The sequence below is a fragment of the Hemiscyllium ocellatum genome, chromosome 10 (genome assembly GCF_020745735.1).
Source record: "Hemiscyllium ocellatum isolate sHemOce1 chromosome 10, sHemOce1.pat.X.cur, whole genome shotgun sequence".
In the NCBI taxonomy this organism is placed as follows: domain Eukaryota; kingdom Metazoa; phylum Chordata; class Chondrichthyes; order Orectolobiformes; family Hemiscylliidae; genus Hemiscyllium; species Hemiscyllium ocellatum.
The window spans coordinates 106,908,024-106,980,112 of record NC_083410.1 but is presented as its reverse complement, the minus strand read 5'-3'; the positions used below and the strand labels follow the sequence as shown (position 1 = coordinate 106,980,112).

Sequence of the window (72,089 nt, the reverse complement as noted above, 5' to 3'; positions counted from 1 at the left end):
GGAAAACAGCCCCAGCCTATTCAGCCTCTCCCAATAGTTCAAACCCTCCAACCCTGGCAACATTCTTGTAAACCTTTTCTAAACCCTTTTAAGTTTCACGAAAACCTTCCTATAGCAAGGTCTTAGTATTTTGTGTGACATGCTTTAATTCAGATTTAGGGTATTATCTCTTGTCAACAACAGCCCTTCAGGTAGCCACATGTTCCAACACATTTAAAAGACATGTAATCTTGCTGTGCTTTGATATCACATTAGGACAAGAACATCACTTCCCCTTGGGTGAGGGACACTTGGGTCTCATGCTTTGATTCCAGATTCACAGCCTCATCTTCTTCTGCCGAAAGCAGATCACACCTAGAGTGCCATGTCCTCCACCGAGGATAGGACTTGGAGTGTAGTCCCATTTCCACCCCAGCAGGGATCAGGGGATCGAACCCTGTGCTGTTGACAATGGCCGTCCATTTGGTTGATCTGGTTTCCAAGGAGTCAACGTTGCTGTGACGGCATGCAGTTTAAGATTGTAAGACACAGAATTTTTGCTATACCATTTTATACTCCACAACCTTTCCTGAAGAAGGGCTCATGCCCGAAATGTCTCCTGCTCTTTGGATGCTGCCTGACCTGCTGCGCTTTTCCAGCAACACATTTTCAGCTCTGATCTCCAGCATCTGCAGTCCTCACTTTCTCCTATACTCCACAACCACCTGATGAAGAGCAGTGCTCTGAAAGCTATTGTTTCCAAATAAACCTGTTGGACTATAACCCAGTGTTATCACAAATTTGTAATGGTGCAGGACGAGGCCATTTGGCCCATCCTGCCTGCACCCAATCTTCAATTGAGCATCATTACCAACTGCCAATCTCCTGCTTTTCCCCTTGCACATTGCTTCTATTTAAATAATACCTTCTCAAATGCTTCAGTTGAGCCTGCTTCCACCATATATCCAAGCAGAGTACTCCAGACCCTAACGAATCACTGCAGGATAGAGCTGTCCCTCACCTTATGTTTGCTGCTTTTGCATATCACTGTCAGTCTGTGCTGCCTTGGTTCTTGATCCTTTCAAGAATGGGAACAGCTTCTCCCTATCTCTTCTACCCAGTCCTTTCATGACTTTGAAAGTTTCCATCGGCCTTCCTCTTAACCCTCATCGCTCCAGGAAGAACTGCCCCAATGTGGCCAATCTTTCCTCATCGCTGAAATTTCTCATCCATGGAACCATTCTTGTACGTCACATTAAGCACTCTCTCCAGTGCGTCCACATCCAGCATGGAGGAGGGAGTGAGCACTGCAGATGCTGGAGATCAGAGTCAAAAAATGTGGTGCTGGAAAAGCACAGCAGGTCAGGCAGCGTCCGAGGAGCAGGAGAACCGACGCCTCAGGCAAAAGCCCTTCATCAGGAATGAAGCTTGTGAGGCGAGGGGATGGGAAGATAAATGGGAGAGGGGTGGGACTGGAGGGAAGATAGTTGAGAATGCGATAGATGAAGGTGGGGGACAATGTGATAGGTTGGAGAGGAGGGTGGAGTGGACAGATGGGTAGGACAGTTCAAGAGGGTGGTGCCAGATTGGGAAGTTGGATCTGGGATAAGGTGGGGGGAGGGGAAATGGGGAAACTGGTGAAATCCACATTGACCCTTTGTGGTTGGAAGGTCTGAAGGCGGAAGATAAGGCGTTCTTCCTCCAAGTGTTGGGTGGTTAGGGAGTGGCGATGGAGGAGGCACTGAAGCGGATGCTCACTGTGTATTATTTCCAGGTGTCAGGTCAAGCCTGCACGTGCTTTGGAAGTGTTTTGTAAAAAGGTACAAATGATCTTAACTCCCGGCGGGCAGGATTGGTTCGTTTTGGGACATAATGGAAGACAAGAAGCAAGTGACAGCTGCAGCCCACCTTCACTGTGACTAATAATGCAATCACCTTCCGAGAGGGTGATCTGAGCCGAGCACTCAGCAAGTCACAGATGTGGGGAATGAGATGAAAGCGTTGAACAGAGCAGTACTCAATCAATTACTACTGGGCCGTAAACTCTCCAGGATATAGAGTGGTTCTTCCTCCAGGGGGATCATTTTCTCCTGCTCCGTCCCATCTGTGCTGCTGTGCGGGATCACTGATCAAAGGAAACATGCAGCTCGTGTGAGGTTCCCACATTTAAGCAGCTCCCACCTCAACGGCAAAGTGTTTCGAAGAGTTGTATTTTGTTTACAGTACATTCAGCCCATCAGACCCATGCTGGCATAGTGCTCCACTTACTCGCTTCCCCTGTCTCCTTGGAAACACAGTGATGTGAGAAAACATGTCTGAAAGAAGGGACGTCTTACCCAGGGCTTTACACCTTATGCACATCAGGACTAACACAAGGATGCTATATGTCAGAGGAGCACAATAATTTATACCATAATAATTATCATTTATCCTGATGAAGGGCTTATGCCCGAAACGTCAATTCTCCTGTTCCTCGAATACTGCTTGACCTGCTGTGTTTATCCAGTGCCACACTCTTCACATTTATCCTCATGGGCCATGACAATTGTTGCCAGCAACATGCCTCTCTTTACAGTAACGTTGAACTAATGTTAGATTGCTTTCTGGGTGGCATGGTGGCTCAGTGGTTAGCACTGCTGCCTCACAGCACCAGGGACCAGAGTTCAGTTTAACCCTCGGGCAACCAGCTGTGTGGAGTTTGCACATTCTCCCTGTGTCTATGTGGGTTTCTCACAGTCCAAAGATGTGCAGGCTTAGGTGGATTAGCACAGCAGTTCTGTGCTTTTCCAGCACCACTCTAATCTAAACTCTGGTTTCCAGCATCTGCAGTCATTGTTTTTACTAAGGTGGATTAGCCATGGGAAATGCAGGGTTACAGGGATGGGAGATGGTGTGGATTCAATTGGCCAAAAGGCCAGCTCTCACGGTGTAGGGAGTCTACATTTCCCTGTACTTACCTCTTGTATGCTGCTGTATGATTACTTCCACCACTCTCTGCAGTAACAAGTCCCACATTCTCACCACTATCTGGGGAAAGTGTAAATTTACTGCCCTGGCTCCACAAATCATCTTCTCGCCGTCTGGGCCAGCAAACTGTTTCATGGGCTGTCAGATCTTGATCAGTTCACCCCTCAGCCTCCTCTTTCCTAAAAGAAGGAGCACCGGCCTGTGCAATCTTTCTTGACAAATTATATATCCCAGCCCTGCATTGTTACAATCATTACTCAGTGATCATTAGCTATCGATTATTAACTTGCAAGGATTCTTTGATTGGCTGCTATGGTCCATGGCCTATTAGAGGGTGATCACTCAGGCTGGGTGAAGATACATTGATTTATTCGATTTGATTTATTGTGGTCACATGTACCTAAGCACAGTGAAAAGTTTAGTTTTTGCGAGAAGTATAAGCAGATCATAGCAAACAAGGACATACAGACTGTAGGGAGCTCAGGCAGAGCAAGGCATACAGATTTACAAGTGCCCGGGAGGTGCACAAAGCGAGGTCAACATTAGCAGGATCAACATTAGAATCAGAGAGTCCATTCAGCAGTCTGATAACAGCAGGGAAGAAGCTGTTCTTGAATCTGTTGGTGCATGTGTTCAAGCTTCTGTACCTTCTGCCTGATGGAAGAGAGCATTACCGGGGTGGGAGCATCTTAGATGAAGTTGGCAGCATTTCCGCGCAATGAGCCGTGTAAATGGAGTCCATGGATGGAAGGTTGGCTTCCATGATGGTCTGGGCTGTGCACACCATCCTCTGTAGTTTCTTATGGTACTGGGCAGAGTAGCCACTGTACCAGGCCATAATGCACCCTGACAGAATGCTTCCTTTGGTGTTGGTGAGGGTCCTTCTGAAACAAAGAATCATAGAATCCCTACAGTGTGGAAACAGGCCATTTGGCCCAACAAGTCCATAACAACCCTCCAAAGACTATCACACACAGATCCATTTCCCCTACCCTATTACTCTACATTTACCCGTGACTAATGTACCTAACAAACAAATCTCTGGACACTATGGCCAATTCACCCAAACCTGCACATCTATGGACTGTGGGAGGAAACCTGAGCACCCGGAGGAAACCCACGAAGACACAGGGAGAACGTGACACTCCACACAGACAGTTGCCCGAAGGTGGAATCAAACTCGGGTCCCTGGCGCTGTGAGGGAACAGTGCGAACCACTAAGCCACCGTATCGCCCAAAGAGAAGGATAGTTTTGGTCAGTGCTTGACTGCGATGACCTTCCTAATCAACTTGTTCAGAGGTATCGTGATACGCCTCTGGCACAGGTGAGATTTCAAGCTGGGCCTCCTGGCTCAGAGGTAAGGATGCTGCCACTGCATCACAAGTGCCTTGAGGTTGCTGCCTGGGATGGAAGCCCTTGATGCTGAACCTGAGTGACAGAGGTGAGTCTTACCCCCAACCCTGACATGTCTCACTTTGAGAAGAACAGCCAACAGCTGATTTCCTAATCGGAGGTGGATGCTGATTTTAATATTGATTTTCGAAAGTATTAATCTAAATGAGCTAAGAAAAAAGATATTTTAAATAAATGCCTTGTCTTCCTTTAAACCTCACCCATTCTACTTGAAGTCACACGATACTGACGACGACTATGACAGATACTGATCGATGACTTCTTCACATCCCCCAGTCACTCATTCTTCATCCAATCCTGCTGTGTTTAAGTCTCTCATTGCTACATCTTCCCACCCGGTCCGAGACTTCCTCCTCCTCTTTCATTTCTCCATCATCTACCTCATCACATTTCCTCTTTCTCACTCTCAGTGATAGATGACCACACTATCTCAAGCCCGGCTGAGTTACTTTTTTTGACGCTCCCTTTAATCTTCATCGACTCGCTGAAGTGTTGTTTCCTGACTTTGTCCTTTATCGTTATTTCCCAAGTCCGTCTTGGTATTGGCACCTCATTAGTATCGAGTCATTGTTCCTCTCTTACCGTCTTGGAGATTTAAGCACGGAAACAGACCCTTCAGTCTAACTCATCTATGCCGACCTGATATCCTGAACTAATCCAGTCCCATTTGCCAGCATTTGACCCATATCCATCCAAACCCTTCCTATTCATATACCCATCCGGATACCTTCAAAATGTTGCAATTGTACCAGCCTCCACCACTTCCTCTGGCAGCTCATTCCATACACATACCATCCTCTGTGTGAAAAAGTTGCCCCTTAGGTCCCTTTTACATCTTTTCCCTCCCATCTTAACCTATGCCCTCTAGCTTTGGACTCCCCTACCCTGGGGAAAAATTCTTGAGTGTGCACCCTATCCATGCCCCTCATGATTTTACAAACTCCATAAGGTCATACCTCCGACACTGCAGAGAAAATAACACCAGCCTATTCATCCTCTCCCTATAACTCAAACACTCCAACCCCGGCAATATTCTTGTAAATCTTTTCTGCACCCTTTTAAGGTTAACATCTTTTCTACAATTGGGAGACCAGAACTGAACAAAATTGAATTCTTCTTGCGCGATGTAACAAAGCCAGTCTCTGAACTGTCTTACCTCAGCCTTTCAATTTCAACAATACTTTACTATCATGTAACAATTCACTCCACTCCTTCCAATTTCTCCACCCAGAACAAATCCATTGCTTAATTTCCATTTCTATATTTCAATTTTCTGTCACCGCTGACCTCAGTTCTGTAAGTCTTCACCTATAGTCTTTACAATTTCATTTGGATGTACTTGTCTTAACTCAAACTAAGCATCCATAAATAGGGTCTTCCATCTCCTGATCTTCATCACGCCGTCTTCCGGTGCTTGTCTCCTGCTTTCCAGACATCCAGTCATTTTCTCACCAACCCCATCGCTCTGCTCAATAGTCATCAGTTGGTCTCATTGACCATGACACTTGCTACTTCACCTGCTCAGAACATTCATGATAATCGAGAAGAGGAAAGGGGTTTATTGTCAATCCATGGTGTTGTTCAACTTTGCCTTCAAAGCTCTCACTCTTCCCCTCACTGCTCGTTTCTCTTCTCTGACTCTCTTTGCACGTACTTCAAAATAATCACACATCCTTCTCAGGGACTTTTTGTGAATTCTAGTCCATCCTCCCATGACACTCAGTTATGGACCTTCTCTCAATCAAAGAGCACAATCTTCAAATAGCATTGGCCTTCCCGATATTTCTCGCTGACTTGCCTCAAAACAAAAATGGCATCAGTGTGAGCACTTCTGGGTGTGCCCGAACCGATCCAGATGGGTTTCCACTGTTTCTTTCAGCCTCTGGTCCCATATCTTGAAGGCACGTGGTAAAAGTTTAAATCCTCATCAGATTTTACAATTTTGAATGCTTCCCTTTCCTTAGAGCCACAATAAAAATTGAAAGAACTGCCAATGTTGTATATCGGAAACAAAAACCAAAGTCGCTGGAAAAGTTCAGCAGGTCTGGCAGCATTGGTGGAGAGAAATCACAGATAATGTTTTGGGTTGAGTGACCCTTCCTCAGAAAACAGTTGACCCGAAATGTTAACTCTAGCTTCTCTCCACTGATGCTACAATCAGGTGTACAAGATGATTAGGGGTTTAGATAGGGTTGACCATGAGAACCTTTTTCCACGTATGGAGTCAGCTATTACAAAGGGGCATAGCTTTAAATTAAGGGGTGGTAGGTATAGGACAGATGTTAGGGATAGATTCTTTACTCAGCGAGTCGTGAGTTCATGGAATGCCCTGCCAGTAGCAGTGGTGGACTCTCCCTCTTTATGGGCATTGGATAGACACATGGAGGATAGTGATGAAGGGCTTTTGCCCGAAATGTCGATTTCGCTGCTTGTTGGATGCTGCCTGAACTGCTGTGCTCTTCCAGCACCACTGATCCAGAATATGGAGGATAGTGGGCTTAGTGTAGGTTAGGTTGGCTTGTGTCGGTGCAACATCGAGGGCCAAAGGGCCTGTACTGCGCTGTATTTTTCTATGTTCTATGTTCTAATGCTGTGTTTGCACGATGTTCACCCTGTTGATAAGGGAAAAGTGTTGTTTGCTTTGAACCTTGGATCTATGTTCACCCAAGGAACAGGAAATTCAATGTTTCGGGCATAAGCCCTCCTGATGAAGGGCTTATGCCCGAAATGTCGAATTTCCTGTTCCTTGGATGCTGCCTGACCTGCTGCGCTTTTCCAGCAACACATTTTCAGCTCTGATACTCCAGCATCTGCAGACCTCATTTTCTCCTCTATGTTCACCCAGCCAGGTCCATACATACGACAGCACCTCATCTGATCCTACACTCCTTGGCCATTTTTAAATCCTGTTCCGATTTCTTCCAGACTTGGAGTTTTCATTCCTTGACTTGCAGCTCCCTCTTCTGTCTTTGTTCTTGGGCTTTCTTTGTTCATAAACCAGTTAAATTGTTGGCCCCATCTCGCTTTGATTTCATTCTCTTATTTCACCTGCACCTTTCCATTCCTCTTTTCTTAGCCTATCTTTCTTTTTCATGCAGTGTTGCTAAGGGCCGCATTTGTAGTCCAACTCTGATTGCCCTCGAGCCGAATGGCTGCCCAGGCCATTTCAGGGGGCAGTTAGGAGTCAACCATATTGCTCTGGGGTCAAATCTGGCCTAGGCGAAAGTGAGGGCTGCAGATGCTGGAGATTTGCATGATGTTGTGGGCGGCACGGTGGCACAGTGGTTAGCACTGCTGCCTCACAGCGCCTGAGACCCGGGTTCAATTCCCGACTCAGGCGACTGACTGTGTAGAGTTTGCACGCTCTCCCCGTGTCTGCGTGGGTTTCCTCTGGGTGCTCCGGTTTCCTCCCACAGTCCAAAGATGTGCAGGTCAGGTGAATTGGCCATGCTAAATTGCCCGTAGTGTTAGGTAAGGGGTGTATGTAGGGGTATGGGTGGGTTGCGCTTCAGCGGTTGGTGTGGACTTGTTGGGCCGAAGGGCCTGTTTCCACACTGTAAGTAATCTAATTTGAGTCAAGATTAGAGTGGTGCTGGAAAAGCACAGCAGGTCAGGCAGCATCCGAGGAACAGGAAAATCGACGGTTCGGGCAGAAGCCTTTCATCAGGAATCATCAACAGGATTCCTGATGAAGGGCTCCTGCCTGAATCGTCGATGATTCTGGCTCCTCGGATACTGCCTGACCTGCTGTGCTTTTCCAGCACCACTCTAATCTTAACTCAAATCTAGCCTGGATGGTTTAGGATGGCAGTTATCCTCCCTGAAAGGAAATTAATGAACTAGATAATTTTTTTTTAAACAACAATTGATAATAGTTTCGTGGTCACTGCCGCAGAGACAAACGTCATGATTCGAGGTTTATTAATTGAATTGAAACTCCTAGCTGCTGTAATGTGATTTGAATCTGGGGCACTGGGTTACAAAGTCCAGTGACAGAACCATAACCACCATCGCTACAGCAGCTGCTAGCCTGGTGATGTCTTTGAGCACCTGTTTTATATTCAGCTTTTTATTTTGATTTCCATGGCCAGGGGTCTTTCTTCAGCAATAACTGTCTTTGCATTTCTCTATATACCGTCCTGTGACTTTCACACTGGGTTGTTTTCGTTTCTGTAACCGTTCCTTCACTTCTTTCACTGCATTTCCTGAGGTTTGATCCCGCTGCTTGGCTTCTTTGCCTGCCTTAATTGCTGATGACCTCCTTAGCCAAATATAGAATTTGTAAATTGACGATTTTAATATGTGGTATTAAAACGGGACTGATACCATCTGTAGAAATTTGCATGAACTTTTGATTTACAGTTTCTTAGAAAATCTACTAAACCCAGATATAAGCGGATTAAAGATATTGCAAATGTGCCTGAAACATTACAAAATATTAACAGGTCTGAGACAAACACTCTGCATAAGGCGTGCGTGTTATATTAGGTGAACAAGACAAGTATATCAAAGATTAACAGAGTTGGGCATTTAGTAAATATGTTTAAGGGATACTAGCAGTGTTAAAACAGTCACTATTTATTAGCCAATCCTAATTGTCCCTTCAGAGGGTAGTGGTGAGTTGCATTCTTAAACTACTGCGGTCTATATGGCTTATGTACACCTGCTATACTGTTAGGATTGGGGATTTTGACCCAGTTGACACTGAAGGCTAGGCAATATATTTCCAAGTCAGGATGACGAGTGACTTGAAGGGAATGTCCTCATCCTGGACAGTACAGGTTGCAAATTTGGCAGGTGCTGTTGACTAAAGCTTTGAAGTCGATACAGCACATTGTGTAGATTATACAGAGACACTGAAAGCTGGTTGTGACTTAGTGACTGCTCCAAGTGATGAACAGGGTGGCAATCAAGCCAGCTGCTTTGTCCTGGATAGGGGCCAGCTTCTTGAGTGTAGTTGGAGCTGCAGCCATCCAGGCACGTGGGGAGTCACGTCTAACTTGTGCCTTGTGGATAGAGTTTGGAGAATCTGTGGGGTAGGTTATTTGAAGGAGAATTCTCAGCCTCTGACCCTGCTTTTGTTGTCACAGGATGCTGTGGTTGTGGGGTATGATTGCCGAGCTGGCAAGTTGATTTGCAGACGCTTCATACCCTGTCCAGGTGGCATTTTCAGGGTTTTGGAGCTGCTCTACTCCAAAGCATTGTAGACGTTACCTAGACAGGGGATGAAAGGTCTGCAAATTAACTTCCCAGCTCAGCGAGCATGCCCAACAATCATGGCAACTGACACCAGAGCGACATATCTTTGCACAACAGCATCTATATGGTTAATCCAATTCCGTTTCTGGTTAATGGCAACCACCAGGAAGTTGATGGGGGGGATCCAATGATCGTGATGCTGTCAAAGGTCAAAGGCGTCAGGATAAGGACATTTTTTGTGGGGTGTGGCGATGAAGGATGGGTGTACAGAGTTGTTCCTTTACTTTCTCTGGAAGATGACCAACTATTATAGACACCACAACATTTTCTTGCACTTGTCAGTTTCCCTGGGTAACATGAAATACTGTTTTGGCCAAAGGTTCTGACGATTTGTCAAGCTTTTATTTCAAAGTCCTCGTTGAGGGAGTGAGTGGTGATTTTTCTTTTGCTTTTCTGAGCAATCCGTTAAGTGGAAACTCAGCCAGATTCATCAAATAAATCCCAAATGAGGAGCTTCATCTCGTGGGTGGTTCACTTGCAGTGAAAGGGAACAGAGAGAGGTGAAATTCCATCTGTCACCTCCAGTTTACTTTCAATCCCCTGATTGACTCGTTTCACTTTGTTACTATTTGCAAAGCAATCATTTAATAAGATAGACCAGGAGCTCATTTTAAAGTTAATTACGCCGTCCCCACATCAAGTGTTACTTCTGACATTCTAATTTAGATCATTTAAAGCATCATTAGAATTAAACATGCAGAATTTAAATCTTTTTATTACTTTTTCCTGGTGAGCTGTTAAGTCTCTGCAGCTGAGGGATTTGAACACTCACCATTTCGGACACTCTATGGTTACATTTTGCATTCCTCTGTCACTTGTTGCTGAGGTTAAGTGCAAAGCAATGATTTGACACTCTGACCCAATTGTGTACTTCAGTAAGGTGCTATGGTGAGCATCAGGGACCTGGGATTGATCCCAGCCTTTGGCTACTGTGTGGAGTTTACACATTGTGTCTGTGTGGGCTTCTGTCCCCCAGTTCAAAAATGTGCAGGTTAGATGTATTGAGTGTGGTCAAATTACCCATAGTCTCTAGGTATGTGCAGAATAGGTGGGTAAGCCATGGGGAGAGTAATGTGACACCAAGTTAAGTTCCAGCAGGTTTATTTGAAATCACAAGCTTTTGGAGTACAGCCTTCCCCTTCAGTGGAAGTGCTTTCAAATAAACCTGTTGGACCTGATGTCACGTCACTTCAGCTACCTCAGTCCAACAACACCACCTCCACATCACAGCTATGCGAAATGCAGGGTTACAGTGATAGGGTGGGATGCTCTTCAGGGGGTTGGCCTACTTGATGGGCTGAACGGCCTGCTTCCACACTGTGGGGATTCGAGGAGATCCATTTCATACAATTGTCTGCACTGGTCAAGATGAAGAAATCTCCATCCCAGGAACGACTACCTCCCCTATACATGGCATGTTCGCTTTGCACCCTTTTGGAGTGGATCCATTTTGAAACCCCCCCCCTCTGCTGTTGAGGTTGCGTCTTCATAAATGTTCAAAAGCATTGATGTAATTCAAATTATAGAGGGCTTCCGCTGTCACGCGCAATGCTCCGGTGATTGTCACGGGGGTCTCTCCCACCTGAGTTTATGCAGCACCTATGAGTTTTTTCTGCGTTCACAATACATGGACAATACTGGCTTGACCAGCATTTGTTGTCCACACCGATTTTGCCAGTGCACATCTGAGAATCAACCACATTGCTGTGGGTCAGGAGTCATGTGTTGGTCAGACCAGGTAAAGGTGACAGTTTCCTTCCCGAAAGGGCTTTAGTGAACCATATGGGTTTTTCTCAGAATCAACAATGGATTCATAATCATCATTAGACTCTTAATCCCAGATTTCTTTGTTAATTGAATTCAAATTCTACTGTCTAACATGGTGGGATTTGAACCTGGGACTGAGGACATTACTTGAGTGTCTGGATTAATAGGCTAGTTTACGCCACGGTGGCTCAGTGGTTAGCACTACAGCCTCACGACACCAGGGACCCAAGTTTGATTCCAGCCTCAGGCGCCTGTCTGTGTGGAGTTTACACATTCTCCCTCTGTCTGTGTGGGTTTCCTCCCACAATCCAAAGGTGTGCAGGTTAGGTGAATTGGCCAGGCTAAATTGCCCATAGTGTTCAGGGATGTGTAGGTTAGTCAGGTGAAAATGTAGGGTAATGGGTCTGGGTGGGATACTCTTTGGAGGGTCGGTGTGGACTTGATGGGCTGAAGGGCCTGTTTCCGCACTGTAGGGATTCTAATTCTAGTGATAACACCAAAGAGCCATTGCTTTGAATATTGTCCCAAAGATTCTAGGAGCAGACGACATAATCACCCATTTAATAAGGGATCACCCATTTAAGACAGAGAATGAAGAGGAATTTTTTTCTCTTGTGAATCTGTGGAATTCGTGAGAACAAAGGGTTGTCAAATATATAGGCTGAGATGGACAGATTTTTCATCAGTGTAAGTATCAAGGGTTATGGGGAAAGGCTTTTACTGTGGAGTGGAGGATTTCCAGATCAGCCTCATTCTCACTGAATGGAGTAGCAGGCTCAATGGCCTATATCTGCTTCTATGACTATGCTCTTATGGTGTCTGATACTGAACTACACGGGAGGGGCCATAAGACAGATGATTAAAATCCCAGTCAGAAGGGTACACTGAAGCCATGGCTTCAGTGGAGAGACACAGATTGAGAGATGCATGCAGGAAATTCCAGAACTTGGGACGAGAAACTGAAGCCAAGTTCACCAAAAGTGAGGTGAACGGAGACTGAAATCAGGTGGGGGTGTAAATGAGCTGTTCAGACCTGGACCCACCTATTCCCCTCAGACTGGGTTCACTTAAAGTGACGTGCACTACGTTTTGTCCCTAGAGACCATAAGCTCCTATTGGAAGTAGGCAGCAACGTGGATGTGTGGTTACAATCAAAGGGCTGACTCCTGTTCGGATTTGATTGTTGAAATATCGAATGGTTGCATTACAAAAGGATGCATTTAGGTAGTTCTTCTAAAATTGATGGTTGCATTATTGTGCTACCCCGCAGTGTAGAAAAATTGTGCTTTACAAACAGCGCGATGTAATCACGTTGCAGCCAACACACTGGAAAAGTTTGCGCTTTAGAAACAGTGTCCCCAATTTGTCAATCGGGTTCCCACAAACCCCTGTTAACGAAGCGTGAGTTACAGCAGAACGACCCATTCCATGGGATGTTGGCATCGTTAACTGGGAGCAGCATTCATTGCCCATGTCTAATTGCCTTTGAGAAAATGGTGGTGAACTGCCTTCTTAAACTGCTGCAGTCATTGGCGAAGGAATGCTGCTATGATAGGAGCTCCAGAACTTTGACCCAACCACATTGAAGAAAGGGCAATGTATTCCCATTCAGGTTGGTGAATGGCTGGGAGGGGAACTTAGAGTTGGTGGTGTTTCTATGTATCTGCTGCCATTGTCCCTCCAGATGGAAGTAGCTGTAGGTTTGGAGGGTGCTGTTGAAGGAAACTTGGCAAATTGTAGCAGTGCGTCTTATAGATCGATTTGGTCCATTATGTCCATGCTAGCTCTCTGTAAGTCCATACAAACATACACACAATGGGAGCAGGAATAGGTCACTCAGCTCCTCCCAGTTAACGATGCCAACATCCCATGGAATGGGTCGTTCTGCTGTAACACACGCTTCATTAACAGGGGTTTGCGGGAACCCCATTGGCAAATTGGGGACACTGTTTCTAAAGCGCAAACTTTTAAAATGTGTTACTCCGCATTCCCACCTGGATCCATAACTTTTAATTAAGTCTTTGTCCATTAAGAGAAAGTGAGGTCTGCAGATGCTGGAGATCAGAGTCGAAAAGTGTGGCACTGGAAAAGCACAGCCAGTCAGACACCATCCGAGGAGCAGCAAAGTCAACATTTTGGACATTAGCCCTTCATCAAGAATGCTGCCTATCAGGGTAGCTCAGTGGTTAGCATGTTCCATGCTCCTCAGTTCGGGCATCATTCCTAGTGAAGGGGTTACGCCTGAAACGTCGATTCTCCTGCTCCTCAGATGCTGCCTGACCTGCTGTGCTTTTCCAGCACCACACTCTTCGACTTGTCCATTAGGCATCCAGCTATCTCCACCTTAAATGTACTCAAAGAGCTTGCTTCCACTGCCTTTTGAGGAACAGAGCCCCAATGGTTCATGACTCTCTGAGAAAAAAGCAATTTCTCTTGAGCAATTCCAGTTGTTCCATTCCATTTTGCCATCCAACCTCTCTCCTTAGTCCTGCTGTCAAATAGTTACCTGATTTCCTTCTGAAAGCCACGGTTGAGTCTGTCTCTACTATACTCTTAGACAGTGTGTCCAGATCCTAACCATCCACCACACAATAACGTGTTCCCTCATGTAAGCTCTGGTTCTTCGTCAAATTAATATAAATTGGTGTAATTTAGTTCTTGGCCAGTCGACCATGTTTTCTCTATCTGCTCTGTCCCTCATGATTTTGAACATCTCTTTCAAGTCTCCTATTAACTTTATCACCTCTAAGCAGAACCACCCAATCAATCCCTACGACTGGTGTCCTTCATCCTTGCAACCATTCTCATGAAACTTTTCCATTGGGGGTCTGAATGCTTTGGAGACTGTGCAGAAAAGGATCACAAGAATTATTCCGGGGATGATGGACACTTACGAGGATAGATTGGGCAAGTTGGGATTGTTTTCCTTGGACAGTAGAATGACTGAGGGGTGATTTGATTCAAATCTTCAAAATCACGAGACATCTGAATAACATGTCATCAGAATCCTACAGTGTGGAAACAGGTCCTTCGGCCCAGCAAGTCCACACCAGCCCTCCAAAGAGTAACCCATTCCTCTATGATTCTATATTTACCCCTGACTAATGCACCTAACCTACACATCCCTGAATGCTACTGGCAATCTAGCATGGCCAATTCACCTAACCTGCACATCCTTGGATTGTGGGAGGAAACCAGAGCATGCGGAGGAAACCCACGCAGACGCGGGGAGAATGTGCTAACTCCGTACAGTCGCCTGAGGCTGGAATCGAACCCAGGTCCCTGGTGGTGTGAGGTTGCAGTGCTAACCACTGAATCACTGTGCTTGTCGACAGGCAAAACTGCTCCCTCTTGCAAGAGGATCAAGAATGAGAGGAGACACATTTAAAATGATTGACAAAATAAGTGCAAAGTGAGAGAACTCTTTTTCATGCAGTCAGCAGTTCAGCTCCGGAATTGTGAAGGCTGGTTCAACCGAGAATTCAAAGAGGACATTTGATGGTTTTTCAATAGAAACAGAATCAGGGGACGGGGTGGGAGAGTGGCACTGTATATGAGGCTCCTATGGAGAGGCAGTGCAGACATGCACTGTTGATTGACCTCCCTTCTGCACTTTAACACATCTGAGATTCTATCTTAATGCTTGATGGCTTCTTCAGAAATGGAACAGCTGACAGACATTCGCTGGTTAATATCTCAGGGCAATGTCTTGACCCACCAGAGTGACTTTGCCTGGTTTATATTTAAACAAAGCTCAGGAGTTAACTGTCGGTCATCATTTAGCTGGTGCATTCTCCACTTTGCTGACCAATCAGCATTCTTTTCTCATACAGAATATAAAGGTTGTTTTCCATTTCCACTGGTGTTTCTTGCACGTTGTCCCCATGACTACAAGACAAAAACCTTTGATAAAATGTGCTTTTTACATCGGTACTCAACTTAATTTCTTCTCTGGTGTGATGGTGCTGCTACAGGTTACTTAGAAACATCTAAGTTGCTATGACAACACACAGTTTTACAGACATGTTTAGGGCCATGGTCAGTGACAGTAAAGGCTCCAGTATTCATTCCTTCACACAGCTGACCTGGAATTTCTCCTGCTCTTAAGCGGGAATGGGAAAGTGTGCATGGGAAGGACTTGCAGGTTAATGTGTGACCTGTTTGCCAACATTACAAGTGCACCTTCCTCGGTCATTAATCCCTGGGGGTGCATCCAGGACCCAGAGTTTAGGGTGTAAGGACAGCTGAAAATCTCAAAAGGTTTACGGCTGTGTGCATACACTCAGTATGACAAAGAACTTCTGAATATCACAGCACATGCAGGAATCAAACGTGGTCATTGACAGGGAGCTAAAATAACTTCGATATTTTAATACATTATCTCCCTAATAGAATAAAAATAATGAAGGTTTTGAATAAAAGCCATGGATTGTAATGTGAAATTGGGTCTGAGAACTGGAGCTTGTTCAGCTTGAGGCTGCATGATTAAAGTCTTTTGAATTTGCAACATTAATTTGTTTTCAGTCCAGAACAGGCTGACACTTCATAATGAAAAGTTTGAGCCGTAAAAATAAATTAGATTAAAATGACAGGTTATAGCCAGAGCATGGAGTCACAAATGAGATTTTTTTTCTCGCTGAACAATGTTCTTGCTTCTAGGAATTCAGAATGCGTAACTACATTTCTGGTTAATGTGCTTGTTGCTCTGTGGACATTTCAAACACAGAAAATGACGCCTGAATCCAGGAGAGCTAGGATGGTAATTGGTTTGAGGATACAGTTGCTCACAGCGCTTTGCATTGCTGTGATCATTTACTGGAACTACAGGGAACACCTAGGGAAGAATCACTGCCACCAATCCTTCTTGGTATTAGTTCATGTTACCAATACCAAATGGGTGAGGATGCAGGGCTTTCTGAAGTATGCACCCGAGGCGAGGACACCATTCTCATTTGCTGCACTATTTTACCGTTTACCATGATAGGGCTGCGGGTGGTCAATAAACTAAACACTGCCAATCACCTGTGCACTTTTGGGTATGTGTTGTTGGGGCTGAGGGTGAGTTTTTGGAACAGGAGGTCCCACAGCAGCAGTACAACTGGGAGCTGGCAGGACATACATCGCAGCTCCACACACAACCAGATTGAAAAACCATTTACGAGCAGGGCAGAGTCTGAACTGACATGAGATGGCTGGAATATTGAAATGAAAATCAATTTGGGCACAGAAAGCAAAATAAAGCGCGTGACAACGATTGTGTGACAGAAAGGAAGAGGAGGAGACAAACAGGAAGTGTTGTTCAATTATTGCCAATTTGTTAAATCTCTGACAATAACTAACATCTGAAAGAATAAGAAGCAACACTTGTTAGAGTTAATTTAGACTGTCTGGCTGTTTGGAAGTAATTATTAAAAGCCATTCTTGTTAAAAAGCTTACAACTGAATGAATAACCCTTAATAATTTCTAGCCTATTGAATGGGCATCTCATGGATTAATTACAGGAATGTCAGACCCATCATTGGAATGCTGAATCTGTCAGTGACAGACCTTTACTGGGAAGCTGATGGATATAGAACATAGAAGATTACAGCACAGTATAGGCCCTTCGGCCCTCAATGTTGTGCCGACCTGTAAAACCAGTCCATCTAACCTACACTATTCCATTTGGATCGATATGTTTATCCAATGACCATTTAAATGCCCTTAAAGTTGGTGAGTCTACTACTGTTACAGGCAGGGCGTTCCACGCCCCTACTACTCTGAGTAAAGAAACTCCCTCTGACATTGTCCTATATCTAACACCCCTTAATTTAAAGCTGTTAAACAGTGCATATTAGGCAGAAACCTTTCAATTTCTATGTTTAACAGGGCACAGCTGCTGGAAATTGCTGTCCAATTTAGACTCACCAACATTTCCGTTACAAAATCTAGCCCATTATATTTCAACACTTTCAAAGGCTATTGGATCTTCCGAGGGGGATAACTCACAAGTCGTTGTGGATGCCAATGTTGACGTGTGGAAGCGAGTGACCAGAGCTGCGTATTAACAGGTTGTAGGTAGATGTACACCTAAGACATAGATACATAGAAAGTAGAAGTAGGTGCTGGAGAAGGCCATTCAGCCCTTTGAGCCTGCCCCGCCCCCCCATCATGGTTGATCATCCAAACCAGTCTTCTGGTTCTGCATTCTCTTTTGATCCCTTTAGCCCTCAGAACTATATTTCACATCTTCTTTAAAGGATTCAATCTTTTGATCTCAACCACTTCCTGTGGCAGAGTGCTGACCAGGATCAATACTCACTGGGTGACAAAATGTCTCCTCACAGAGTCATACAGCACGGAAACAGACCCTTCACTCCGTGCCGAACATAAGTCCAAACTAAACTAGTCCCACCTACCTGCTCCTGTCCCAAATCCCTCTAAATCTTTCCTAGTCATTTACATCGGAGAAAGTGAGGACCGCAGATACTGGAGAGTCAGAGTTGAAAAGTGTGGCATCGGAAAGCACAGCAGGTCAGGCAGCGTCCAAGAGCAGGAGAATCGATGTTTCGGGCACAAGTCCTTCATCAGGAATGTTGGGGCTTATGCCCGAAATGCTGTTTCTCCTGCTCCTCGGATGCTGCCTCACCTGCTGTGCTTTTCCAGCACCACGCTTTTCAACTATTCATGTATTTATCCAAATGTCTGTTAAACGCTGCAATTGTACCCACATCCACCACTTCCTCAGAAAATTCATTCCACATGCAAACCATCCCGTGTAAAAAATTTGCCCCTCATGTCTTTTTTTAAAATCTCTCTCCTCTCACCCCCTCGTCTTGAAATCATCCATAAGATGACTCCCACTAACCCAACCTATACCCCTCTTGATTTTATAAACTCCTATCAGGTCGCCTCTCAACCTTTGAATGCTCCAGTGAAAAAGTCCCAGCCTATCTGACCTTTCTTTATAACGCAAACCTTCCATACTCGGCAACATCCTGGTAAATCTCTTCTGAACCCCCTCCAGCTTCATAATATCCTTCCTATAACTGGGTGACTAGAACTGGACACAGTATTCCAAAAGAAGCCTCACCAATTTCCTGTACAACCTCAACGTGGCGTTCCAACTTATTTTGAGGAGAAACTGAGGACTGCAGACGCTGGAGATCAGAGCTGAAAATGTGTTGCTGGAAAAGCGCAGCAGGTCAGGCAGCATCCAAGGAGCAGGAGAGTCGACGTTTCGGGCATGAGCTCTTCTTCAGGAATGAGGAAAGCGTGTCCAGCAGGCTAACCAGCCCGTGGCTCAACATTTCAACTCCCCCTCCCACACCACCAAGGACATGCAGGTCCTTGGACTCCTCCATCGCCAGACCATAGCAACACGACGGCTGGAGGAAGAGTGCCTCATCTTCCACCTGGGAACCCTCCAACCACAAGGGATGAACTCAGATTTCTCCAGTTTCCTCATTTCCCCTCCCCCCACCTTGACTCAGTCAAATCCCTCGAACTCAGCACCGCCCTCCTAACCTGCAATCTTCTTCCTGACCTCTCCGCGCACACCCCCTCTCTGGCCTATCACCCTCACCTTGACCTCCTTCCACCTATTGCATTTCCAACGCCCCTCGCCCAAGTCCCTCCTCCCTACCTTTTATCTTAGCCTGCTGGACGCACTTTCCTCATTCCTGAAGAAGGTCTCATGCCCGAAACATCGATTCTCTTGTTCCTTGGATGCTGCCTGACCTGCTGCGCTTTTCCGACTTCTATACTCAAAGGACTGAGCAATCAAGGAAGGTGTCCAACAGCTTTTTAATCATCCTGACACAAACTTCAAAGAATTATGTACCTGCACCCCAAGTTCTCTCTGTTCTACAACACTACTCAAGGCCCTACCATGGCCTACATTTTATCCTGAGACTATGACCCTTATTTCTGGACACCTTGGTCATCAGGAAGACCCTTCTGGTGTTTGTTCTGTCTGGTCATGTTAGCATTTTATAGTTTTCTATGAGATTTCGCCATATTCTTCTAAATGCCAGTGAATATAGTCCCAACCGATCCAGTCTCTCTTCGTGCGTCACTCTTGCCAACCCAGGAATTAGTCTGGTAAACCTTTGCTGTATTCCCTCCATTGCCAGAACACCCTTCCTCAGATGAGGAGACCAAAACTGCACACAAAACTCCAGAGAGAATGAATCTGTCATCTGAAAAGCAAGTCAGGGCAGGGCTATGGGATATAAAGAATGACACAAGGCGAATTGCTCATGTGGACAGCTGTGATGGGCTGAATGTCCTGCATTTTTTTTTCTTTTATCAAAGGGAGCCCTCCTCTTTATTTTTTTTTCCTTTTTCAGTGCCCTGGCACTCCTGTTTATTTTTTTTAAAATTTTTATCCCCAGCACCCATGGTGTGTGTGTGCAGGTGTGAGACACAGTGAGAGACACAAAGTGCACAAATCTTTATTTAATTTCCACCACCAGGAAAAATAGGAACTGAATGTCCTGCATCTGGGTTGTAGCTTTTCCCTGATTCGCTGAATTTTATTTAAAGCGGCCACTGTTATTTGTGTTTTGAATGAGGCATCTTTAAGACAGGCTCCGATGCAGGCGAGATGGAGGGCTCACCTTAAAATTACCTATAAAAGTAAATGAATTTATCCAAGTTTGGTTAGTTTAACTTCTAGGAATCCAGCCTTGCTTCTCTGTAACCTTGCTGAGGTTTCAATTCATTTTCTCTGAATTATCGTGTAAAAACAATAAATATGCTGTTTTAGGAGATATTTGTGACACAAATAAATGTATGGAGCAAGAAACCTTCCCAGCAGATGACAAGATGTTGTCGAATCAATGATCACAGGAACGACCGAGGCATGGGTAGGGTGAATGCACTCTGTCATTTTCCCAGGGTTGGGAATCGAGGACTAGAGGGCATCAGTTTAAGGTTAGAGGGGAAAGAATAAAAAGGAACCTGAGGGGAAACTTTTTTAACACAGAGGGTGGTACGCATATGGAATGAGCTGCCAGCAGAGGTGGTTGAGGCGGGTACATTAACAACATTTAAGAGGCATTTGGACAAATGCATGGATAGGAAAGTTTCAGAAGGATATGGGCCAAGTGCAGGGAAATGGGCTTAGTGTGGATAGACATTTTGGTCAGCATGGCCCAGTTTGGGTCAAAGAGCCTGTCTCCGTGCTGTAGGACTCTGTGACTCTAACTGCATTTTTATCACAAAATAATGCATAAATGGAGAAGTTATGTTGGACTTGTATGGAATTTTGGTTAAGTTACACCTGGAATACTCTCAGCAGTTCCAGTCACGACAGTATTGTCAAAAAGGTTAACACATCAAGGTCTGGAGAAGGTGTAAATTATGACTTACTCACGATACACTGTCTTCAAACTGATACCCCGGAGCAAGGCCAGGCTGGAATTTGGATCTTGCTGCACTTCAGCACAGGTGGCTTGAGTCCAGCCAGGGTTGGACACGGTCAAGGGCCAATCAGAGAACTGACCAGAGCACAGGCAACCATGGAGCTGACCAGTCTGGGACCGCACTGTAATGAATGGATTGTGGGCAAATTATCCTGGTTAGAAACTCAATTAAAATGGTACACTGGAGAAATGTCCAGTGTGGCGACAGCTCTGCCTTTTGGACAGCTCGATATGAGATAATGTACCTATGAAATGATACCAAAACTAATTAGGGAAGTTGAAGCCATCCAGGGCTCTTCCTCCAGGAAAGACAAGACTACAGCACAACCTGCTGGTCTTCTGGACTCTGACACTCCGACACCACCTGCTCCTCACTGTCATTGAACAAATAATTCATAGGCCTTGGGGACATAGACTCAAACCCCATCTTGGTAGCTGGTGGAAATTAAATGTAATTAACAGAAAACTAGTCTCTGTGACACGTCAACTCTCATCAACTGTTGTTAAAAAAACCCATCTGGTTCACCAGTGTCCTTATCAGGAAGGAAATCTGCCATCTTTACTTAGACTGGTCTGCAGGTGACTCCTGACCCACAGAAATGTGATGGGCTCTTCAACTACCTTCTGCAATGTCCCTTTCAATGCCACTCAATTCTAGGGCAAATAGGGATGGACAACAAATGCTGAACTTGTCTGGGGTACCCAAATCCCATGAAAGAGCAACTTATAAAAGACATACTGAGATTGTCATTGATATATCGGAAAGAGAATTAAAATAAGAGGAGATTAATTTTGTGGGGTAGGATCAGGCAGAAACAATGGGTCTGCCCAAGAAGATCTGTTTATGGATTTGGAAAGGAGATAGAAGCTGGCTGTGCAGAGTTGGGAGACTATGATGTTGGAGGCAGTGGAGTAGAGATCACCAGATGAAAGTAGATTACTGATCGTTGTGGATACAATGGCCTGGTGGGTGTCTTAGTTCTAGGGGAGAGAGGAGGAGGTATCTGAGAGCTGGCACTCAGCCTATGCAATGAGAAGTTAATATGTCAGACTATAACCACACCACCTTTGGTGCATTTTGCATTTGCTGGAAATATTTACGAGGATGCTATCTGGACTGGAAGGTTTGAGTTATAAGGAGAGGTTGGATAGGCTGAGAATTCTTTTCCTGGAGTGTAGAAGTCTGAGAGGTGACCTTTATAGACATCTGTAAAATCATGAAAGACAAGATAGATAGCAGACAGCATTTCCCCAGGGTGAAGGAGTCAAGAACTAGACAGCATAGGTTTAAGGTGAAAGGGCAGAGATACAAAAGGGTCCAGAGGGTGGTTTTTTTCACACAGAGGGTGACAAGTGTCTGGAACAGGTAGTGGTGGAGTTGAGTACAATTTCGTCATTAAAGAAACATTTGGACAGGTACATGGAGGGATATGGACCAAACACACGCAAATGGGACTAGCTTATATGTGAAAACTAGACGGCAAGTCTGGCTGAAGGGCCATGCTGTAGACCTCAGTGACTCTATGCTGGCAAGACGTAGAAACATAGAAAATTGGAACAGAATGAGGCCATTCAGCCCTTTGAGCCTGCTCCACCATTCTGTTTAATCATCTCAATCCACTGTTCCTGCTTTCTCCCTATTCGCTTTGATTGCTTTAGCCTCATGAACTAAAGCTAACTCCTTCTTGAAATGTAAAACTGAAACATGGCGCCATAAATATAAGGCAGTTACTAGTAAACCTGATTGGAACTTTACGAGAAACATCCTTACCCAGACAGTGATGAGAATGTGGTCCTCGCTACCACGGGGAGTGACGCAAGTGAACAGATGCACTGAAGGGGGAAAAAAGAGAAGAACACAAAGACAGGAGTGATGGGGACAGATGGATACGGTGATGGTGATAGATGGATACGGTGATGGGGATAGATGGATACGGTGATGGGGTCAGATGGATACGGTGATGGGGACAGATGGATACGGTGATGGGGTCAGATGGATACGGTGATGGGGTCAGATGGATACGGTGATGGGGCAGATGGATACGATGATGGGGATAGATGGATACGGTGATGGGGTCAGATGGATACGGTGATGGGGTCAGATGGATACGGTGATGGGGTCAGATGGATACGGTGATGGGGTCAGATGGATACGGTGATGGGGTCAGATGGATACGGTGATGGGGTCAGATGGATACGGTGATGGGGATAGATGGATACGGTGATGGGGTCAGATGGATACGGAGATGGGGACAGATGGATACGGTGATGGGGATAGATGGATACGGTGATGGGGACAGATGGATACGGTGATGGGGTCAGATGGATATGGTGATGGTGATAGATGGATACGGTGATGGGGACAGATGGATACGGTGATGGGGTCAGATGGATACGGAGATGGTGATAGATGGATACGGTGATGGGGACAGATGGATACGGTGATGGGGTCAGATGGATACGGTGATGGGGTCAGATGGATACGGAGATGGTGATAGATGGATACGGTGATGGGGATAGATGGATACGGTGATGGGGATAGATGGATACAGAGACGGTGATAGATGGATACGGTGATGGGGCAGATGAATACGGTGATGGTGATAGATAGATACGGTGATGGGGACAGATGGATACGGTGATGGGGATAGATGGATACGGTGATGGGGTCAGATGGATACGGAGATGGTGATAGATGGATACGGTGATGGGGATAGATGGATACGGTGATGGGGCAGATGAATACGGTGATGGGGATAGATGAATACGGTGATGGGGATAGATGGATACGGTGATGGGGATAGATGGATACGGTGATGGGCGCAGATGGATACGGTGATGGGCGCAGATGGATACGGTGATGGGGATAGATGGATACGGTGATGGGGATAGATAGATACAGAGATGGGGATAGATGGATACAGAGACGGTGATAGATGGATACGGTGATGGGCGCAGATGGATACGGTGATGGTGATAGATAGATACGGAGATGGGGTCAGATGGATTCAGTGATGGGGACAGATGGATACGGTGATGGGGTTAGATGGGTACGGAGATGGGGTCAGATGGGTACGGAGATGGGGACAGATGGGTACGGAGATGGGGTCAGATGGGTACGGAGATGGGGTTAGATGGGTACAGTGATGGGGATAGATGGATACGGTGACAGGGAAAGATGGATACGGTGACGGGGAAAGATGGATACGGTGATGGGGACAGATGGATACGGTGATGTGGACAGATGGATACGGAGATGTGGATAGATGGATACGGAGATGGGGACAGATGGATACGGAGATGGTGATAGATGGATACGGAGATGGTGATAGATGGATATGGTGATGGGAATAGATGGATACGGTGATGGGGTCAGATGGATACGATGATGGGGTTTCATGAAGGGGGATGGGAGGGGTGCAGCACTGAAAGAATCCTTGGGCCAACAGCTGTCAATATTTTGTGACACTGTCTGAAATGGATGACAGCGAAGGAGAAAGTTGAGAATCTTTGGAATTCCCTTCATCAAAAGGCAGTGGATGCAGGATCTTTAAATATTTTTAAGGCAGAATGGGATTGACCCTTGGAGACCAAAGGGATGAAAAGTATTAGAGATACACAAGAGTATAGAGTTGAGGCTAAAATCAGATCAACCACGATCTTGTGTCTTGGCAGAGCAGTCTCAATGGGCCACGCGGCCTACTCTTGTTTCTCGGTTGTATGTTTTTCTTCATCATGGCAACTGGTTGCCACAAGGGCAGAGGAAATGCCTCCAACATTCGACTATTGCGCCATCTTAAGACCCACAGCTCCAGTGTGGAAGGAAGCCACCCTCAGTCCTGAGGAAGCCAAAGCAGAAAATGCTGGATAAGCTCAGCAGGTCTGGCAGCATCTGTGGAGAGAAATCAGAGTTAACTTTTCAGGTCCGGTGACCCTTTCTCAGGACTGGGGGACAGACCAAGAAGAAGAGAAATGGTTTTATTCAGTTTGGAATAGAAAGGACACATGTCCCCTTAACTGTGAGCTGAATTCGGAACTCACTGAGGAAAGAACTCCTCACGATTCTCTATTCAGCAAACTCCCTGCCAATCTTTAACTTTAAGCACGTCTGAAAAATGATAATTTAAATCACTTTGATCTTGCTCCATTAACCATGATAAATGACCTGGTGCGGAAAAGGGAGCTGTACAAATACATTTAGCAGCGAACGATTTAATTAAAAAAAATCCTGTGTCTGTTTAACGTGAGATAATACAGAAGGGGAAATGTATTCAAGTCAAACCGTAACATTATTAAAATTGATAGCCCCCAAATAATTGCAGAACTACTAGTGAGACGCAACAGCAGAATAAATATTTATGTGAAGCACCAAAATTGACCAGTCACAGCCCCATCAAACCTCAATTACCATCTGCGGTGTTTCAAGGTCCATTCAAATGGGAAAAAAACACATTTGCTGGTGTAAATTAACTTCCTATCAAAATGTTTACTTTACCTGAGTAGCTCATTGTATAATTTAACAAAGTCCCTCATTTACATGATTTCCTACGCGCAACACCTCAGGCATGAGGTTATTGGTAACATGAGGAAGGGAAGATCAAGATCAACAATTGATCAGAGGCACATTCTGTTATTCTGATTTGTTTTAAGTTTGTAATCTTTATAAAAGAGTTTGATGTTTGATTTTTTTTTTATTTTCCCGAGTGGCCAGTGACAAGCAGTGCCCTTCACATCAAAGGGCAATGCTGTGTGAAGGATGCCTTTTTTTTACGACTAATGTGCTGGGTTTTTTTTATTTCCCCCACATTACCGCCTAACTGCGGTAGTGCTTATTATTTTTATCCCCAGCACCCATGTTGTGTGTGTGCAGGTGTGAGACACAGTGAGAGACACAAGGTGTACAAATCTTTATTCAATTTCCACCACCAGGAAAAGTAGGAAAACACCCGAGCGGCCTGTGACGAGCAGTGCCCTTCACATCAAAGGGCAATGCTGTGTGATCAAACAGTGAACGGGAGGGCAAGGACTAAATCAAAATAGCGTTGGAGGGGGAAATGATGCACTCCACTCCCTGCGGTGCCCACCTCTCCCTGAACAACTCCAGGGTGTTGGTGGACACCTCGTGCTCCTTCTCCAAGGACACCCGGGCCCTAATGTAACCGCGGAAGAAGGGCAAGCAGTCCGCCCTAACAAAGTTTGATGTTTGATCAGATGTGAGGCATGATGTGGATAGGCTGTTCCCACATGAGACAGAAAGATCTTCCATTTATACGCTCTTTGGGAATGGAGGCCACAGATGCTTTCTCTTTAACAGAATATTCACTGATACATCCCGGCTTCACATGGAGCAAACTAAAATTAAAAATAGCTTTACAGATTCTCTGACATTTTCCACACAGCTTCACACTTGCTCGTTCAGAGACTCTTCTGTCTTTTTGTAAATAGACTCATAGAGATGTACAGCATGGAAACAGACCCTTCGGTCCAACCCATCCATGCCGACCAGATATCCCAACCCAATCTAGTCCCACTTGCCAGCACCCGGCCCGTATCGCTCCAAACCCTTCCTATTGATATACCCATCCAAATGCCTCTTAAATGTTGCAATTGTATCAGCCCCCACCACATCCTCTGGCAGCTCATTCCATGCACGTACCACCCTCTGCATGAAAAAGTTGTCCCTTAATGCAAAACTCTTTTTCTTGTTCGCTCGTAGAACATGGGCATTGCTGGCTGGGGCAGCATTTATTTCCTGTCCCTAGTTGCCCCTTGAGAAGGTAAGAGTGAGCCTGCCTTCATGAACTGCTGCAGTTCATGTGCTGTAGGTGGACCCACAATGCCTCCAGGGAGAGAGTTGCAGGATTTTGACCCAGCGACAGTGAACAATGATATATTACCAAGATGGTTGGGAATTTGGCAGGGAACTTACAGGTGGTGCTGGTGCTCCCATGTGTGTGTTGCCCTTATCCTTCTAGGTTAAACTGGTCATAAATTTAAAAAAAAGCTAAGAAGCATCGTCGTAGACATCATAGATTCCCTACAGTATGGAAACAGGCCATTTGGCCCAACAAGTCCACACTGACCCTCCGAAGAGTATCCCACCCAGACCCATTCCCCTATCCTATTACTCTACATTTAGCCCTGACAAAACCTACACATCCCTGAACACTATGTAACAATTTAGCTTGGCCAATCCACCTAATCCGCACATCTTTGGACTGTGACAGGAAGCCGTAGCACCCAGAGGAAACCCAAGCAGATACGGGGAGAGTGTGCAAACTTCACACAGACGTGCAAGGCTGGAATTGAGTCCGGTCCCTGGCACTGTGAGGCAGCAGTGGTAACCACTGAGCCACTGTGCTGCCCCTATTCTTGATGGCATACACTGCCGCTTCTAATCATCAGTGTTAGAGGGAGTGGATGCTTGTGAATGTGCTGCTTTGTCCTGGATGGTATCCAGTTTCTTGAGCATTGTTGGAGCTGCACTCAAAGTGAGGAGTATTCCAACACACGCCTGACCTGTGTCTTTTCTGTGGTGAACAGGCTATGGTGTAATGTTAAAAGATTAAATGGGAATATTTCTCTGGATATTAATGTAATATTAAAGGGTTAAACTATATTATTTTTGGGTGGGGACGACAATCAGGAAGGAATGCAGATGACCCTCCATTTTAATTCCCACAATATTTAGGCAGTCATTTGCTATTACTCCCCTCTTATTGTCAAGTTATACTATCATTTGATCTCTTCCAATCAGAAATGCTTTCTGACCAGAGGTATGCAGTACCTGCATTGTCTTGGGGAATCACCGAGTCAGGAAATCATCTGCATAACAATTCCCCGGGATTAAGGCATTAGCATGTGCATTATCTCCGATGATGATCTCATCCTGCCCACGTACCTGGGGTAACTGAGAGTGACTGGGGGTTGTCTTGAGTAGCATGTGACTGTGAGGAAGTGGCCAGAGTATCTGTGAGCATTACCAACTGACCAGTATAAAGGGGATGTGTTTTCTTTGCTTAGGGCCTCATTTTGACTCAACCTCACATGCCTGTGAGGGGTGGTCACCTAGCTTGTACAAGCTTTAACAAATTTTAACTGTTTGCAAATGTTGGTGTGTGCAAAACCTTGGAAAAAGAACCTAACAAGGGGAGTCAGGGTACGAGTTACTCACTGTAGGACCCCTAGCCTCTGACTTGCTCCTGTAGTCACAGTACTTATATGACTAACCCAGTTCAGTTTTTGATCAATGGTAACCCACAGGATGTTGACAGTGGGAGATTTAGCAACAGTGATACCACTGAATGTCAAGGACTGGTAGTTAGATAATCTCTTATTGAGATGGTCATTGCCTGGCATTTGTGTGGGGCAAGTGTTCCTTGCCACTTGTCACCCTAAATCTGAATGTTGTTCAGATCATGCTGCATTTGGATATGGACTGCTTCAGTATCTGAGGAGTCATGAATGATGCTGAACATTGTCCAACCATCAGTGAACATTCCCATTTCTGACATTACGATGGAGGGAAGGTCACTGATGATGCAGCTGAAGATAGGACACTGCCCTGAGGAACTCCTGCAGAGATGTCCTGGAGCTGAGATGATTGAGCTCCAACAGCCACAGCCATTTTCCTTTGTGCCAGGTATGACTCCTATCAGCACTGAGATTTCCCAATTCCCACTGACACTCATTTCGCTCGCACTTATTTATACTACAATCAGTCAAAGGTGACCTTGCTGTCAAGTGCAGTTATGCATACCACACCTCTGGTATTCAGCTCCTTTATCCTTGTTTGAAGCAAGGTTTTAAAAAGGTCAGGAGCTGAGTCGCCCTGTTCTGAGGAAGGGTCACACCTCACTCAGATCTGATCCAATGGTGTTCGAATCGCGCAGTTCTATTACTTATTGAAAATGCTAGTTGAAACCTCATTTTTCAGTATGCCTGATGCTGCTCCTGGGATGTCCTCCTGCACTCTCCACTGAACCAGGACTGATCTCCTACTTCATGGTAATGGTAAAGTAGGGATGTGTGCTGCAGTATGTTTCTGCTGGTTTTGATGTCCACAGCACCTCATGGATGCCCAGTCCTGAGTTGCTAGGTCTATTTGCATTTAGCACTGTGGCACTGCCACACAACACGATGGAGAGCCACACGTTGAATAGACTGGGGTTGTTTTCCCTGGAGCATCGGAGGCTGAGGGGTGACGTTATAGAGATTTATAAAATCATGAGGGGCATGGAGAGGGTGAATAGACAAGGTCTTTGCCCTGGGGTGGGAAAATCCAGAATGAGGGGGCATAGGTTTAGGGTGAGAGGGGAAAGATATAAAAGAGATCTAAGGGGCAACTTTTTCATGCAGAGGGTGGTACGTGTATGGAATGAGCTGCCAGAGGATGTGGTGGAGGCTGGTACAATTACAACATTTAAAAGGCATCTGGATGGGTATATGAATAGGAAGGGTTTGGAGGGATATGGGCCAGGTGCTGGCAGGTGGGACTAGATTGGGTTAGGATATCTGGTCGGCATGGACGGGTTGGACCGAAGGGTCTGTTTCCATGCTGTACATCTCTATAATGCTATAACTCTATAACAACACGATGGAGGGTATTCTCACTGTAAAGATGAGACTTAATTTCCACAAGGACTGTGCAGTGGTCACTCTTACTGATACAGTTATGGACAGATGCATCTGCAGCGGCAGATTAGTAAAGGTGAGGTCAAGTAGGCTTTTTCCTCTTGTTGGTTCATTCATCACCTGCCGTAGACTCAGTCTAGCAGCGATGTCCTTTAGCGGCTGACCAAATTGATCAGTAGTATTGCTGCTGAGCCGCTCTTGAAGCCCTCCACCCAGAGGCCATTCTGCATCCTGGTCACCCTCAGTGCCTCCTCCAAGTGGTGTCCAACACGGAGAAACACTGATACATCAGCTCAGGAAGGACAGTACATTTCTGGAGTTAATGTGGAGAACTCCCCAGGGCAACTCACTTCTACATATCACTGTGCCACCAACTCCACTTGCCCTGTCCTTCCACTGCAAGACAGGACATACCTGTGGACGATGATAGTGCTGTCTGGGACATGTTGTATTCATAAGGTATGGGGTCCAGGCTGTTGTTTGACTGGTCCATGAGAAGACCCTCCCAATCTTAGCCGAGGGGAACAAGCAATGGTAGGCACGGCTGAGTTTGCCAGCATTGGTTCCTGGGCTTTAGTCACTGCCAGGTGGCTCATCTGCTTTCATTCTGATTTTGAGGCATTTCAGTAAGTCATTGAACCTGGCCATTTTCGAGGGTAGTTCAGAGTTAATCACATTGTAGGGCAGTAATTAATAGGGCAGACATTAGTGAGCAAAAAGTATTTTTATGACAATCGACAATAGTTTTGTAGTCATCATTAGACTCTTAATTCCACATCTTTAAAAAGTTTGATCTCTACTCTCTAGCGTGGTGGGATTTGAACCTGGGTGTCTGGATTTGTAGCCTGGCAACAATACCTTCCATCCTCTCTGATATATTGGTTAAAAGTTACAGCTTACAGCAACTGATGTTTGGAAACAAACTGGCTTGTTCAGGCTTTTATTACAGAGAGGAGGACAGCTCCTTCCCCTGTGCAGGTCCAATGGCTTCTGAATAATCATTCACATCCACAAGCTGTTCAGCTACCTGGGAGCCAATCACATTGTTGGCCAGCAAAAGGTCATTGTCATTAACAACTCCAGGACCAATCGACTCTGTGTTACTGGCAGATCTCCCTTTGTACACTCTAGCTCATCCTCTCTTCCACTAATCAAACAAACAGCAATTCACAGTTAATCCTGGGCAACTTGTGTTTAAAAAGTACAGTAATCTTGTGCTTTCAAAATAGTTTGTAAAATAGTCCTTTTCCCATTTCAGCCCACAATGAAAAAACAGAAAGTCAAAGCCTTTAGACCCGACTAATGTACCCTTTAATGTGTAAGGAGATAAAAGCTGCACACAGTACAGCTGGGGAAACCCAAATTCCCCCTATTATACCACGGTATCTTTGAAACAAAACAGCCCAGAAATTCAAACTCAACACGCCCACTTCCAAGAGCCAAGCGGGAATAATAACCTCCAACGGGGAAGACAGAATCTAAGAAACAGGAACACAAGGAAACCGTTCAGCCTGTCGATCCTGCAATATAATCTGGGTTTTAAATTCACTTTCCACCCTTTCCAATCTCTCCCAGGAAACTAAATGTCTCTCTCTCACTGAGCCTCATGGGAAGAGAATCATCACGTTCCTCAGGAGGACAGAGGCTGATGGGAGAAAGAGACACAGGATCATTGCGAGGGCAAGCGTGAAGGAAGGCCAACCGCAAAAAAGTGACAGAAACCAAACTGTACAATCGGGCAGGAGACAGGAACAGTAGGAAAGTATTGGCTGTTTACAAATCTTTGTGGTTGGTAAGACAAGTACAGAAGGCTGTGAAACAAAAAGGATCCTTCTCACTTTGTAAAGACAGCATTTATTAGATTGTCTGATGGCCAATATTCCTGAAGCACAAATTGGAACTGTGCATTGGGACCCCATGGAATCCCCAGTGGTGCAGACTCTGAGAGAATTCCCTGGGAAATCAAAGATTCTGCTGTTCAAACCTGCAAACCACGAGCGTACCTGTTTAAATCAGAGAATACTGAAGTAAACTAGGCACTCAGTTAGGAAAAGTTAGGAAAAAAACCTTGGTCCAACTCCTTAACAACTATTAAACTGATACCTCCCACAAGTTACTACATGCATCCCAACTACATCACCCCAGACTCCCTACAGCTCCCCCCCACTTCCCACACCCTGACCTGATCTGACCACGTCTCCCCACCATGTTCAGGACCCAATACCACTATCTCAGGAATAGAGAATTCTCTATTCCTGAGATGCTGCCTGGCCTGCTGTGCTTTGACCAGCAACACATTTGCAGCTGTGATCTCCAGCATCTGCAGACCTCATTTTTTACCCAATACCACTATGCCCACCATTGAACTCCCTCCACCCAGACCTAACCACTAGATACACCCTCAAACCTGACCATCTCCCATCTATTCTGACCTACTTTAAACAGAGCATCACTGACTGAGCCCCTTGCCTCCTTGCAATCCAGCACCTTACCCACTACTCACTATCTCCCTATGTCCTCTACCCACATGGCACCTTACCCCCTACCCACACGGAACATTACCCCCAACCCACACGGCACATTACCCCCTACCCACAGGGCACCGTACCCCCTACCCACAGGGCACCGTACCCCCTACCCACAGGGCACCTTACCCCCTACCCACATGGCACCTTACCCCCTACCCACGTGGCACCTTACCCCCAACCCACATGACACCGTACCCCCTACCCACATGGCACCTTACCCCCTACCCACAGGGCACCTTACCCCCTACCCACAGGGCACCTTACCCCCTACCCACAGGGTACCATACCCCCTACCCACAGGGCACCTTACCCCCTACCCACATGGCACCTTACCCCCTACCCACAGGGCACCTTACCCCTACCCACGTGACACCTTACCCCCTACCCACGTGACACCTTACCCCCTACCCACATGGCACCTTACCCCCTACCCACATGGCACCTTACCCCCTACCCACATGGCACCTTACCCCCTACCCACAGGGCACCTTACCCCTACCCACGTGACACCTTACCCCCTACCCACATGACACCTTACCCCCTACCCACATGACACCTTACCCCCTACCCACGTGACACCTTACCCCCTACCCACATGGCACCTTACCCCCTACCCACAGGGCACCTTACCCCTACCCACGTGACACCTTACCCCCTACCCACATGACACCTTACCCCCTACCCACATGGCACCTTACCCCCTACCCACATGGCACCTTACCCCCTACCCACACGGCACCTTACCCCCTACCCACGTGACACCTTACCCCCTACCCACATGGCACCGTACCCCCTACCCACATGACACCTTACCCCCTACCCACATGGCACCGTACCCCCTACCCACATGACACCTTACCCCCTACCCACGTGACACCTTGCCCCTTTACCCACGTGACACCTTGCCCCTTTACCCACGTGACACCTTGCCCTTCTGACACACCAACCTGATAGCGGAGCTGGTTGTGTTAGTATCTGCAAAGATTTATCTTGAAATGACAGATCCTGACGACTGGGGGAGAAAAGGTGACGTTGGTTTGCCGTCCCCGTTTGCTGTTGCACCCGCCTGAGATTAAAGGACAGTTCTATATTCCTGACAGAGCCTTTAGAAAGCTCCAATCTGCGGGGAGCCACTGCCACATCTCGGAGAATCACTTCAGGAGAGAAATCGCGCTCAAACCTTTAACAGACCTCCTGCTCCTCCCAGGGCTATCCCGGCGTGCAGCGCGCCGCACGGTCCTCCCAGGGCTATCCCGGCGTGCAGCGCGCCGCACGGTCCTCCCAGGGACGGCTCGGCTATCCCGGCGTGCAGCGCGCCGCACGGTCCTCCCAGGGCTATCCCGGCGTGCAGCGCGCCGCACGGTCCTCCCAGGGACGGCTCGGCTATCCCGGCGTGCAGCGCGGGGTGTAGGTGGGTTCGTCCTTCAAGGGCCGCTGAGAATCATTTCCGTCCGTCCCGCTGGAGCCATGGCTGGAACTGTGGCCCGCAAGGCCCTGGAGTATGCGCGGAGCAAGGACTTCCGAGACTATCTGATGAGGTGAGGGAGGGGAGGGGGGGGGAAGGATGATGATGAGTGAGTGGGGGGGAGTGGGGGAGGAGAGAGGTGGGGGAGAGGGGGATGTGGGGGTGGGTTACTGTCAGGGGAGTAGGGGCAATGGGGTGAGGGGGCGTTGAGGGGGCAATGGGGTGAGGGGGCGTTGAGGGGGCAATGGGGTGAGGGGGGGGGGGGCAATGGGGTGAGGGGGCGTTGAGGGGGGCAATGGGGTGAGGGGGCGTTGAGGGGGCAATGGGGTGAGAGGGGGCATTGAGGGGGGCAATGGGGTGAGAGGGGGCATTGAGGGGGGGGGGGTGAGGGGGCGTTGAGGGGGCAATGGGGTGAGGGGGCGTTGAGGGGGGCAATGGGGTGAGGGGGCATTGAGGGGGGCAATGGGGTGAGGGGGCGTTGAGGGGGGCAATGGGGTGAGAGGGGGCATTGAGGGGGGCAATGGGGTGAGAGGGGGCGTTGAGGGGGGCAATGGGGTGAGAGGGGGCATTGAGGGGGGCAATGGGGTGAGGGGGCGTTGAGGGGGGCAATGGGGTGAGGGGGCGTTGAGGGGGCAATGGGGTGAGAGGGGGCATTGAGGGGGGCAATGGGGTGGGGTTGAGGGGGCAATGGGGTGAGAGGGGGCGTTGAGGGGGCAATGGGGTGAGGGGGCGTTGAGGGGGCAATGGGGTGAGGGGGGCAATGGGGTGAGAGGGGGCGTTGAGGGGGGCAATGGGGTGAGAGGGGGCGTTGAGGGGGCAATGGGGTGAGGGGGCGTTGAGGGGGGCAATGGGGTGAGGGGGCGTTGAGGGGGGCAATGGGGTGAGAGGGGGCAATGGGGTGAGGGGGGCAATGGGGTGAGAGGGGGCATTGAGGGGGGCAATGGGGTGAGAGGGGGCATTGAGGGGGGCAATGGGGTGAGGGGGCGTTGAGGGGGGCAATGGGGTGAGAGGGCGTTGAGGGGGGCAATGGGGTGAGGGGGGGCAATGGGGTGAGGGGGCATTGAGGGGGCAATGGGGTGAGAGGGCGTTGAGGGGGGCAATGGGGTGAGGGGGGCAATGGGGTGAGAGGGCATTGAGGGGGCAATGGGGTGAGGGGGGCAATGGGGTGAGAGGGCGTTGAGGGGGGCAATGGGGTGAGAGGGCGTTGAGGGGGCAATTGGGGGAAAGGAAAGTGGGGTGAGAGAGGGCAATTGGGGTGAGGGTGGAGGGAGGGGAGTGGGTTTATGAGGGATATGAGAGGATAGAGGCCAATGGGTTGCTGATGGAGTGAGAGGGGAACATGGGACGGCGGAGGAAAGGTTGTGGGGTGGGGGTGTGAGGGCCATTGGGGAAGGGTGAATGGGGGAGTGGGAGGGGGAAACCATCAACGAAAGAGAGTAAATGGTAACTCCTTTTAGGGAGTCTGGAGAGGGAATGGTTGGAACGTGTTAATAGTTAATTCACCGAGGTGTGCGGCATAGAAACAGGCCATTCGGCCCACCATGTCGACACCAACCCAACGAGCATCAAACTGCACTCATCCCATTTACTTGCACTTGGTCCATAGCCTACTACACCCAGGCATTGTAAGTGCTCATCCCGATGTTCCCTTGATGTTGTGTGAAAGTTCATTGCGCTATAGGGGAATAGTTTGGAGCATGTTACCGGTTGATTCATTTCACAGGAAAGCACATTAGAATTTTAAGAAAAATAGATGTGTGTTAATGGAATTTGGAGGAGGTTCTTGGGGAGCTGAAAGACCAGCGCAGGTCTATCGGGCAGTTGACTGACCTGTGCACTACATTTTGTTTAATGTCATTTTCCTGCAGCTTGTCTGAATTCAAGACTTTTGGACAGTGGCTCAATTTCCTGGGATGTAGTGTAAACAACTCGGGCTGAGTTGTTGCTATGAATAATTGGCAGTAAACTCAACGTTCACAGGTTCTTTGCTGTTAGTTTGACTTTCTCCCTACTACATATTCCTCATTCCTGCCCTGATCCAAATATGTCATGAGGTTATCCCAGTTGCCAAGTTACTTGCAGCAATTCACATTCACTTGGTTATAGGGTTAATGATGATAACATGGGAAATATTTCTGGAAAATAATTCTGCCTGGTAATTCTCCACTCTGATCTGATCCATTCCAACTCTTTGTCACTCACCTCACTTTGGTTCTTGTTTTGTGTATAATCCTGTTGATTCACAATAGCAGCCTTTTGTCCTGTTCTCTGAATATAATTGTATGTGATCAAGAGTATAATTTTAACCGATCCCTTTTTACTTTTGAACACATGATTCAGACATCTACGTCGTTTAGTGTGATGACTTTGATCTAATTTTAGAGCTGCTGTCTAGTTTTTGAGGCAACTGGATAATATATTAGGTTGATTCAATTTTTTTTGAAGAACTGAAATAGCATTAAAATAGTTGGGGCTTTTTTTTAAAGCGATACTGGAATTCTCAAAGGCACTTTTGTTGGTGTTTCTGGTGGATATGGATGTTGCGAACAAGTCGTTGATTCAACAATTGGCCTTGAGAAGGTGGCTTTATTACTGATTGTTTTCCATACAATGCTGTGTTGACTGCAGTAATCCAAAGATGACACCGAATGGTTAGTGACCGATGTGTGCTGCTGAGGACTTGTCCATTGGTCACTCTTGCTGCACCTTTTCTTGTTAAAGCATCACCTTGGTTAACCTTTTATAACTTCCATAGCTTTTCAATGTCAAAAATAAGCACTTTTTTTAATTCTTGGAGCTGCCAAATCTTCTCTTTGCAGCATAAATCACTTTGCTAAAACCTGTTGGTAGAGATCCTTCGTCATGATCATACAGTAAACCACCTGTATTTCAGGTATTTAATTGTTGCCTGTTCATTATACGTTGTTAAAAGCAAAGTTTACTGTAGTTGTTTTCCACTTAAACGGTTTTGGACTAAATCATGTGAGCAGCACATCAGAGCAGCAATTTAACATGTGTCCAGGATAACTTAAATTGGCTGACTTTACAGTAAATGTAGTCTGCAGTTCCCATTGTCTATTCCACCAACATTTGATGGGCTTTTGATGGTTTGAGCTAGTTTATAAGAGACTTCACATGGTTTGATCATCGTGGGGTAGACTGTTGGACTGCAGTGGGAAACATTGGAGGTTGTTATTTTGCCTATAAATTCAAACATGGTTAATTCTGTAATTGTGTAATTTCCTGTGAAATGAACTTTCGTGATTTGCGTACATGAATGTGTGTAGCGTGAGAGGAATGACTTAAGAATTGATCTTTATGGAGAACTCAGTTCAGTGCTAGGTTGTTTTTTTTTTGTAGATATTTTTATTGAAATTTAACATTTTTGCAAATTTACAAAAATAAACAAAACTCTCAAATACAAACATTGATGTACAATTAAATCATATATACAATAGTCATAATTTAACAAAGAAAAGAGAAAGAAAGAAAACAAAAAGAGAAAAAAAAGAAACGAAAAAAGAAAGAAAAAAAAACTCAACTTTCTACTAATCTAACCTATAACTCACCAGAGTGTATACCTAAGTCTCTTACATGCTCGGAATGTATAAACATCAAATATAATAAAACCCGTATTCGCGCAGGATTCCTCTCCCAAGGGGCCCCGGAGCAGCCCGGTCCAGTGCTAGGTTGTTAATAAGTAATTTCGCTCTGTTTTAAGAGTTGGTGAGCGGAGTTCTTTATTGCCAGTAGTGTGGGTAGAAGCTTACATTCACCTGTCTCAAGTACACTTGCACCTAAAAAAGAGTGCTGGAAAGCAGTTACATAGAACATAGCAAAATACAGCGCAGTACAGGCCCTTCGGCCCTCGATTTTGCACCGATCCAAGCCCACCTAACCTACACTAGCCCACTATCCTCCATATGCCTATCCAATGCTCGTTTAAATGCCCACAAAGAGGGGGAGTCCACCACTGTTACTGGCAGGGCATTCCATGAACTCACGACTCGCTGAGTAAAGAATCTACCCCCAACATCTGTCCTATACCTACCTCCTCTTAATTTAAAGCTATGCCCCCTCGTAATAGCTGACTCCATACGTGGAAAAAGGTTCTCATGGTCAACCCTATCTAAACCCCTAATCATCTTGTACACCTCTATCAAGTCCCCCCTAAACCTTCTTTTCTCCAAAGAAAACAGCCCCAAGTGCCTCAGCCTTTCCTCATATGATCTTCCTACCATACCAGGCAACATCCTGGTAAACCTCCTCTGCACCCGTTCCAGTGCCTCCACATCCTTCCTATATGGCGACCAAAACTGCACACAATACTCCAGATGCGGCCGCACTAGAGTCTTATACAACTGTAACATGACCTCAGGACTCCGGAACTCAATTCCTCTACCAATAAAAGCCAGTACGCCATATGCCTTCTTCACAGCACTATTTACCTGGGTGGCAACTTTGAGAGATCTGTGTACATGGACACCAAGATCCCTCTGCTCATCCACACTACCAAGTATCCGACCATTAGCCCAGTACTCCATCTTCTTGTTACTCTTACCAAAGTGAATCACTTCACACTTACCTACAGAGTGACAGCTGCAGTTGTGACACCTTGTTTGGCAATGTGCCAAAGAGAGTTGTGTGCACTCTATCTTGATAAATATAAATACCCATGACTGATACCAGCGCATGGAAGAAAAATCCATACAAAGCTGGCTTGTCATATGACACCTGAACCAGTGCCAGAGAATTTAACTCTGCAGTAGCTTGGCTTAGCGTCAAGTTGTAAAATATTCCTCCTTGTACTTCATGCCTTATGCACTCTCTGACCCGATGTCCAATTTAAAACGTTGAGCGGCCAGTGTTTTTGAGGAAAACTTAAATCATTTATCCATTTGGTCAGTCCGTCATCTTACTTGCCAGTTAGTGTATGTTGAAAAGTGGTGCTGCGATATTTTGGCTAGCGAAATGAATACTGATCAAAAGTATTAAGTCAAAGCTAGTGCAGCATGGTGATGCATGATTGGAGTGGGATTTCATTCAATCCCTTCTCTAGGATCATCCTCCTTATTAAAAGTTCACGTTTCCATCATTTATCCCAGTACCCTCTGGTGGCAAAGGGATGTTTCTGTTATCACGGTGGCAAGTTTGTCTCAGTGATTTCCATTCTAATCTGGCTATAGCAGCGTAATGGAAAGAGCATGGTCAGGTGGCAGGCTGAAGGTTGTGATTGTGCTCCGAGTTTGAATTATCTGTGGTGGGTGGGTTGCACGTGGAGAATGTGATCCATCTTGTTTGTTGTGACAGTAATGTTTGGCTTCTCCTGCTTCCCCTTTTACGTAGCACTTCGGGCAGTCTGTCAGATAGCTAGCAATGCTAGAACCCGTTCTTTCAGGTTGGCTTCTGTGTATAAACATTGTTCTTTAGCTTGTTTGCACTTTATACAAACAGCATTTGAAGGAATTTAAAACATGCAAGTTAGAAGCAGGAATGGGCCATTCTGTTCTACCATTTGATAAAATTATGATTGATTGGATTGCAGCCTGAAGCCCACTTTTCTGCCTGCCCAGTCACCCTTTGACTCTCTGGGTAGTGACAAATCTAACAATCGCTGCCTTAAACAAAATTCCATGCCCTATCTCCAATCTTTCAGGTGAAGAGAGTTCCAAATGCACCCACCCCTCTGGGAATGATCTGCCTCATTTCCAACTTGAAAGGAAGATTTTATTTTTAATCTGCCCCTAATTCTAGTCTGATCGACAAGGGGAATGCTTCTCTTGGCATCCACCCTACCTATTAGCCCCAGACTCTCAGGGTTCACTATGAGCACCTCTATTCTTCCAAACTCCAGTGGGTACAAGTCTACCCCTTGCTCGTGGGATAAGCTCTCATCCCAGAAATCAGTCAGATGAGCCTGAAATTGCTAATTTAGTTATTAACTTTAAGTACAGGGACTCCAACTACACACAGTATGCCATGTACAACTTTTATATTTGCACTGAAATTAACTATCCGTTTGCCAAATCATTTGCTGCCCCTGCACACTAATTTTGTTGGGATTCATTCCGACATCCAGCTCGCTCCTGAGCTCCAAGTTCAGCATTCCCTCTATACTTAAATGTACAATTCCACAACAGTATGCTGCTTTTACACTATTGTTGCTAAGGTAGACAAGTTACTGCTTTTTCATGTTATATGCCATTTCTCAATGGTTTACATGTTCTCAACCTGGTTTGTTCCTTTGCAGACGCACTTTCACAATTTATTTTCTAACCCATCTTTGTGTCATCACTAAACTGAGTCCCATGTGTTTGGTCCTCTCATCCAAGTCATTGATGTAGATTATAAATATTGGGGGAGAGCCATTGATTCCTGTGGCATTCTGCTCATTTCATCCTGCAAACCTGAAATTGACCATTTACCTTTGCGCGGCTAACAGGAAATAGTTAGCAATCTTCTGTGCATGCTAGTGTGTGACTTCCTGCACCAGCTTGGGTGGTAACTGTAGTTGTGTAATGGCAGGGACACATCCTTGTGTCTTAATGCAAAACAGAGATACAACAGATCTTCCCTCTGGGCACCTTCCAGCCAGAGGAAGTGGTGGGGTCTGGTACAATTATAATATTTAAAAGGCATCTAGATGGGTATATGAATAGGAAGGGTTTAGAGGGATATGGGCCAAGTGCTGGCAAATGGGACTAGAAGTTAGGATATGTGGTCAGTGTAGACGAGTTGGACCCAAAGGCCTGTTTTTGTGCTGTACACCTCTGACTCAATCAGTCAAAAATTGTGAACCAACGTCTATTTCTTCCAGCTTGTTATCCTGTCCTTCCCTTCACACACACACACGCGCACACACCCCCCCCCCAATCCCACTTACGGTCTGACAGGAGACACACACTTGTTCTGCAATTCTCACATTCCCATCACTTAATCTGAACTATCAATATTTTTTTCTCCATCAGCACCCTACACCCACTACCCCCACCCCTCCCAAACTATAGCACAAATGCTGTCCCCTCCACACTTCATGGATGCTGCCTGACCCACAGTGATCTCCAGCGTTTGTTGTTTTCGGTACATCTTTGTCAATGTCACTTACCATCCAACGTTGCCTGCTCTTGGCCTTTCAATAAATATTACCCAAGTTGACTCCTCAAGCCCCCTCTGGACAAACTGCATCCAGTCCTGTTACCCCATTCAACTGTGGATGGGATAAAGTGACAGGTTGGCGTGATGGTGTGACTGGAAGGATCGGTTTTTGAAGGGTTGATAAGATGGCACTATGTGTTGGTGATCTTGTTTCACTTTAACTAGATACCTGACTAACTGAGATGGCACTGTAAGTGGAGTTGATAAAATGTGGAGCTGGAAGGGCACAGCAGGTCAGACAGCATCAGAGGAGCAAGAAAGTCAATGTTTTGTGTCGGGGCCCTTCATCAGTCCTGATGAAACGCAATTCTTCTTCTCAGATGCTGTCTGACCTGCTGTGCCTCTCCATCTCCATGTTTTATCAATGATAGCTCTGTAAGTGGCAACTCATAATCTTTTCATTGTACTCGTTTGCATATTTATGGCAATAAAGTTAATTCTAATTTATGTTCTCACGTAGGTGCCGTTGACCTGTTTCCCTGACCTGGTTAACAATTAGTGTGTATTGAATATTATTAGTAATCAAGTTGACTTCTTAAGTTAATTAATTTTTCTGAAAGTAATCTGGTTTGTGTACAAAATAAGGGATCGTTTGTGTTATGCTGTTTATAGAGTGAAATTATCATCGTTTCACATTGTGTTTTGGACTGAAATATCAGTAAAGTAACATTTTTTAGATTAGATTACTTACAGTGTGGAAACAGGCCCTTCGGCCCAACAAGTCCACACCGACCCGCCGAAGCACAACCCACCCATACCCCTATATTTACCCCTTACCTAACACTAGGGGCAATTTAGCTTGGCCAATTCACCTGACCCGCACATCTTTGGACTGTGGGAGGAAACCGGAGCACCCGGAGGAAACCCACACAGACACGGGGAGAACGTGCAAACTCCGCACAGTCAGTCACCTGAGTTGGGAATTGAACCCGGGTCTCAGGCGCTGTGAGGCAGCAGTGCTAACCACTGCGCCACCGTGCTTGCATTCATTAATTTTTTTTATATTGGAATGTAGTCTAATTTGATTGATGGTCGCTTTGAAAGAATGTTGGCAGAGGTTTCCGAGCGCGCAATATTGTCTTTTTAAATAAAAACCTCCCTGGTTCACCCTGGCTTTCAAACCCCAGCAAATACAGGCGACAAAAGCCCTGAGTGTGGGTTCTGTGCTGTAGCTGCTATGGTCAGTCAGCAGCTTAATGCTGTTGCCTCATTCATAAGTTTTTCCCGAAGTTGCTGAGGAGCAAAATCATTCCTCCTTTTCAAAGCCGTCCTAAAAGAAAATTTAAGGGATCGCTCACAAAACCTGTAGGGAACTCTGGAGGTGACCGGCTCTTCTAAGAGCGTGTTGTGTAGAAACTTGCTTCAGGCCCGTGCATAGTGCATACCCTCGACCAACTGCCCAGATTTTGGAATGGAGTGTAGAGTTTACAACATTACTGAGCACTTTTGCATTACAAAAAAAAATTAATTATCTTTTTTTCTCTTTCCCTGCATGCAAACTTCTCATGGACTGATCATTTATCAGCACAGTAAGTCTTAGTAATTTTAAATGCATTGCTTAATCACTTTTGCTGTAACTTTTCTCAATTATGATTCCACTTAACTCCAGGCAATATTCTCACCTGGTAAATGAGGTGCCTAAACTATATCTGTTTCACTCTGCACCCTCCATCCAGTACAAAGAGCGTGACGACAAGCAAGTGTATTGAAGTTGCAGTTTGCTTGATCCTCATGTGCAGCAGTGTTTTGTTGGTCAACAGAGGCTGTGTTTTGTGAGGTGAATGAACTCACAGGCAATTCAACAACTAAATGAATGGGTACGGCGCCTCGCAGTCTTGACGTCTGGGTACTGAGCTATGGATTCAAGAGAAACGAGAGTAGGGGATTCTGCATTCTGGTCGCACCAGTTCAGTCTGCCCCTTGATCCCATCCTAATGGATTAGTCCCAAATCTTTTATTATCTCCAAACAAAAATGATTGGAGTGTTGGGAGCAATGATTATCCGTCATTGGCAGGCAACAGCTCAGATCACCACCACCTTTTTGTGTGATGTGGTGCTTCCAGATTTTACTCCTATATGAACCAGCTGTAATTTTGGTAAATTCAGACCGAACCGTCAGGGCAGTAAATCAGTTCTTCCTTCACCCATGCCACTGTTAACCTTAGGTCTGACTGTTCCAGGTCTGTACCGATTGCTGTTTCACCTTCCGTAATCTTACCCCTGAATCTCTTCCACCTACATCCTGCCTTACAGCAAGTTGCACTGCCCTTCTTCCCACCATCATGTGTACAAACCTGAGGGCTTTCACCTGCTTTTTATAAACCACTCGCAGCAAAATCTGTTGGGCTGGCATACTGTCTGTCTTTCTGCTTTTCTGTGAAAGGGTGAGAATCGAGAGTTGTAAAAGATGTTGCTTTGCTTCAAAGAAGTACAAGTCTATTAATGAACTTTAGCTTTTTATAATTGTGGAACTAAAGAAAGCTCTCATTTAAGTTTGACTCTCCTTTTATTTTGTTCCCATTTCATAGCATTTTTGGGGCCCTGTTGCTAACTGGGGACTGCCCATCGCTGCTTTCAATGATATGAAGAAAACTCCCGAGATTATTAGTGGCAGGATGACATTTGGTAAGTCAAGGCAGGTTAAAGCTTTGTGTGCTGTTGCAGTGAGCAAATAATGCCACTCTCAATCTCTGGTAAATCTCATTTGGCCAGTTATTTATTTGAAGGTGATGAATTCACAATCTGCAGTAGTGCCCATTTAGGAAGGACAAAGGGCAGAACATACTTGTATCTTCATTAATTAATGATGGGTCGTTGGTGCCAAGGGGACGATCCAAGACTTGGTCTTTTAAACTTGTACGCATCAACTAAAATAGGATATTCAGAAATGTAGCAATTTCTAAACCTACAAATGGTCTACTAACCACTTTATGATCTCTTAGGGTTTCCCCGCAGGGAGCTAAGATGTGAGGCCAGAGCCACACTCAATGATGACCCGATGGAGTGGGAAAATTGATCCGTTTAATTTTTGGCTGATTTTTTTCCCTGAGGAAGTGGCACTGCTTTGCTCCCACTCCATGGTGACTTAGCTTCCTAGAGAAGTCTTGGACAAAGCATGTAAATCTATTGACCTGCCAGTGTTCCCATGGTAACCAAGTGTTTCTGTACACATGCAGGTTCCTAGCTGTGTCAGTATCATTTTAAAATATTTTTATTCAAAATAATGGGACATGTTATTGTCCATCCCAGGCTAGATTAGATTAGATTACTTAGTGTGGAAACAGGCCCTTCGGCCCAACAAGTCCACACCGACCTGCCGAAGCACAACCCACCCATACCCCAACATTTACCCCTTACCTAACACTATGGGCAATTTAGCATGGCCAATTCACCTGACCCGCACATCTGAGGAAACTGGAGCACCCGGAGGAAACCCACGCAGACACGGGGAGAACGTGCAAACTCCACACAGTCAGTCGCCTGAGGCGGGAATTGAACCCGGGTCTCAGGCGCTGTGAGGCAGCAGTGCTAACCACTGTGTCACTGTGCCGCTAGTGGGACTCATTCAGACCTTCTGGTCAAAAAGTAGGTACTCTACCACTGTGTCACAACAGCCTGTCAAACACTCACTCAGGGTAAGTAAATGGTTGCCATTAAATACTTCTCTTCAGTATCTTGTGGATGTGTTTTCTTTCAAATCAGTTGAAAATAAATTGTTCTTGTGCACACTGTTCTTTCGTGACACTGGGAATAATGTAATAACTCACTGCAAGGATTGTCCCTCATGTGTTTTCTCCATCCACGTTACCCATATTAAACCACATTGGTGCTTTAGATGCACTTCAGTTCTCTACACCCCTTTTAAAATGAGTGATTTATTTGATTCATCATCGATGAGTTGGAATCTTACAGGCTGCATGCCCAAGAGGTTTACTGATCTTTAGATACTTTTAATCTTGCCCGATACACTCAGCTCAGTCATGACAAAGATGAGTATAATATTTGACAAGTTTGTTTATTCCCTATCTATCAGTAGCCAGGTTGCACATGTGGTATTTGGGTTACTTTTGTTTGTGGCCTTGGATCAAGCTGCAGATACTGGTTGGTGGAAGGGTTAGAAGTGAGCTGAGAAATATTACCATCCAGAGAGAAGTGGGGAATGTGTTGCTGGAAAAGCACAGCAGGTCAGGCAGCATCAAAGGAGCAGGAGAATCGACGTTTCGGGCATAAGCCCTTCTTCAGGGCTTCATCAAATTTGCAAAAAAGCCATTTTTTAACCGATTATTTCATTTATCCAATTAGCAGCAATTCATATTTGTGGGCGGCACAGTGGCACAGCAGTTAGCACCGCTGCCGCACAGCAGTTAGCACTGCTGCCTCACAGCGCTTGAGACCCGGGTTCAATTCCCGACTCAGGCGACTGACTGTGTGGAGTTTGCACATTCTCCCCGTGTCTGCGTAGGTTTCCTCCGGGTGCTCTAGTTTTCTCCCACAGTCCAAAGATGTGTGGGTCAGGTGAATTGGCCATGCTAAATTGCCCGTAGTGTTAGGTAAGGGGTAAATGTAGGGGTATGGGTGGGTTGTGCTTCGGCGGGTCGGTGTGGACTTGTTGGGCCGAAGGGCCTGTTTCCACACTGTAAGTAATCTTAAAAAAAAAATTGGTAACTATTGATGAGGATATTTGTTGAAGCATTGTTATTAGTTTTGAACATAAACCTTTCTGGAATAAAATCAGTCAGTGAGGTAACCAAATCTTCCTGCGTTAATTTTTATTATTTTGGAATTTTTCTGTACCTCTTAGGAGTGTTACCGCACTCTAAGATTTTTGTTTCCTGCAGTTTCCACATTTTTTTTAAATTCAGTAATCTCTGGCAGTTTTCTGGAAGTAAGGCTAAGATCCCACTTGTATGTGAATGCCTCCCATGGGTTTATATGAAAATGTCTGAAGCTTTCTGTGTACAGTTTCTTTGTACACCGATGGAAGTTTCCTTCCAAATTACTTGTATTTCTCTATTCCACACTTCTTAACTTTTGAAGTTGAATCCTGGATAGAGTCATAGAGCTGTACACAGAAGCAGACCCTTCGGTCCAACACGTCTGTGCTAGCAAGATATCCTAGATTAATCTAGTCCCATTTGGCTCACACCCCTCTAGGCCCTTCCTATTCATGTCCTCATCCAGATGCCTTTTAAATGTTGTCTTTGTACCAACTGCCACCAGCTCTTTTGGCAGCTCGTTCCATACACGCACCACCCTCTGTGTGATGAAGTTACCCCTCCAATCCCTTCTAAATCTTTCCTCCCTCACCTTAAATATGTGCCGTCCAGTTTTGGACTTCCATACCCTGGGAAGAAGTCCTTGTCTATTCACCCTATCCATGCCCCTTTTGATTTTATAAGCCTCTGTAAGGTCACCCCTCAGCTTCCAACACTCCAAGGAAAGCAACCCTAGCCTACTCAGCCTCTCGCTATAGCTCAAACACTCCAATCCCAAGGCAAATGGGACTAGATTACGTTGGGATATCTGATAGTTGGACAGAAGGGTCTGTTTCCATGCTCTGACTCTATAAATCCTTTCTGAACCCTTTCAAGTTAACAACCTCTTTTTCATAGCAAGGAGACCAGATTGAATGCAATGTTCTAAAAGTGGCCTCGCCAATGTCCTGTACAACCACGACATGTCCTCCCAACTCCTATACTCCATACACTGAGTGTGTAGCTGTTGATAATTCTCTGGTCCACATGTTTTCTTGTACTCAGGATGTTATTGAACAATGTTTGAGCAGGGTTGATGCACCTTTTGCATTTCACGATGAGCTGATATTTTAATCATCTGTCTACTACTTTTACAAGTTACACTGGCTTTAAATAACTTCAAAATCATCTGGCCGTCTATCTTAAACTTTGTTCTGGGCGATGTAAACAAATGAGGGTATTGCATTTGCTTGTTGCGGTTTGGTCTAACCTTGATCATTGTGGCGCCTTGACCAACCTTCATACGAAATGACCTGCCTGTATTCTCTCCTGCAGCATTGTGTTGCTACTCTCTGCTGTTCATGCGCTTTGCATACAAGGTCCAGCCCAGGAATTGGCTCTTATTTGCCTGTCACTTCACGAATGAAAGTGCACAGATCATTCAGGGATGTCGGCTGATCAAGCACAAGTAAGTCCCACTGTTTATGCAAACAATTTTGGGTTGGACGCTAAACACTCTGGCCAGCTTGGGTTGCCTTTGGGAGTTATGCTGTTGTTGTAAAAGAGTCAGCTTGCTGTTGGCTCGCTTGTAGATTCAGACTGCACGTGTGTGAATTTGAGAAAGAAGATGGTGAAGCTTGCATCAGCTTACAGTGGATAGTGCATCATGAGAAGCATTCATGATTTTAGAACAGAAAAGGCTGCAGGAATCAAGGCAGAATTGAGGAGCCATTGACACAGCTGATGTCCTCTTATCTCCAGAGTATTTCCAGAACATAGAATCCCTGCAGTGTGGAAACAGGCCCTTCGGCCCAACAAGTCTATACTCCCGACTCAGGCAACTGTCTGTGGAGTTTGCACATTCTCCCCGTGTCTGTGTGGGTTTCCTCCAGGTGCTCCGGTTTCCTCCCACAGTCCAAAGATGTGCAGGTTAGGTGAATTGGCCATGCTAAATTGCCCGTAGTGTTGGGTAAAGGGGTAAATGTAGGGGAATGGGTGGGTTGCGCTTCAGCGGGTGGGTGTGGACTTGTTGGGCCGAAGGGCCTGTTTCCACACTAAGTAATCTAATCTAATCTGATCCTCCATACAGTATCCCACCCAGATCCATTTCCCTATTACTCTACATTTATCCCTGACTAATGCTTCTAACCTACAGTTCCCTAAACAATATGGGCAATTTCCCATGGCCAATTCACCTAATCTGCACATCCTTGGACGGTGGGAGGAAACCAGAGCACCCGGAGGAAACCCACGCAGACATGGGGAGAATGTGCAAACTCCACACAGTCAGTCGCCCATGGCGTGCCACCCGTGTTATTTTGTAAAACACTGGCTGTTTCATGCTGGGCTGGAGTAGTGATTGTAAAACCTAGAATCAGTGAGCGCATGTGAGATCAAACCTGTTTACGACCCTTATCTTTCAACTCACTTTCTGCATGGTTTCTTTAGCAGCTGCCTTCTCCTACGCGAGCAAAATAATTTGGTGAAGTCAGTAAGTTTTGCAGAAGAATCGAGCACGGGTAGAACACATGGTCTCTTAACCCTTCTCTATGACCATGGCTGATCTTGAGTTTCAACTACATTTCCCACCCACTTCCTATAAATTCAGAGAGACCAAAAAACATGCTATACCATCCTTAAGTATGAATAATGGCACATTTACAGCCCCCTCAAATTGTGAATCTTTCGAATTCTCTACCCTTTTGGAGAAATTACTTCACTCGTGTCTTATCCTGAGACTAGGTCCCTGTGTTTTAGATTCCTACTTTAGTTATTAAAATGGTTAAATTTCTACGTTTCCTTCATACATTGTTCATCTACAATAAAGCAATCCAGGGCACTGGGGTTACAGTTACAAGATAATACATGGCTTGGAAAGGGTGGACGCTAGGAAATTGTTTCCGTTAGACGAGGAGACTAGGACCCGTGGACACAGCCTTAGAATTAGAGGGGGTAAATTCAGTATAGAAATGCGGAGACATTTCTTCAGCCAGAGAATGGTGGGCCTGTGGAATTCATTGCCGTGGAGTGCAATGGAGGCCGGGACGCTAAATGTCTTCAGGGCAGAGATTGATAAATTCTTGATGTCACAAGGAATTAAGGGCTATGGGGAGAATGCGGGTAAGTGGAGTTGAAATACCCATCAGCCATGATTGAATGGCGGAGTGGACTCGATGGGCCGAATGGCCTTACTTCCACTCCTATGTCTTATGGTCTTATGTTAAAATCTCCAATAATATGTAAGGGAGTCATTTGAAATGTATATTAGTTAGATGCTCAGTAAGTACATCCAAGCTTTACTTGGATGTTGCATTTGAAGTGGTGTTAGCTTTCTGTCTGAAGGGTTTCCTCATGACCACTCTTAAACCTAATTTGACCTCTTCCAACTATTCAGTGTGCAGAAATATTCTTGTCCATATCATTCACCCTGCCTTTTTCCAGGGTAATAGGTTTTGAGTTTATTCCCAGTCTTCATCTCTTGACACTAAATTTCTGGTTGTTGCATATTCTGCCATCAGTGTTTGCACATCTTCCTTGTATTTTGCGTATCAAACTGACCTTGTATTGGTTGAGCATGTTTGGTTTTAGATTCTTCCAAAACTGTTAGTTTGTTAATCTCCTGTGTCCAGTAATGTGGGAGAATCTGTGTGTCCCACTATTGCTCAATTCAGAAAGCAGAGTTTAATTCTTTACACAGCGTTGTCTTGCAATTCATCTGGCCTGTTTGTTATCTTCAGAGCTTTACCTTCTGTAGCTTGTGTAATGAAGAAATTTTTAACATGGGCAAACTTTAGTTTGGTTCTCAATCCTTTTGGACAACAAAACAAACAAATTTCAGTCTGTGTCCTAACCTTTTGACTGGTGGGTCTGCCCTGAGGGGGTCAAGGGAGTATTCTACTGCACACTTGGGTCTTGGGGTTCTGGGAGCTGGTGAATCATCCCACTATTTGAGCATGTCTGCTGTTTGCACTCATTGCTGGGTGCCTTCAGCTTTGTCACCAATGGAACACAAGGGGTAACCTCAGTGAGGTCACGTGGTTAGCCTAGTAATGGAGAAATTCTTCAGCGATTGGACACACTAGGCTGGAAGGAGATCTGTGAGAAAGTGAGTGCTGCAGTTGCTGGAGATCAGTCAAATATGTGTGCTGGAAAAGGATGTGCGTCATGCAGGTCCTGGGCCTCCTCCATCGCTAAACCCCCACCACCCGACGCCTGGAGGAAGAACTCCTCTTCTGCCGTGGGACCCTCCAACCACATGGGATCAATGTGGATTTCAGCACCTCCACCACCTTATCCCAGATCCATTCATAATGTGGAGGTGCCAATGCTGGACTGGGGTGGACAAAGTTAAAAATCACACAACACCAGGTTATAGTCCAAAAGCACTAGCTTTCGGAGTGCTGCTTCTTCATCAGGTGGTTGTGAATCAGGTCCAGGAGAGACAGAATTTATAGCAAAAGGGTTAGTGTCACTGAGTTGTAATGATATATTGTTGTGGTTCTGTTCACCGAGTTGGGATTTTGTGTTGCAGATGTTTCGTCCCCTGTCTGGGTGACATCCTCAGTGATTGGGAGCCTCCTGTGAAGCGTTTCTGTGATGTTTCCTCCGGCATTTATAGTGGTTTGTCTCTGCCGCTTCCGGTTGTCAGTTCCAGCTGTCCGTTGCAGTGGTCGGTATATTGGGTCCAGGTCGATGTGCTTATTGATTTGAATCTGTGGATGAGTGCCATGCCTCTAGGAATTTCCTGGCTGTTCTCTGTTTGGCTTGTCCTATAATAGTAGTATTGTCCCAGTCAAACTCATGTTGCTTGTCATCTGAGGATAGCTGGTCATGTCGTTTCGTGGCTAGTTGGTGTTCATGGATACGGATAGTTAGCTGTCTTCCTGTTTTGTCCTATGTAGTGTTTTGTGCAGACAAACAGGAAGACAGCTAACAATCCGCATCCATGAACACCAACTAGCCACGAAACAACACGACCAGCTATCCTTAGTAGTCACACACGCAGATGACAAGCAACATGAGTTTGACTGGGACAACACTACTATTATAGGACAAGCCAAACAGAGAACAGCCAGGGAATTCCGAGAATCTGTGGATGAGTGCCATGCCTCTATCAATAAACACATCGACCTGGACCCAATATACCGGCCACTGCAGCGGACAGCTGGAACTGACAACCGGAAGCGGCAGAGACAAACCACTATAAATGCTGGAGGAAACATCACAGAAGCGCTTCAGAGGAGGCTCCCAAGCACTGAGGATGTCACCTAGACAGGGGACGAAACACCTGCAACACAAATACCCAGCTCGGCGAACAGAACCACAACAACGAGCACCCGAGCTACAAATCTTCTCTCAAATGTAATGATATATTAAATAAACTTTTTAGCTCAGTGACACTAACACTTTGCTATAAATTCTCTTTCTTCTGGTCCTGCTCCATAACCAGCTGATGAAGGAGCAGCGCTCCGAAAGCTAGTGCTTCCAAATAGTGATTTTTAACCAGATCAAATCTTCCAACTCGGCACTGCCCTCTGACCTGTCCCACCTGTCCATCTTCCTTCCCACCTATCTGCTCCATCCTCCTCTCTGACCTATCACCTTCTCCCCCACCTTCATCTACCTTACTCCCAGCCCCCACCCCCTCCCATTAATCTTTCAGCTCCCTGGGCCCACAAGCCTCATTCCTGATGAAGAGCGTATGCTTGAAACACTGATTCTCCTGCTGCTGCCTGGGAGGACGTTTGTGTTTGACTCTGTGCTATTTGGAATTCTAGAGTTATAGGGATTTACAGCATGGAAACAGGCCTTTCTGCCCAATTGTCCATGCTGCCCAGGTTTGACAATTAATCTTGACCCATTGCCTACATTTGGTCCATATCCCTCCATACCTATCCCATCCATGTACCTGTCCGAGTGTTTCTTAAATGATGAAATTGTGCTTGTGAATGAAGTCACACAAATGATAAAGGTTGCCAGTTAGACGTGATGTCTTTGTGATTCCAGCTGCAGTGTAGATGCTCAGTCAGATCCCATTTACCTATTTGCACTTGGTACTGGTCATGACTGGGTGACCGAATTGAAAGGACAAAGTATTGCTGATGTCCTCTACCTTGATGAATATGTGAAGTTGAAGCGTTCAGTCTGCAGAGAGATGGATTGTGTGTGTGTGTGTGTGTGTGTGTGTGTGTGTGTGTGTGTGTGTGTGAAGCAAACTAATTCCTAGTAATCTGTTGATAATTGAACTTGTACAAATCTGCTTGACAGCTGTCTGGTATTAATCAGTGGTCATGTTTCTGTTGCTGCAGTGCTCAGAAGCGGATGCACCGTTCTGAGTGATCTCAGTCGACCCCTCCTGATGCACTCCTTCATTACTTCCATATGTCACCAACGATGGTTTTTTTACGCACAAGATTCCACAGAAAAGGCTTTGGACCCTGGATGACTAATCTTTCAAACATATTTAATCCCATCTGTATTTTGTGATATAATTAATTGTAACAAATTTGTTTTATTATCTCCTAAAATTGCCTTAAATTAAAATGAGAAGTTATTATTATACATGCCTTTTTAATATGCATTATATATATATTCCACAGCTCCTACTCCTCATTCGAAATGAACACTGACTGGTACTATTTATCAGTGTGTAGTAAAGTTAGAAAGAAATAATATATGATCATGGATATTTCCTTGTGTTGCAATCAGTATTTTGTTGGTAGATCAATGGTTTTTGCAGTTTTGAGCTGCATTTAAGTAATGTCTCATGGCAATCTGTCAATTAAAAGGCATCCAATTCATAAGCAATAAACTAACCTCGTGTGTTTCTGTAAAAGCAACAAGATACAAAACCAATAATGTGGCTGCATTACTTTTAATAACGCGTGCTTCCAGCACCGTCCAGTGATATGACTGTGTGTAAACAGGAGCCTATACTGTTAAACTGTGCCCCATGGGAAAATGGGCTGTTAGAACAATATGGTGGGGGAGGGTCAAAATGCTGTACTGTTCGGTCAAAACCAGAAACCACACGCCACCAGGTTGTAATCCAACAGGTTTGACTAAAATTAGAGCTTTCAGAGCGCTGCTCCTTCATCATCTTCAGACCAACCCGTACATAACCATCTTAATCCCAAACTAAACTAGTCCAATCTGCCTGCCCTTGGCATTTCTTATTCATGTACTCATCTTAACATCTTTTTTTAACATTTGTAAATGTACCTGCATCTGCCACTCCTTCTGGAAGTTCATTCCAAATGCCAACCACACTCTGTGTACAAATAAACAACAAAGCTCCTCGGACTTTTTAAAATTTTTCTCTCATCTCAAAACTTTAACATTTTGCCATCCAGTCCCAGGACCTGAGGGGCCCCATGCTTCCTCCAATTACATGGTATGTGGGTCATTCATTTCCAGATGCTGAAGGGGTTTCAGTGTCTCGATGGATGCTTCTCAACACCCCACCGCACCCCCCCACCACCACCACCACCACTGAGTGGCAGTTTTGAAACAATTAAATGTGAAATTACAAATGACAGGGTCTTCCAGAGGATGGTGTTCTGTTCTGCAAGTTTAAAGTTTAAACATCATTGCTGCTGCCTCATTATAAATGGGCTTTAACACGGCTGATGGTGTGAGGCTGAAACTATATTGTTATTAACTTTGCTGCACTCAGTATTTGAGAGAAGCTAGGCAGACATGAGGACTGCAGGTGCTGGAGATTAGAGCGGTGCTGGAAAAGCACAGCAGGTCAGGCAGCATCTGAGTAGCAGGAGAAATCGATGTTTCGGGCAAAAGCCCTTTAGGAATGAGGTGAAGCTGTGAAGAGGACTGAATGGTCTCCATGGTGCTAACCATCTTATTGTGTTCACCTTTTGAAGGTTTTTTTTTTGATAAGATTAGATTCCCTACAGTATGGAAACAGGCCCTTTGGCCCAACAAGTCCACACCGACCCTCCGAACAGGAACCCACCCACTCCCATTCCCCTACTCTATTTTCCGCTGACTAATGCACGTAATACCATGGCCAATTCACCTGACCTGCACGTCTTTGGACTGTGGGAGGAAACCGGAGCACCCAGAGGAAATCCACACAGACACGGGGAGAATGTGCAAACTCCACACAGTCAGTCACCCGAGGTGGGAATCGAACCTGGGTCCCTGGCGCTGTGAGGCAGCAGTGCTAACCATTTGATGATTCCTACTCCTCTGCTTCTTCCCCATCACTCTTTAGAGATCATACATTTTCCTCTGTACAACGACATTATAAACTGGGTGGATGTTTTCATTATCTGTGAGCTCTGGTGTAAGTGATTTCTCTCTGTTTTGGGTAAGTCTCCTTACGTTTCTTATTTCTTACGTAGCTTAACAATGCCGAGGAAGGTCAGGAGTGAATGAATCTCAGCTGGGTTTCAATCTGTTATGGGGCACAGTCGTTTAGTCAGCAATTAGCTATCCTATGAATTACAATGCGTTTCACCACAATGCTCTATCAGTCCACACTGCACAGTGAAGCGATCTTTACAATGATCTGTAGCAGTACAATGGTTTGTTGTAATCAGAAGAGGTGCGTTGTTCCAGCAGACATTCTGTTTGTGTATTTTAAGGTTCTGTGGCAGAGGGAGCAAGATCTCTCAGTACCAGAATTTTGGCACTTGGTGCTGTCAGTAATTCCATCAGCTCCTCCTCTGAAGCATCCAGTACACAGATCCCATTCACTTCCACAAGTCTGCAAGAAAGCAGGAAGCAAGCACATTAATTACTGGCAACACTGCTTTGGAATTACAGCTGCTGAGCACGCTGTAATGATACATTTTGGATTCCAAACATCCACACGACAATTTCACTGGGTTAAGGAGCAGGTAGTGTCTGCCTTGAACTTCGGTCTGACCCTGCTGGAGTGTCAGGGGTCAGGAGAAGAGTGTTAATGAGCATTGTCAATGTGGCCCAGGTTATTGGAATGGGACACATGCGAGGCCAGTGCTGTGTGTCCTGCAGCACTACTGAGACGAAAAGCAATTTTAGTCAGATGTTACTATTAACACATCAATGCTTCATTTGTCCGTGAATCACCACATGTTTAGGTTGGATTTGGGGTATCAAAGACCAAATGTAACTTTATATTTTCTTCTTGTTATTTAAAAAATATATTTGTGAGAAGGTTCTGAATCCCCTGTTAGAAAATGTAACTCTTTTAAATCTAATGCATGAAAAAGCACTACCTGTCATTGCCTCACCAAAGGAAAAAAAGCCCACGTCAGGCAGACTGCAACGGTTCAAGAAAGCAGTTCACCCCCATCTTCTCAAGGGCAGCTAAGGATGCCTCTTTAAAGGCTAATTAAGAACCTGCTCTGCCAGATAGATGGAGTCAAAACTCAAGTGAGTAAGTCCTGTGCCCCTTTCACCATTATGTCTCAAATAACTGCCCACTGCGAAATTATTGGTGTATATCCCTGAGCTGGGGCTTCTGAATTTTGGCATTACTCTGTTAGTCAATTCTGTTGTGGTTGGGTTGGAATCTTTGCTACTTTTTTTTAACAATTGCACAAACAATAATGTATTGCTTTGCACTTTGGGTGGGATTGTACAATGGCCATACACCCCCTGTAGGACCCAGCTTCCTGATGTTCACAATCAGGAAAGGTTTCTGGGCCCTCACGGGGAAAGCAGACCTTAAAGGAACTGCTCCTTGCTGTTGTGCTTGAAACCATTGGGTCTGTGGTGATTGATGTAAGAAAGACTTGCACTTCTCACAATCCAAGAACGTCCAAAGCACACTCTATAGACCACATGGATTGGCGAGACTGTTTGTAATGTGGGAAACAGGGCAGTCCAAGTCCAAGGGAAATTTGCATGCAGCTGGGTCCCACAAACAGCAACATCCCAGACAAATTGATTTTCTTTTTGAGTCATGTTAGTTGAAGGATAAATTTTGTTCAGAGCATGATGGAAATCTCCCCTGCTTGTCTTAGAAGTGACACTATGCAACCTCTTACATCCAGCTGAGAAGCCAGGCATGCTCTGGGTTTAATGTCTCATCTGTCAGGCACACTTCTGCTAATGCTGTACTCCTGAGTACACTCTGTTTTGCTGCTTTTCATTAATCCATTTTGTAGGATATGGGCGTCAGGTAGTTGGGCCCAGCATTTATTACCCATCCCTAGTTGCCCCTTGAGAAGGTGGGGGTGAGGTGCCTTCTTGAACCGCTGCAGTCCGTGTGCTGTGGGTTGACCCACAATGCCCTTGGGGAGGGAATTCCAGAATTTTAACCCAGCAACAGTGAAGGAATGTTTCCAAGTCAGGATGGTGAGTGGCTTGGAGGGGAACTTGAAGGTGGTGGTGTTCCCATGTATCTGCTGCCCTTGTCCTTCTGGGTGGAAGTGATGGTGGGTTTGGAAGGTTTTGGGTTGAGTGCTTGGAGATGTCTCAGACCAGCGTTCTAGTAGGTGGAAGACTGTATGAAAACTCAGTTGTATTGAGAAAAGGTAAGATAAATTATAGGTAATGTAGAAACATGGAAGTGCAGATGTAACGCTGCTCTGTATTTTTTTTGCTGTTCTTAAAACTTCATAAGCCTACTTTTATTTTCTGCAATTAGTAAAGGCACATGATCAAGAGGCATTGAGCTCAGTAAAAGTTCGCCATGACAAGGTGGGGGTCTTGTTGTTTAACATTCAAATAATCTGATAGGCTGCTGTTAGGGATTATCTGGGACCATATTGATAAGAAGTGAAGCTGCTTTTATTCAAGAAGTGAAATACAAGAACAGAAATGTTTTGCTGAGGCTGTATGACACTCTGGTCAGACCGCATTTGGAATATTGTGAGCAGTTTTGGGCCCCGTATCTAAGGACGGATGTGCTGGTGTTGATGGGGAGGTTTACAAGAACGATCCCAGTGATGAAGTACTTGTCATATGAGGATGCTGGCACTTAGGATGAAGGGAATCTCACTGAAACATGCAGAACACTGAGAGGCCTGGAGAGAGTGGATATGGAGAAGATATTTCCTCTCATAGGGGAGGGCACAGCCTCAAGAGTGAAGGGACAGCCCTGAGATCAGGAATATCTTCAGCCAGGGGGTGGTGAATCTACAGAACTCATTGTTGCAGAGGGCTGTGGAGCCCAAATCATCGAACAAAGAAAATTACAGCACAGGAACAGGCCCTTCGGCCCTGCAAGCCTGCGCTGATCCCGATCCTCTATCTAAACCTGTCACCTATTTCCTAATGGTCTGGATCCCTCTGCTCCGTGGCCATTCACGTATCTGTCTAGATACCTCTTAAATGTCACTACCGTGCCTGCCTCTACCACCTCCTCTGGCAGTGCTTTCCAGGCACCCACCACCCTCTGCATAGAGAACTTTCCACACATATCTCCCCAAAACTTTTCCCCACTCACCTTGACCTTGTGATTCCGAGTAATTGAGTCCCCCTCTCTGGGAAAAAAGCTTCTTGCTATCCACCCTGTCTATACCTCTCATGATTTTGTAGACCTCAATCCGGTCCCCCCTCAACCTCTGTCTTTCTAATGAAAATAATCCTAAACTATTCAACCTCTCTTCATATCTAGCACCCTCCATACCAGACAACATCCTGGTGAACCTCCTCTGCACCCTCTCCAAAGCATCCACATCCATTTAGGTCATGTGACCAGAACTGTATTCAGTATCCCAATTAAGACAAAGATGGAAAGGTTCTTGATTAGTAAGGGGATAAAAGATTATTCTTTGTAATGTTATAGTCTTATGAAAGAGCAGGGTTATAGTTTCAGGTGAACCTTTTCCAAAAGCTCAACAGCAAATTGATGAATTGACTGTGACCCACAAAAAAATTTCTTCACAGCTAATATCTTCCTGACACAACATGAGTGGAGAATTTACATGATTACCTCATGTGGAAAAGTCAGGATGTTTTGCGATAAATGAGTTTAAAGCTGAATGAGGTAGTAGGTCCAAGTCAGACATACCTTGGGCATGTCCTGACCAAGCTTCAGAAGGACAGTGAGCGACTCAGTAAAGTCGAGGTGCAGTGAGCATACTGGCAATGCAAGACAATTGCCTCTTGTCCCAACCCAGTGAAGGTTGAGTGAACCTATTTTCTCCTTTTCATAACTTTTATTGGCACCTATTTAACATCTCTATCACTGCTTAACTACAATTAGTCTTTTAATCTATTTGTCTTTTGCTCTGAGCACCCTCACCCTCTCTCTTCTGTCAACAGCATAAAAACCCCATATTCCAGCCATACAGCATGGAAATAGACCTGTCGGTCCAACAGTCTAGAGTGTGATGCTGGAAAAGCACAGTAGGTCAGGCAGCATCCGAGGAGCAGGAGAATCGACGCTATGCGCAAAAGCCCTTCATCAGAAATGAGGGTCAGGAGTCTCCAGTCTCCAACATTAGCAATAACTAGTCTTCATCGATAACAACAAAAAGAACTGGAGAAACTCAACAGGTCCAGCAACATCTGTGGGGAGAGAAGCAGAGTTAACACTTCAAATCTGATATGATTAGATTACTTACAGTGTGGAAACAGGCCCTTCGGCCCAACAAGTCCACACCGACCCGCCGAAGCGCAACCCACCCATCCCCCTACATTATCCCTTACCCCTTACCACTATGGGCAATTTAGAATGGCCAATTCACCTGACCCGCACATCTTTGGACTGTGGGAGGAAACCGGAGCACCCGGAGGAAACCCACGCAGACACGGGGAGAACGTGCAAACTCCACACAGTCAGTCGCCTGAGTCGGGAATTGAACCCAGGTCTCCGGGTGCTGTGAGGCAGCAGTGCTAACCACTGTGCCACCGTGCCGCCCACTAACGTTCTTCAGAACTCAGGGTGTGGTTCACGTGTGGAGTGAACTTCCTGAGGAATGTCAAAATGTTAACTCTACTTCTCTCCCCATAAATGTTACTGGACTTGTTGAGTTTCTCCAGTGCTTTCTGTTGTTATTGATGAAGACAAGTTACTGTTAATGTTGGAGACTTGAGCTTCTTTGAGCCAATGCAGATGTGATTTAGTTTTTTTGTCAAACTCTCCTGATCACCTTGTCTGTCAGACTCACCTATACCTCCCTTGACTCCATTCAGCCTAAACTGTTGATCAGTCCACTCCCTATTTGATTTCCATTCAAGCCAACAACATTAATTTCCCCTCACATTTGAATCCTCCCTTTCCAAAATCCCACTCTCGAACACTTGGTTCTTGTAATGTTTCACCCAATCTCAAAGGTCCCTTTCCTTTCCAAAGCCTTTGGAAAACTAGGGAACGGCATTTTCCTTTTTCAGTTAGGAAGGTAACATCCTGGGGAGTTTTGCTGAACAAAGAGACCTTGGAGTGCAGGTTCGTAGCTCCTTGAAAGTGGAGTCGCAGGTAGATTGGATAGTGAAGAAGGTGTTTGGTATGCTTTCCTTTATTGGTCAAAGTATTGAGTACAGGAGTTGGGAGGTCACGTTGCAGCTGTATAGGACATTGGTTAGGCCACTGTTGGAATATTGTGTACAATTCTGGTCTTCTTCCTATCGGAAAGATGTTGTGAAACGTGAAAGAGTTCAGAAAAGATTTACAAGGATGTTGCCAGGGTTGGAGGGTTTAAGCTACAGGGAGAGGCTGAACAGGCTGGGGCTGTTTTCCCTGGAGCGTGGGAGGCTGAGGGGTGACCTTATAGAGGTTTATAAAATCATGAGGGGCATGGATAGGATAAATAGGCAAAGTCTTTTCCCTGGGGTCGGGGAGTCCACAACTAGAGGACATAGGTTTAGGGTGAAAGGAAAAAGATATAAAAGGGACTTAAGGGACTTAAGGGACAACATTTTCATGCAGAAGGTGGTGTGTGTATGGAATGAGCTGCCAGAGGGTGTGGTGGAGGCTGGTACAATGACAACGTTTAAAAGGCATCTGGATGGGTATCTGAATAGGAAGGGTTGAGAGGGATATAGGCCAAGTGCTGGCAAGTGGGACTAGATTGGGTTAGGATATCTAGTTTGCTAGAACAAGTTGGACTGAAGGGTCTGTTTCCGCGCCATACCACTCTATGTAACTTTACAGCCTTCAGGACTTAAAACTGGGCACCAATTGCAGGTCTTGCCAACGGTGCCTACATCCCCTGAAAGACAAATAGGAGCACAAACTCGTCTGTTGCTGATGCTCCCAGCCATGAGTATCTGACCCCCAATGCTGCTACGCCACCTTACGTTTCACTTTCTGAATGGCAGTTATACCTTTACCTGTCATTGGGTTGTAGATGTGAACTCTCTGCTGTGACAACCTGCAGCCCTTGGCCTACACACCATCTCACGGTGAGTCCACAGTGACCAGGCCTTACTGCCAGCTGCTCCCTCACCAGCAGTGCCGTTGAATGAGGTACAATGAGCTGTGACAACGTCATGGACTGCAGCTTGCCGACTGCCTGCAAACATACACATGATACAAAGCATTCTTACTGTGTGTGAGGCTTTGGGGAAATGATACAAGAGCCTTCCAATTTACCATCAATCATAAAACACTCTGCAAGGAGATAATCTAGTTATATTCAAAGGCCTAATTTCTTCACATCATTGTTACTGAAACAGTGAGGTATTCAGGGTATACCTTTGTTCTCAGGTACTCCTGAATGTTCTTCCATTTTGTCTGTTCCTGCGTTCGATAGAAGGTAAAGACTTTTTCCTTCAGAATCTGATAGTCTTGTTTCATTTGTTCAAGGAGCCCTTTGTCAATGCAGCTACAGCACCCAGGCAAAGAGAGACAAAACATTCATTTAGTTCCAACTGTGATCACTAAACCAAGCTTAGTGGTTTCTTGTTTTATTTATTCACTTGAAATCGCTCTCGGTCAGCATGGTGTTCATTCTAACCCTTTCAATACCAGTCAGATGTATATTTAAATGGAGTAGGATGTTTGTATTTGTTACAACATTGTGGTAATCAGATCAAACTCAGTTGGTGCATCAAAGGACATCATGTTACGACTGTACACTACGTTGGTAAGGTCACACTTGGAATACTGCGCACAATTCTGGTCACCCTGCTATGGGAAGGATGTTATTAAACTGGAAAAGGCTGCAACAAAATGTGATACCGAGACCGGAAGGTTTGATTTATTAGTGTCTCGGACTTTTCTCCCTGAAGCATCGAAACTGAGAGGTGGCCTTATAGAGGTTTATAAAATCACGAGAGGCAGAGAAAAGGTGAGTAGCAAAGGTCTTCTCCCCGCGATTGGGGGGGTCCAAAACTAGAGGGTGTAGGCTTATGGGGAGAGGGGACAGATTTAAAAGAGACCTGAGGAACAACTTTTTCACTCAGTGTGTGGTGTACATGCAACAAGCTGCGAGAGGAAGTGGTAGAGATGGGTACACATTTAAAAGACAACATTTAAAAGACATTTGAACAGCTATGTGGATAGGAAAGGTTTAGAGGGATTTGCGAAATGCAGGCAAACGGGACTCTTTTCTGTGCTGTATGACTCTAGAACCTGTCCGTCAACCATGGCTGGATAGTTCGCCTGAACACCTCTTCAATGCATTTTCAACCCGTGTCTCTTACCAAACCTCAGTTAGATAGGCTCCTGGGGAAGGCAAGGCAGAAATTGCAGGGTCCAACTATTCTGGAAAATTCCTCTTACACTGCCACCCCACATCCCCCCCTCCTCCACCCCACCCCACTCCCCAAACCCCCTTCAGATGACCAAGGTCAGTCCAGGATTCAAATGAGCCAAGTAGTTTCTATAAAGGCATTTGGGTGAATGTACTCCCTATGATCAGCTAGGCCATTTTTTGTGCACGTACAGAGTTATTTCTACAACAGAAAGAAAGACATTAATAGAATGAAACATTATCACTGAAATGCATCATGTTAGAGAAATTTTCAGTAATAATAATCCTTATTTCCTTTTGTCATTTCTGGATTCACTTGTTTGTCTATCAGAGTAGCCAATTCATTATTTTTTTGCTCACTCATGGGCTGTGAGCATTGCTGGCAAAGCCAGAAACTGGCCCAACCCTGATTGTCCTCAAGGAGGTGGTAGTGAGCTGTCATCTTCAGCTGCCGTAGTCCATGGTTCTGGGTACATCCGCAGGGCTGTTAGGGAGGGAGTTCCAGAATTTGACCAAGAATAGCTTCTTCCCTGCTGTTATTAAACTTCTGAATGGACCTCTCAAATCTAACGTTGATCTTGCTTTTTCTGCATCTTCTCCACAGCTGTAAGATTGTAGGTATGATCCACCTGTACTGCACGCGAAAACAGAATTTTTTACCATGCTTCAGTGAGGGCTCATGCCCGAAACGTTGACCCTCCTGCTCCTCGGATGCTGCCTGACGAGCTGTGCTTTTCCAGCACCACACTCTTCGACTTAGGCACATGTGACAATAATAAATCGAAAAAAGTTCGCACCTCTAAAAGCTGACCTCTGACATTCTGCTGTCTGGGAGGTCCAAACTCTACAGTCTGTGTACTAACCTGCACACATTTATCCCTTCATTTATCACCCATCCTCACTGACCTACTGTAGCTCCTGATAATAATGTACTTCCGTTTTCAGATTCTTACAACCCTCTCAAAAGGTAAAGACACTGAAGACTGGTAAAGGAGATGCATTGGTGTAACTGGCCAGCCATTTTGAAGTGTACAAGTCTATTTATTTCGTTTTGGCTCTGAGATCTTTCCAAATCTAGCCTCTTGAGGATCCCAGATTCCCAACACCAACATCCCACTGACATGCAGCTGCCAGGGCCCAGAGTTCTGGAATTCCATCCTTAAACCCCCTCCTCCTCTCTTTCCTCCTTTATATCCTTTACATCCTGAATGCACAAGCTTTAGATCACTGCTCGTTCGTCATTACCACCTGATGAAGGGGCAGCGCTCTGAAAGCTACTGCTTCCAAATAAACCTGTTGGACTATAGCCTGGTGTCATGTGATTTTTAACTTTGCCCACCCCAGTCCGACACCGGCTCCTCCACATTGTTATATTGTTGTCAAGCTCTGTTTGATGAGATTCTTGCAAAATGTCGTGGGATATTTTAAAAACTCCACCCATATGCCATTGTTGATACAGTACTGCCATCTTTGAGGTTCCTGTCCAAAACTTGTCCTTCGCTTTTCTTATTGAAGTGATTGAGTTGTTTTCACTATGAGCAAAACAGATTTTTTTTAATACTCCCTACAGCATAGAAACAGGCCCTTCGGCCCAAACCCACCCACCCACCGCAGAGTAACCCACCCAGATCCATTTCCCTCTGAATGATGCACCTAGCACAATGGGCAATTTAGCACGGCCAATTCACCTGACCTGCACATCTTTGGATTGTGGGAGGAAACCCATACAGACATGGGGAAAATGTGCAAACTCCACACAGACAGTCACCCGAGTCTGGAATCGAACCTGGGACCCTGGTGCTGTGAGGCTGTAGTGCTAACCACTGTGCCGATGGGTTCATCGTAACCATCTTATTTGAATTAATATGTCCAGCCTGCTCAATCCCTTCACAAGGCGAATGAGGATAGCTGCCTCATTGTATTGATTCAGGATCACATCCTTCCTGTGGGCTGAATGGCCTACTCCTGTGGGTGGCACGGTGGCACAGTGGTTAGCACTGCTGCCTCACAGCGCCTGAGACCTGGGTTCAATTCTTGACTCAGGCAACTGACTGTGTGGAGTTTGCACATTCTCCCCATGTCTGCGTGGGTTTCCTCCCACAGTCCAAAGATGGGCGGGTCAGGTGAATTGGCCATGCTAAATTGCCCGTAGTGTTAGGTAAGGGGTAAATGTAGGGGTATGGGTGGGTTGCGCTTCGGTGGGTCGGTGTGGACTTGTTGGGCCGAAGGGCCTGTTTCCACACTGTAAGTAATCTAATCTAATCCTTTCCAATTTGCATTCATGAAACCTGAGATTTAACCTTGAAGCATTGCAATTCAGAGCATCCATGAGCAATATATATCATAATTCCATTGCACAGTCGATGACAAATTATAGCATGAATTTATTGACTCTAATATTTAGGATTTACACTTACATTTTCACATAGACCATCAGACCTTAAGGGATAGGAGCAGAATTAGGCCGTTCAGTCCATCGAGTCTGTTCGGCCAATTGATCATGGCTGAAATGTTTCTCAGCTTCCCCCCTCCCCGTTCTCCTGCTTACTCCCATTGACCCTTGACCCCCTTACCAACCAAGAGCCTGTCTACCTCTGTCTTGAAAAAAGTGATTTAAAATTAAATTCAGAATTGTAGAATAATGTGATCATATAGTACAGCAGAGGCCTTTCAGCTTGTCATGTCTGTACTACCGAAAGTACACCACTATTGCAACATGTCCCACTTTCCCACTTTAGCCCCACAGCCTGGAACGTTATGACATTTCAATTGGCTCATCCAATTACCTTTTAAAGGTTGTGAAGTTCCCTGCCTCACCTCCCCACCCAGGCAGCGCATTCCAGACACTCACCACCCTCTGGGTGAAAAGATCTTCCCTCTAATCACCTCGAAACCTCCTGCCTTCCATTTTATGCCCCCTTATTACTGACCCTTCATATGAGAGGAACAGCTGCTTCCTATCCCCCTTGTCCATGCCCCTCCCCCATCAATTTAAACACCTCCATCAGGACTCCCCACACAACCTTCTCTGCTCAAAGAAAACAACCTGACCTTATCCATTCTCTCCCCATCACTGAAACGCTCCATCCCAGGCAATATGCACCCCCTCCAGTGCAACCACATGCTTCCAATAGTGTAGGGACCAGAACTGCACACAGTACTCCATATGTAGCTGAAGCAAATGTTCTGTGCAGTTCCAACAGGACCTCCCTGCACTCATAATCTATGCCATGACTGATAAAGACCATCGGTTCGTTATAGAAGAAGCGATTGCCGAAAGTTTCCAAACCAGAAGTCTTCTCTATCACATCATTGCTGCACAGATACATGAATGAACAAAATGTTCAGGCTGTACACCAGATGGCACTGCTCAACAGTTCTACAGTGAGCTAAGTTGCTCAGTGATCTGCCAGAGACCAGTCACCTCACAACAGATCATTCCCATTTTCACATCTGTGAGCAGCAGCAGCAGACTGACCCCTGCTCTGATGGGATTGTCCTCTGTGCAGAGATGGAGACAAGAATCAGTCCTGAGGAAGGGTCACTGGACTCAAATCATTCACTCTGATTTCTCTTCATAGATGCTGCCAGCAACCTTTGTTGTAGCTGTTGTTTGAGACAAGATCTGTGCCCTGCAGAGTTTGCAGGAATCAGAGAATTATAAAATTCCTACAGTGCAGTAAGAGGCCATTCAGTCCATCTAGTCTGCACTAACCCCCCAGACATCATCCCTCTCAGACCCACCCTGTATTTTCCATGGCTAAGCCACCTAGCCTTCACATCTCTGGCCAATTTCTGACCTACACATCTTTGGACAGTGGGAGGAAACCCACGCAGACACAGGGAGAATGTGCAAACTCCACACAGACAGTAACCCAGGGTGGGATCGAACCTTGGTCCCTGGTGCGGTGAGCCACCGTGCCACCCGTAATGGTAAGGAGCTCCAAATGAAGATCAGGTTGTGCTGCTGAAGACAGGATTCACTCCTCTTTAAAACCCCTCTCCAACAACCAATCAAAAAAGTCATGAGTGACTTGATTTTAACCTCAACTTTACATCCCTGGATAATCTTTCATCCCCTTTGGAATCATGAATCTATCTATCTCTGCCTTAAAAATATTTAAAGACTCTACATTCACTGCCTTTTGAACACAGAACAATATAGGCAGGGACAGGTCATTTGGCCACCATAACTAGAAAGGGAATTCCAAAGACAGAGAGAATAATGTTTCCTTATCTCTGTCTTAAAAAAGGAGGTTCCCCCTTATCTTTAAACTATGGCTCGACTTGCTGTACAAAGATCTGGGCAACGGGGAAAAAATATACCCAATGCCACCCTCACCCTGATGGCCACCTTTGTGTGTGGCTGCATCAAGCTATGTGTGGATCCCTGGTACACAAACACCAAGTGTCACTACGTACTGAGGTTCTACCTGTCCCCGGTGTTGTGAAGGATGGGCCTGGCCTCGCTGCCGCGGAACGGTCCAAGTGGTTGGACCGTTCTGTATCACCTGTCCTTCGTGGAGAAGTTTATGAAGAAAAACACCTAATACCACAAGTCCATCAGGAAGTGTGTAAATGTTGATATGGGTATGGCATGACCAAATGTACAGATCATCAAATTATTTTATGATTATTTTACAAATAAAGTATATTTTTGAAATTTTAAAAAATGGCCCCTGTTCTCGATTCTTTTGTAAGAGGAAACATCCTTTTTACATCCATCCAATCAAGTGTTCCCAGGATTTGACATGTCTTTGGTAAGTCAACATTATATCTACCATGATCACTGTTCCAGATCACACCTCACTGTCTGGAACAAAACAATCGCTTCTGTTTCTCTTGTCTATCTCCTTCGTAAGGGAACATCCATTTAAGACAGAGATGAGGAGGAACTCCCTCTCTCAGAGGGGAGTGAATTCTTTACCACAGAGGGCTGTCGAGACTGGGTCATTGAGTATATTCAAGGCTGAGATGGAGAGGCCGATTTGTAATCACGAAGAGAATGAAGTGTTCTGGGGGAAAAGCAGGAGAGTGGAGTTGAGCATTATCAGACCAGCCACCATCTCGATGGGCTGAATGGCCTGGTTCTGCTCCTATGCCTTATGGTCTTAAATTTTTGTTGCCTAGTTACCAATCCCTCTGCCATTCGAGGGAGAGACTGAATAGGCTGGGGTTGTTTTCCCTAGAGTGTTGGAGGCTGAGGGGTGACCTTATAGAGGTTTATAAAATCATGAGGGACATGGATAGGATAAATAGACAAGGTCCTTTCCCTGGGGCGGGGGAATCTAAAACTAGAGGGCATAGGTTTAAAATGAGAGGGGCAAGATTTAAAAGGGACCTAAGGGGCAATCTTTTCTCGCAGAGGGTGGTGCGTGTATGAAATGAGAGGAAGTAGTGGAGGCTGGTACAATTACAACATTTAAAAGGCATTTGGATAGGTATATGAATAGAAAGGGTTGAGAGTGATAGGGACCAAATGCTGGCAAATGGGATGAAATTAATATAGGATATCTGGTTGGCATGGACTGGTTGAACCGAAGGGTCTGTTTCCATGCCGTACATCTCTCTGACTCTAATAAAGACATTACTAATGTTGAGTAGCTCTACCAAATCTCCTCAAATCTTCTGTGCTGTGAGGAAGACAACCATATGACCATCAGAATTATGATCAGGAGGAGGCCATTCAGCCCTTGAGTCTGCTCAACCACTCGATAGGATCATGGCTGATCCAACACTCCTCACTTTCCTGCCCTGTCTCTATAACCTTACCTCAGCCTCTGTGGCAAGGAGTTCCAAAGACTCTCAACCCTCTGAGAGAAGGAATTCCTCCCCGTCTCAGTCTGAAATTGGAGACAATACCCACTGGTCCTGGACTCTCCCATGAGGGTGAAACATCCTCTCAGCATTGACCCTGTCAACCCCCTGAACAATCTTCTCCATGATGTTTCTCAGTCCCCTTCACCATCCAAGTCAATCTCGTTCACTAACCCCGCTGAGTGCAGCGTTCACAACACCTTCAGTTGGAGCCAAACCAACCATCTTTCCAGCCCCGACATCAATTTAAGATTGTAAACAAAAAAAAACAAGAATTGCAGGAAAAGCTGAGCAGGTCTGTGGAGAGAAATCACAGTTAACGGTTCAGGTCGAGTGACCCCTCTTCAGAACTGATGGTAGCCAGGAAAATGTCGGCTTCTATGCAGAAGACAGGGTGAGGGGAGAGGGGTAAGGAGTAAACGATGGGAGGGGATAAAGCCCAAAGAGAGAGAAGAACAGTTGGACAGTCAAAGGAGTGGATAACAATCAGCCTGGGAGAATCAATGTAGACAAACAGAAGATTGGAAGAACCCAGAAAGCCAATTAACGTCAGGGAAGTGGAGAAATCTGTTTTGGATCAAGATCTTTCATCAGGATGGGGGAGGAGGAAGAGAGCTCAAGAAATAATTAGCACAAACAGTGAACTCAGTTAAAAATCACACAACACCAGGTTATAGTCCAACAGGTTCATTTGGAAGCACTAGCTTTCGGAGCGACACTCCTTCATCAGGTAGTTGAGGAGCAGGATCATAAGACACAGAATTTTGCTATAAATCTTTTCTATAAATTCTGTGTCTTATGACATAGCTACCTGATGATGAAGCAGCACTCTGAAAGCTAGTGATTCCAATTAAACCTGTTGGACTATAACCTGGTGTTGTGTGATTTTTAACTTTGTCCACCCCAGTCCAACACCAGCACCTCCACATCAGAAATAAATAGAGAGATTGGAGTTGGGCTGGGGGAAAGGTAGGTGGGATAGCAAGAGGTAGAGGGTTATTGTGATAGTCAGTGGAGCGGAGAGGTGGGAAGGAAGATGGACAGGTCAAGGAGGTGGAGAGGAGAGTAAGGGCTGGTCATGGGATGAGGTTGGTGGTGGGGAGGTAGTGAAGCTCGTGAGGCAGGGGGCGCAAGGGAGGGGAGCCGGGGAATGGGTGAAATTGGAGAACTCAGTGTTGAGTCCTCTGGGCTGTAGGCTGCCCAGGCGGAAGATGAGGTGTTGTTCCTCCAATATGTGATCTGATTCACCGTGGCAATGGAGGAAAGTGAGGTTGGACTTGTCAGAAAAGGGAATCGAAATGGGCGGTGACCGGGAGATCAGGCTGACCAGTTAGGGCCTTGCAACAAATCTCAGCGAAATGGTTACCTACTCCACGCTGGGTCTCACCAATGTAGAGAAGACCACACCAGGAGCACTGGCTGAATTAATGAATAGCTCTTAATGTGGATTGTTAGTGGCTAATAATGGGTGCTTTGTAATGGCAGACAATGAGATAACAAGGCCTGGGGTGTGGGGGTTAGTGCAAGGACATGAGAGAAGCTCGAGCCCTGGAATTGATGAACTTGATATTGAGTCCAGAAGGCTACAGAGTTTCCTTTGCGGTAATTTAAGATGGTAATCTGGGCTGTGCCACTCAGTAAGGTCTGTACCTCTCGTTCGCCAGCTCTTTCTGTGCCAGGGTTAGTTGCTGCATGAACATTTCCTTCTTGGTCAGCTCAGCATCAGCACGACATGAGCCCTCCTGTGGATTTGTGGGACAGACGGACTCTGTGAGAAGGTAGACTGCCTCTCGATGCAGGGAGCAGGAACGCTGCAGAAATAGGAGGGCCTGGAGAGCAAGAAAGCTTTGTGAACTCCCTGAGGAACATTTCAATATCTGCAAATGCATGCACGAGATTGGGTGTCGCTGGCTGGGCCCCGCATTTGTTGCTGTCCCTAATTGTCCCTAAGGAGGTGGTAATGAGAGCCACCTCTGTGAATCAATGCAGAGACACCCACAATGCTATTAAGGAGGGAGTTTCAGGAACTTGATAGCGAAGGAGCAGTGAGAAACGTCCAAGTCAAGATGGTGACCGGCTTGGAGGAGAACTTGCAGGGGCTTCCCATGTAACTGCTGCCCTTGTCAATCTCGGATGTAGAGGTCATGGGTTTGGAAGGTGCTGTTGGAGGAGCCTTGGGGAATCTTGTAGATGGCACACACACGGCTGCTACTGTGCAACCACGGTGGAGGGAGGTGATGTGGAAAGAGGTGGAAATTTAAGAGAGAGATGAGGGTGAATTTCATCTCTCAGAAGATATTGAATCTGTCGAATTCCTTACCACAGAGAACTGTGGAGGCTGGGCCATAAGCTATATTCAAGGCTGAGAGAGAAAGCTTTCTAATCAGAAAGTGAATAAAGGGTTATAGGAAAGGTCAAGAAAACGGAGCTGAGGATTTTCAGATCACACACAGTGGCGGAACAGACTCAATGGGCTCAATGGCCTTAATTCTGCTCCTATGTTTTAATGGATGGGGTGTCCAATGAGCAGACTGTTCTGTTCTGGATGGAGTCAAGCCTCTTGTCTGTGTCTGTTCATGTTAATACCTGTTACCTCATTTGAGTAATTAGGCACATCCCCAATGTCTGATTCAGAGGCAAGTGTCAATATCTGAATCTCTTTGAAGTTATGAGAAAATATGTCTTTTACTTTAAGTCCCAGTGATGAGATATCCCTGACCTCCAAACATTCTCACTGAAGTACGGAGGACCTAGAATCCCAACACCTCCAGTTATTTCCCTGAGCAATGTGCTCAGATTAATGATGGCTGTTAATCAAGCCTGGGCATTCTGCAGTAGATCTGAAGGGAATGTTTTATGAAGTCGGAGGTGGAAAAGCAACACACAAGGTTGATACCTCGCAATGGAAAATGGTCAGCATCTGGTTGACAATTCCCCTTCAAGTTTTCTTTTCACTCACCCCTTCAACACACACACACACACACACACACACACACAGACACACACACACACAGACACACACACACACTCTCTCTCTCTCACACACACACACACATACAAACACACACATGTACACAGACACTGATACTCTCCGACACACACACACACTCTCTCAGACACGCACAGACACACATACTCTCTGACACACATACAAACACACACTCTCTCTTCACACACACGCACACACACACATTCTCTCACACAGACACACGTACTCTCTGACACACACACACACTCTCACACACACAAACACACATACTCTGACATGCACATTCAAACACACACACTCACACACACAGACACGCATACCTTCTGACACACGCACATACAAACACACACTCACATGTGCTCTCTCACACACATACTCTCTGACACACACAAACATACAAAAACACACACACCCTCTCACGCAAGTGCACACTCTCACACACACAGACACACATACTCTCTGACACACACAAGCATACAAAAACACACACACCCTCTCACGCAAGTGCACACTCTCTCACACACACAGACACACATACTCTCTGACACACACAAGCATACAAAAACACACACACCCTCTCACGCAAGTGCACACTCTCTCACACACACAGACACACATACTCTCTGACACACACAAGCATACAAAAACACACACACCCTCTCACGCAAGTGCACACTCTCTCACACACACAGACACACATACTCTCTGACACACACAAGCATACAAAAACACACACACCTTCTCACGCAAGTGCACACTCTCTCACACACACAGACACACATACTCTCTGACACACACTTATACTTGAATGATGAATTCAATCAAACTTACAGCAACATTTGAAAATGAGGAGTTTGCTGCAGCCAGGGTTCATTAATGTAACAAGAACCATTACCTGCTGATGATTCGCTTTGATGCTTTTTATGAGTTGCTTCAATTTGCTTATCTCATCTTCTTGAGCTCTCAACTCCATCTGAGGGATCGGAGCTCCAGATGCCGGAATGCTGGGAGGTGAAACTGAAGCAAAGCCAGACTCTGGCACCTAGACAGACGGGAAAGAGTTATTTCTCAGATTGGATTGTTCTGGTCAAAAGGTTCTTTCGAAATAAAAATTGCATAAAACTCAGACTAATGAATTTATTAGGCAATCCACAGCCGCACTCAATACTGGAATTTCACGAGTGAAGATTTAATTTTTTATAATCCGTACTGTCTGGCTGTTGTATAAGATGTAGTTGTACACTCATAGAATTAAAGAGTTATTCATCACAGAAGAGACTATTCAGCCTTTTATGCAATGTTGGCTTTTTGAAAGTGTTACCCACTTAGTCCGACTTCCCCATTCCTTCCCCTCTCAAACATGAAAATAATGCACCACGATGCAGGGCAGTGAATGGAGTTTCGATCAAGTCAGCTGCTTACTCCGGGATGGTGTTGAGTTGCCTGAGTGTTGTTGGAGCTGCCCCCATCCAGGGGCAAGTGGGGAGTATTCCATCACACAATCCTGACTTGTGCCTTGGAGATGGTGGGACAGGCTTTGGGGAGTCAGGAGGTGAGTTACTCACTTCCCAGTCACAGACCTGCTCTCGTAGTCCCAGTATTTACGTGGCTGGTCCAGTGGGTTTCTGGTCAATGATAACCCCCAACGATATCACGAGTGGGAAATTCAGTCATGGTGATGTCATTGAATGTCAAGGCATGATGGTTAGATTCTCTTTAGTTGGTGATGATCATTACTCAGCACTTGTGGAGCATGAAGATTAATTAGTTGGTTTGCCATTGTGTTTCACATGGATCACTGAGATCATCAATAAAGGAATAAGTTAATTTTTAAACTCTGATATAGAGATTTTGTTTCAGGCAGTTAGCTCCTGAATGGGTTAATTGATCTCATGAGATAAGCTCTGTCCATCAGGATGCAAAAGATTTGATTTGATTTAATTTGATTCGAGTTGTTGTTGTATTGTGTGCCGAGCTACAATGAAAAGTGTTGTTTTACATGCTTTACAGGCAGATCGCACTATCCAGGTGCATCAGGGTAACAGAACAGAGTGCAGGGTACAGTTTTACAGCTGCTGGGAAGGTGCAGAGAGAGATCAACATCAACATTAAAGTGGTCCATTGCAAGCCTGCTAACAGCGGGGAAGAAACTGTCTTTGAATCAGTTTGTACATGTATTCAAACGTTTATATCTCCTGCCTGGTGGAAGAGGGTGGAAGAGAGTATAACTGGGTGGGAGGGGTCTTTGATGATGTTGGCTGCTTTCCTGAGGCAGTGGGAAGTGTCGACGGAGTCAATGGATGGAAGGTTGGTGATGGACTGGGCTGTGTTCGTGACTCTCTGTAGTTTCTTATGGTGTTGCAAAGATCAGTTGCCATATCACACTGTGATACTTCCAGATGGGATGCTCTCTCTATGG

The 72,089-nt window shown here is 45.6% G+C and overlaps 1 protein-coding gene across 3 annotated transcripts; it reads left to right on the top strand.

Annotated features, from left to right (window-relative positions):
• Positions 1 to 33,280: 33,280 nt before the first annotated feature.
• mpc1 (mitochondrial pyruvate carrier 1) lies at positions 33,281 to 52,082 on the top strand. 3 transcript variants are annotated; one of them, XM_060831084.1, is made up of 4 exons: positions 33,294 to 33,494; positions 43,106 to 43,202; positions 46,607 to 46,739; positions 51,580 to 52,082. In XM_060831084.1, the coding sequence occupies exons 2-4, from the start codon at positions 43,160 to 43,162 to the stop codon at positions 51,608 to 51,610; spliced, it is 207 nt and encodes a 68-aa protein (XP_060687067.1). In that variant the 5' UTR covers positions 33,294 to 33,494; positions 43,106 to 43,159; the 3' UTR covers positions 51,611 to 52,082. The 3 variants fall into 3 exon arrangements, with proteins under 3 accessions (XP_060687069.1, XP_060687067.1, XP_060687070.1); XM_060831087.1 differs by lacking the exon at positions 51,580 to 52,082 and adding an exon at positions 42,102 to 42,105 and having other exon boundaries at positions 33,424 to 33,494; positions 46,607 to 46,743; XM_060831086.1 differs by lacking the exon at positions 51,580 to 52,082 and having other exon boundaries at positions 33,281 to 33,494; positions 46,607 to 46,743.
• Positions 52,083 to 72,089: the final 20,007 nt, after the last annotated feature.

Excerpts from the sequence above, each read along its gene's own strand:
- mpc1 (XM_060831087.1), top strand. The coding sequence starts at position 33,424 with ATGGCTGGAACTGTGGCCCGCAAGGCCCTGGAGTATGCGCGGAGCAAG. Across the intron at positions 43,203-46,606 it reads TAGTGGCAGGATGACATTTG|CATTGTGTTGCTACTCTCTG; the intron begins GTAAGTCAAGGC and ends TCTCTCCTGCAG.